The sequence below is a fragment of the Hyalella azteca genome, unplaced genomic scaffold, assembly GCF_000764305.2.
Source record: "Hyalella azteca isolate HAZT.00-mixed unplaced genomic scaffold, Hazt_2.0.2 contig10761, whole genome shotgun sequence".
Taxonomy (NCBI): Eukaryota; Metazoa; Arthropoda; class Malacostraca; order Amphipoda; family Hyalellidae; genus Hyalella; species Hyalella azteca.
The window spans coordinates 48,807-120,895 of NW_025940784.1; the positions used below are offsets into that span (position 1 = coordinate 48,807).

Genomic DNA, 72,089 nt, shown 5'->3' on the forward strand with positions numbered 1-72,089 from the left:
CCCTGCCTCACACGCCTCACCCTGCCTCACACGCCTCACCCTGCCTCACACGCCTCACCCTGCCTCACACGCCTCACCCTGCCTCACACGCCTCATCTGACGAGCAGGATAGAGAGCGACGCAGTGCGTCTGCCGGAGACGCGTGACGTCGCCGCGTTCTTGTGGCTGAGCGCCACGGCAGTCTTCAGAGAGGTGGTCGAGCCTCCGCCATATGAACGGTAGGATGGTGGAGCTGAGCTACTTTATGCATGGTTGAATTATTATTAATTCAACCATGACTTTATGGATGTATAGGAATTATTTCCACCTACCTAGAAATTATACGGATTGAAATATGCCTCGTAAGTATAATTGATGATCTATTAATACTGTTGCCTCAGTTTTCATTTATTCTTGGTCCGCCTCAGCTGTGTACGTTAAATTGGAGCCATCAGTCACAGCAATGTTCGAAAATTATTCAAAGCTCACTTGAATATCCTTCTGAAGTGTCCTATGATTACTATCTGTTTGGTTGTGTATATGTGTAAATATATGGCTAAAAGATATGTCAGTGTTGATTTCATAATTTAATTTAAAATCATAAATACCTTTACGTAAATTGATAAATTTATTTTATACCATTGCTTCCTCAAGTACGGTTAGTTGATAAAAGTTTTCAATAGCTTCCATAGTGGATAAACATAAATATTTTGAATATCATCGAAACGCATGATATTCATGATATTATAAACGCATAATATCATGCAGATTCTGGTTGACGCACGGCGACCCTGAGTGTCGGGGAGACGTGTGCTGGCGACGTGTTCTGCGGCCGTGGGTGTTGGGCGGAGGTGATGACGCCGACTACCTCTTCGCCTACACAACCATACTCCTGGCTGGCGTAGGGGCGGTGCTCTGTACTATTACTGTGCAGAAACTACTAATTGGCTAGCCGAAGAAAGACCAACTCAAATAAACTCTTTTATAGGGTGCCCACCAAATAAAAATTGGTATTTTTTTCAATAAAATAAACTCGTTTATAGTGTGCCTATCAAATAAAAATTTGTATTTATTTGGTCTCATGGTGCAGAATTATTATCCTACATAGGCCCGGTGCTTATTTACTTTATTAATTATAGGAAAAGTTTTTACAATAGAACATTATTTACTGGTTGCTTAAAAATGTTTCAAAGCCGTCACTTAAACATGTTTTAAAGATGTCACCTAAACGTGTTTTAAAGCCATCACTAAAACATGTTCTAAAGCTGCCACTTAGAAATGGTATATAGCTGTCACTTAAACGTGTTTTAAAGCTGTCGCTTGAACATGTTTTAAATCCGTCACTAAAACATGTTTTAAAGCCGTCACTAAAACATGTTTTAAAGCTGTCACTTAGAAATGTTATAAAGCTTTCACTTTATCATGTTTTATAAACGTCACTTAGATATGTTTTAGAAGCTCTTTTGACTGGGTATTCCAAAGATTCAGTGCCTCCCGCTATACTAATATGAAACTTTTTCTTTAAGGAATAGACATCTCTGAACCAAACTACGGAAACTTCACAATGATATCGTAGTCATGATAAAGTGAATTACACGCATATTGAGTTACAAAATAGCCAGATATTGATTCTGTTCGAAGATGGCAATAACTTTTTTCACTAATTATAAGGCGATGAATGATTTCTGCTCTGCTGTGAACATGTTCAAAGCCCTATATTTCTAAAATCAAAAGATGTCAAAAAGCACCAGATTTCATCGTCTGAATTTAGTCTCGCACATTCTCTTTATGGTTAAGTCATCGTCAGAGGAGCTTCAGGAGTTGTGTGTGGGAGCTACTGTTGTCTGGTGAGAATAATTGCATAACTTTCTTAGTACGTTAAAAACATACTAAATCTGTAATATGTCCCGCTTGGCTTTGTAAAGAAAAAACTTTTAGCGTGACGAGCTAATCCAATTAATGCTAATAAAACAGTAGTTAAAGTAAATAAAGTATTCAAATTAGGATTAAAACTCGCGGTCACCGCTTGATATCGGAGAAGCGTTTATTCTAAAGTATTCTATACAGCGAGCGATACAGTGAGTTATATGGACCACGTAGAGTGACATGCCACGGTCCCGTTTGCTTCGGTGATCCTTCTAATAATTTGCCATGACAAACTTCAGAGAATCTACAAACAAGTTGGGTTAAATGCCACATGCAATTTACTGCTAAAAGTTTTTTAAATTCTTGACAATAGAATTTTAAACCGTACAGTCAGTTCCTTTTAGGATAATCGATGCTCATAGTTATGGGTGAGCTACCTACGTATATGACGCGTGCGTGCCTTAAAGACTTACATTGCTCCATGAAATATCACGCTAGGTAAAGTATCATGATGAACACCCTTTTTTCGTTGGAAACTGGACACAATACGAGAAATTATAACGACCACTCCAAATTACCAGTTTCATCAGTTTCTGAAAATCATATAAAAAATCTATTCTTAAAATGATTAACTCCCGCTATCGCTGTTTTTACATGCACAGTTTTGGCAACCATTTATCAAAATGGGTAGAAGCAGACTATCAAATGAAGCAAAATCAGAATTGTGCTCCTAGTGCTGAATAATTTCGACTTGGTCCGTAATATAATACGTATGTGGATAATTTACGAGGTTTGAGTGCAGTTCTTATGACTAGTGAAGTTTAAGATTCCAATAAAACAAAAGGTCTATATTAACTTACTCTTACATACTCGTAAGCTGTCGGTTTGAATGTTTAGGCTTTTTAATATTCAATTTATCCAAATGCCCACAGTATTTCAACTAAAAAGCATTAAAATATGTTTTCAGTTTATCCTATTAATGCAACAAACGATCTAAATTGCTTGCTGTTGAAGGTATTCAATTCAGGTTTGAAATTAAACCTAAAATTTACAGTGAATAATATAAAAGTCAACGAGCACAGCCTCAAACTTAGCACAAGCATAAGAAACAATATCAAATATATGATGTATTTTGTTAAAGCATATGAAGTTATAATGAAGTCGTGGATATGTCATGGATGCAATTTACGACCGATTTTTCGAAAGAGCGAATATTTTTCTAAAAACGGAGTTATTAGTTTTTCAAATCTTTAGTAACTCGATGCACGTCGATGGAATGTATCACGGAAATATCAGACACTTTAAGTGTAACTGAAAATTTGGAGAAAAATTTGAGTCAGGGACGAAAAAACTTAGAAATATTCACTAGCAGTCATTAGATTGAGTGAAATCATTGCTCGCTTGCATTGTTATTTGTGAGAAAAAAGTTAATTATAACCTGTTGTCGAAGAAAATAAAATAATAAGAAATTCTTTTATTATTTTTGATATTTTTTTAATAATTAAAATTTTTAGTTAATTATAGCTTGTCGTTGACAAATTTTTCTCGTCATTCCGAAATTTAAAGTCGCCGAGCGGAAAAATATCTGACTCCAGTGACAAGACTTGAAGATGTGCAGAGACTTTACTATTGTCCTACAAAGCCGGAAAAAAAACAATCGACAAAAAATTGTTTAAGAAAATTTGTCTTCAAGTAATCTGACTACTGATAGGGAAAAAATGCTTGATAATGGAGAAAACAAATTAAATAAGGAAGTTTTGCCGGGTGTTGATATATTTTATATCAACACGGTTTGATGTTTATTTATTTTCTTTTTGCATTTGAACGTAGACTTCAAACTAATTCTGTCAGTGAAGTAACTAAATGTCCTGAATATTCATCTAAGTAGACATAGCAACGCACGTGTCTTAGACACGTGTCAACGCACGTGAAAGTAGACTTCAAACTTCTGTCTTAGAAGTAACTAAATGTCCTGAATATTCATCTAAGTAGACACAGCAACGCACGGTAAAGCTTTGTACCACAAATCAATGATTCAAACTAGCATGACATCATACAACGCGTATATATATTTATTATTAACGACAAACGTCACCGCGACACTCAATGTCTTAGCATATTAGAGAACATCTTTGCCATATCTACGTTATTTACAGACTAGTTACGGTCTAGTATATGCACCTGAGAGGTAGCTGACATGCACTGTACAGTAACATAGGAAGTAGTTCCACGCGATTGCATTGCAATAAAGGATTTGAACTAAAGATTTTTTTATGCACCAATTATGTAGGATTCAGCAAGCCAGCCATGCATCCGCTAGAGATTCGCAAGGCAGCCTTTTTCAAAGACACCTTCACGGGCTATCTTTATCTATTTATTTTGTCCGCCCCAATTTGAACAAAAAAGTGACTTTTATACCAAATGTCTCAAGCACTTGAAATTATGGATCCACCGACTTGCAATCAAAAATCTCGCTAACACTCATGTTGCGCATGTATGAGCCAAGTCAAAATTTTCATTTACAATGTGCTTTTCAATGTCAAACCGGACGAAACTCGGGGCTAAGCTTGAGCAAAATCAAGCACCCAAGCTCCTGGGGCAGCTGGTCAAAAAGTTCTGGCATGGCTCACAAGTGGACAAAATGAGTAAAAACATATGATTTTATTTTATGCGAGTGGACTCATAATTGATGAGTTATTACGAGTCAGTTAAATGTTTGGTTAAATTATTTCAGACTGTGTGCATGCGAAAGTTGAACTTAAAAGCGATATCTTTGAGCGGTGGTTATTCAACCCTCTCTGGATGAACGTACTAAGTAAAAATGTATACGAGAGTTTAAAAGTTTTTTTTTTTTCGAAACGGAAACGGGAATTTAAAGGTAAAAGTCGAACGGGAATTTAAAATTCTTTTACCGAATCGGCGTCAGACATCCGCGTTCCTAGGGACTACTTCTCCAGTTATTGTTCAGTAGATAAAATACACGTCTAAGGAGGGTGCACGGGAAATACGAGAATTGAAACTACTGTACGAAAACCGCTAATCAAAGAAGCGAAGAGATCGAAAAGGAAGCGGCGTGCAAAAAAATTAGATGCACTGCTACATAACAAGCCTGGATCTAAAAGCTACCGATAGCGCGGCCATTCTTACCGTTTCATAACAATGACAAAGCATTAATGTTGGGTAATCAATGACCAAATGTTAGGTCATTGATGTACATTTACAATCATATCCCGTCAAAACATCCATGTTCCCAACATTCCTGCCGTTGTTGTCAGCACAGAGATACATAATGTGAATTGTTGTGAACACTTTCAATGCACGAAGTCCAAGCCCTATAAAACATTGTTATATGTTTAAGATCGGCGTCCGTACTATCAGAATCAGAACTCGCTTAAGCCCATTTTTATTCTGTGATTGGTGGGTTTAGCTTGAAACGCTGTTAATGATTGGCTGATGGAGTCACGAACTATTTTTGATAGTACGGCCTCTGATATGTAATCCAAGTTCCGATTAATAAATTTAATGGCATTGGATCAATGACAAACTGAGCTCTATTAAGAGATAATGAATAAATTCTCAAGCAAATTTCCTAAATAAAACTATTGTATTATCGGGAAATAGGATAATTCCTAATTTGTTCACCTGAGTGTTTTGCCCATGTGAAGAATGGGTAAATTTAAAAAAATTTACTCATATTTTAACGTCACAAATAAATTATATATTGCAATAATTTTTCAGCCATAATAATTTTTCAGCCATATACGAGAAGTCATTATTTATCATACATCAAAAGTGTTTAAACGGAAGCTCGACAGCAAAAGCTTGTTTCATTTTCACACACGGCGGGAACAAATTTTCATGTTCGGAAGAGGCCAAGCAATTCCATCACTGGGTCATTTTCAAACATCTACATTGTCAGCAAATAAATTCAAAATCTCAATGATAGAAGTCAACTAGAGTGGCACTGCGGAAACAACAGTTCTACCAAATAGCAACACTATAGTGGAATGTAACGAAGTTCATAAAAAAATATGATTTTTTAAATACAAAATCATTTAAGAAGCTAATGGTAGCCAGCGTATTATTTTCAGATACTACAGCGGCAAACCAGCCAACTTTTATACAATATAGCGACAGCACCTTATCATAATTAAACTGGAGACATTCTCTAAAGCTACAAAAGATAACGTATTAGGATTCCCTCTCCCGACCGACAAAATTGCTCGCCTTCATTCCCTAAACAATTGTGCATCTTGTTCAACTACAACGAAATAACTTAAAATTAGTCTTGTTATACAGTAATGGACACTTCGGGATAATTTCTATGGCTTTTTGACATCTAGGTCGTCATCAGTACTGTGAGAGGGTTTTCTTCAGGCATTAGATTCTTTTAGTGCAGAGAAATATGAAAGCAGCTGTTCGTAATCCATCATTTGTGAGGGCAACGGTTCGTTCTCTTGATCTGGAGCAACAGCGCCTGCAGAGAGAAGAGGATTTTCGAGAATGGTAGCGCGTCGAATCTGTCCAGCTCGACCACGAGTCACGCCTCGAAGTCGAACGAAGTCGTCAGCATTCACTTCCACAAATTTTGGCTGATCAAAGAATGCATTTTGCTTGTTCTTCTTACTCGTTGGCTTGTGGTTCGAGATTGGATTAGCAATTATATTGACTCCATGTGGAGGAACCGGAGGAGGCATTTCAGCTGGCAAATTGGCATTGGTGGCAGCGTTGACACCAATGTTTCGATGTGGAGGAATGGGAGGCCTGTTCAAAACCGAGTTTCTGCTACTGGCACTCAGATTATTGAAAGTTACTCGCCGTCGGCCTTTACTGTCTCGGGTGAATGTCGCGCCTATGGGAGGACATTCAGATATTAGAGGATCAGTCTCAGTGGAAAGAGAGCATGAACCACTAGAGTTCAAATCGTCATTCATGCCGAGGGGGTTGGTGGTAAATCTTGCATTTTGCCATGCCGAATCACTTGCTGGTTGCTGCTGGTTTTGCTGGTTGTTGCCATTCAGGTCACTAAGATTCACAAATTCAGGTCCACCTCGTGTCGGATGACCCATGCCAGATGCTCGTTCCAGTGTTGCACGTCCCAACCACACCCAATCATGAGCATTGGTGATGGAGTCAGTGAGTTCTTCTTCGTCGGTGGTGCTCATGGGGCTCGGAGGAGGAGGTCGTCGGGTAACGTTACCCCTCCAGCTGTACACTATGCACGAGGCTGCGAACACCACGACGGCGATGCCGAAGAAGGACAACAGAACGTACATGCCCACTTCCAGCGGCGCTGGATGACCTTTGCTATAGCGATGGTGAGCTGCCTCCCTCGCCGTGTTGTGGGTGCCGCCTGCCATGTAGTGGTCGTACGACGAAGCTGCTGCATCAGCATGAGGCAGCTCCTCCGATAAGGGTTTCTGGATTTGAGCGTGGTGAATTAAAATGAAATTAAGATAGTTAAATGCGTTCCAGTAAGCTAAGGAGAAAGTATAAATCTTCTGTAATAATGAAATATTAAAACAAAATATTCACGGAAATATTCATAGGTGTCTTCTAAATTTAAATCATTATGCCAGAATATCGTCCTCATTATTATTAGCCTTACCTTCTCGGCTGGTTCAGTATTAGTCGCAATAGGATAATGAATGTTCTTGCTAGGCTTCGATAAAGCGGGTTTGTGGTAGACTTTTCCGCCCGGCTCCTTGGAAGGCGCAATATCTTCTGTATTGTTTGACGGATCCGGAGATGCGGACGGACTGAGCTCAACGCTGACGTACACCATGGTGGATGCCAACACAGTTCGCCTTTTTTCACATTCCTCGGCAACTTCTAAGTTGACCTGCGTATTAAAAAGTAAATAACATAAATTTGTTATGCTACTCCAATACAGTACTCTTCGAATTCTCTGATAAAACATAAATATAGGTTTCTTTTATTTGCCACAAGTCCCTTTCTCCATATAAGATAACGTATTATAGTCATAATGAGTTATAACAATACCACTGTATTTGCGCTATGTTGAAGGATCTGTATAACGAAGAAACGATCGTACGTGCCTGTATGAGATCGCCGTGTCCCGCGCCGATGGCGATCACTCGTGGCTGCGAAGTGCGGGGCGAGGGCGCCACTTCGACCACCTCAAGGAAGTGGTGCAAACAAATTTTAGTCAATATTTTCTCGGTATTGTATAAAAAATGTATGAGTTCTCCTAGATCAGGTTTTGGAAGAGCTGATACCGGAGCTGAAAACTTAATACATTCAATGACGCGAGGAAAGAAACTCAATTAGTCTTACGATAACCAAAAAATGATCCATGTTTGCTCCACTATGAAATGAGAAAAGTTACCTCATGAACATTTTCTTTTGGGGATGTGTTTTATTCGTTCCACTAAGTCAAGTGTTGATTAGTTGCGATCCTCACTTAAAGGTCCAAGGACTGCGCCTGTACATACGTATATGTTTTCACGTATGAGGCTTAGCTCTGCGTTCTACTCTCTCTTGGGTACTATCAGTACTAATGAACTCTGTAAATACTGTACATATTTATTTGAATGAGGCTTAAATCTATGTTTTACTCACTTTAGGGTCCAAGGAGCGCACTCTGAGGCCGTAGTGTTCGGGGGGCAGCTCCCTGAGCGGCAGGAGGGATCCTTCGCTCAACTCCACCCACACGTCCACCAGCCCCTCCTGCCACATACAAGTTCCCACTTTACGTCGCATTTATGACGGCGCTTTTCTGTATTTCAAGCCGTACACGAGTCCTATAATATGAAAGTTTAAGTACCACGTCGTGAGTAGCTGCAGATGTACCTGGTACTTGGCGGTGAGTACGGGCGTGACGGCTGTTATGGCCGTAAAGCCGTCCTGGAGGTGGGCATCAGGCTGCAGGGCCAGAGTGAGGCCGGAGATCACGGCTGCGTGTAGGCGAGTAACCCACACCTTGTCAGAGCCAACCCTGATCTCGCGGCTACCGATTACGCGCCCCGTGATAGGCGAGAGAACCTAACAAGCGAGGAAACTCTTTTAATTATTTGAACTTAACTCGAGAGTCAATGGACAAGATGAAATTAAAAAAATGCTGCATTATATATCTAGATTTATAATACACATATCAATAAGATTCTGAATAAGGGAACAAATTATATCTCTGAGAGCGCTCGAACCTCATGAATGAATTTGAGAAGGGTATCCAAATACCTTTTTTCGTGCAAATAAAATCCTTTGCTAACTGATTTCCAGCATAAGCATCACCTGGACTTCAGTTCTGCCGGGGGCGATGCCGGTGAGTGCCGTGTCGGTGAGCTGCACGACGCCCGTGTCCGCCACGCGCAGGGAGTGGCTCACCAGCTCCGTGACGCGTACCTGCGCCTGCCGGGACAGCAGGTAAGACTCCCGCCCGCTGTTGTTGTCCACTGCGATGAACCGGCCGTACACCTGAACACATCAACCTTTAATGAACGCATCAACTTGGAAGGGATATTTCATTTAATTTAGTAGATACGCCGCTTATTAACATAAACTGTAAATTGTGTCCGAAGGGAAATTTTGAGAGTAACATTTAGACGATTTTAGAGATACGAAACCAAATTTTCACTCAAGAAACAACAGTTTACGATGGGAAATTCGAAGAAATGTTTCCTTCCAAAACGGATTTTTACTCAAATGAACTGAAGCACGGATTGTGAAAAATCAGTTGAAAACTGAAAGCAATGGACGATGAAAACTATTACTAATATTACGCCTCGACATTAACTGTAAACACGAGGAACGTGCCTGTATTTGCGTCTGCTGGTACCGTATACGACAATTAACGTCTTCAGGCATGGTCACTTCGTTGCCTTCAATGGGCTTCGTGACAAAAGGATGCCCAGGAGGATACGTGAGCGGGGCTTTCCAGCCCCGGATCTGGGAGAGCTTGGCGTTGTCGACGTGCAGGAGGAGGGGCAGCTCGGGCATCCAGACGGTGAAGGCAGCCGAGCCCGTGCGCTGACCGTACCGGGCCACGACGGTCGCGTTGTGGGACCCCAGCACCTCCGACCCGTCGAGGTACACGGACGTGCACGACGCCGACACCTGCAGGAGAAAGAAGTGGAAACTCTAAGACAGTGACTGCAGTATAGAAATAAGTAGATATTAGTGAACTCTGACAGGAATTCATGAGATTTCAATTCAATATCACTGATGCAAATAATTCGCAAGTCTACAGTCGGCCTCCTAAACTACTGCTAGTGATCCAACACCAAAATTTTTCAGTAATTTAAGATCAAAGAATAGCATAAGAGCAAAGAAGCAAGAGGGAATATAAAATATCGAAGAAACTATATTCAATAGCTACCTTGAGAGCGGCCTCATCAGTGCAGCTGCAGGAGCTCTGCAGCGTCACGTCCGCGACCTTGCCCGCCTGCGACACGACCAGCACCTTCATCGCCCGCGACACCTGACGTCCCGTCAGCACCGCCGTGTTCACGATCGACCAGCTCTGCGATCGCCAGGTTAATTAGTTTACCGAGGAATTAAATGTCATGTACTACGACTAACGATGTAATTTTAAGGACAGAACATACTCGTCTAATTTTGGAGGTCTTGACAAATGTCCTCTACATTCATTATACCGCTAAAACTCAGGAACTTTTACACTCTTTAACCAAGTGCTCCTTGTGAAATTTCTTCTATTATTTAGTGACATAATGAAATAACTAACTGCTAGCAAATACAATAGGATTTGATACCAACTTTTGCGATGGGCAGGACAGCCTGGATATCGTCCTTGAGGATAACCAGCTTGGCGGCGACGCGCCGCGTGTTGCCCTCAGGGAAGGTCTCCTGACCGTGCGCGTCCATGACGTACTTCACCGCCCACGTGATGCGCGCCTCACCCGCCGGCGCGTCCTTCGGCACCTCCATCACCCACGCTGCCACCTCGTGCAGCCTGGGAAAGAAACATTTCATAAAAATCCATTAAACTGTCATCCAACTAGAACCAGCAAGCAAGTTTAAAATTATATTAAATTATAATCTCATCTCACATTCTGCCATTAATCTTCTAAACGAATCTTTTATTACACGTAAATCAAATCAAGGACAAATCGATCTAATGAATAATTTTACCAAAACAAATTCACAAATTACCAATATTCCAGGACTGACCCGAGGGAATGCAACGTCTCATTGTCAGGCAAGGGGTTAGCCAGCATGGCGGTGACGGTGGCCTTGTTCTTCTTGCCGCCCTGCATCTCCACCGTCACGTTCCAGGCGCCGCTGGATGCTTCCACGCCGCCCAGGCGCAGCCCACCTCGCACGCGGCATCTGCAAACACGCATTTAATTTTCGTCAGCGTCGCAAAATGATGGAAGACTTGAAGTTATGCACCAGTATAGGAATGTTTGTAAATCTTTAAGACAAACTAATTGATAAGTTATAGTACCATGACCGTATCTAGCCGAGTGTGATCACACAACTGCGAAATAAACCTAAATATATCCTAGTTCTAGATATATAGATAGCGAATCAACTGAAATTATAGCTGGTGTAGAAACTTACAGATATAATGTGTGACGGATACTGCAAATTTATTTATTTTCATTATGGGTACTCACTTCATGACAAGAGTGAGTGCCGGCAGGTTGCCCGGAGGGTGAAGGTAGACAGGAGCGTAGAACGAGTTACCAGGATGCAAAGGAGCCCGTGGCACGAGAACATGCACGAGTGGATCTTTGGATACTTCTTCGTAACCTGACTCTTCAAGACCGAGTAGCACTTCTCCCACGGGCGTCTCCGGCTGTACAGTCACTCTGGGCCCGATCCCGAGAACTGAAGTTTCGTCGTTGTCGTTGGCAAAAGTAGCGCATTGCTCGGGCCCTTCGGCGGTGCCAACGAGGTAACTCACGTCGACTGTAGTGCGCGGGATTTTAATGGTGGAGCGAGTGTGCGGCGGCCACCACGCCATCGGGACCCTGAGGGTGACGAGACATGTAGCGTCACCGCCAGTTTCTCCTGCACCTACAGGAGTACAAGAAGCGGAGATCCTCTGATCCGATTTCCTTACGACGACCGTCACGCACACGTGCGGCGAATGATGTCCTCGAGCACCAGCGCCGTGAAGCAGCACTCGGACCGACGGCCGTGCTCTCGTAACCTTGCTCACGACAAGATGAGCAGAAATTTCCAATTGCGGGCTTGTGAAAGCGCCAGGAGTTAATGTAATATTCTCCTCGTCTGGAAATTGAGGTAACACGTACCGAGCTGGTACAGTTTGTTTGGTGCTGAAAGGTCCGTATGTGGCTCGGATGAGGGCAGGCCGAGATGCATCAAGAACCGTAAATCTTTCGACGTCTAGAACTCCGCCTGTGCCTGATAGGCCCTCGAGTATCTCACCGTAGCCCGCTCTGTTGCCAGCCCTGTTACTGCTGCTGCTCTCGGGTCGCAAGAAAAACCCGCTGTCTGGGCTCTCGAAATGAAGATCAACTGCCCCTGCACAGACAAACAACGGCTCTGAGGATACAAAATTACTTCAAGAGGGAGCGCAGATACTGCGCAGATCACAGGCAAATACCGCCTCCCCTCCCACAAATTTTGAACGATGCAAGGGCTGATGAGTGTTTTAGGAACGGCATGAATGGATTGATAGTTCAGCAAGTTAAACTGTTTAATTGTATTCTGTTTGATCAATGAAAAAAATATAACTCAGTACTCACTGCAGTGAGTGACAGAGAGCGCATTTTCTCGTCGACGCAAACGTGAAGTCACGGACGGACAGACAGACGGACGGAAATGACGAGCACAATGGCGCCTTTTTTCCATAAATGAGAAAATGCGCTAAAAACAATAATGTCCTTAGCGTGAACACGTTATTATATGAAATCTTGTTCGCCCGAAACGTAGAACGAAATCTAACGAATGCAGAATACGAGACGTTTTAAGTCACTCTCCAATGTTAAATAAAAAGCCTTGTTTAAAGTGAATTCTATAGAAGTGTCTAAACTCCTGCGCGAGGCTGCATGCTCTCTGAAGCCCTCATCGGAATGCGATTGAATCCAATGCTGCGGCTTCGCAGTTTGGCACATTTATAGAGAATCGATGAGATGAATTCGCATGACTTTCAGCGGACTGGAAATTCAAACGAAAAATAGCCTCGAGAATAATGGAATAAATTGAGCTGGGAGTTCAGATTAGCTGAGACTCAGTATCTGCAGCAAAGCAAATCCCAGTTTTTATGCTCCTGAAGGTGAGTATGGAATAGAATGTGAGACTATTTCATTTGGAGCTGTACGTCTTGCTCTATTTATTTAATCTTCAGCCCTTCTACAAATATTATTTCATTTACTGACACTAATCAATGCATGTAACTTACAACTAGTCCATTGCCTGACAAATTAAATCAAGTCTAGAATAAAAATAAATGGCCCTTTCTAGAAGGTTTAGAAAATAAAGGTCTAGAAGAAAATAAGGTCTAGAGACAATATATATTATCGTAAGATTGTACGCCTGTTCTCTGCGCCAACCGTATTTTCCAGTGGTTGTAGGTCTCGAAAACATTTTATTGTGCAATTTGATGATCCGCTAGAAAACTAAATTTTTTTACTGGAGTCATAGTAGTTAAAATATTCGAGGTCCTTCACTATATTGATTTAGTCTGTTAATTATGTTAGAGAGTCACACAAAAGCGTTAAGAAACATAAGCATTAAAATCATTGATCAGAAAAATCAGAACTACGTTATTCGTTTACGTTTCAAATAATTTATTTCTGAATTTTTAACCACTGGCAATATTTTCCATGGTTTGAACAACAGGCATGAAAAGTGACAATTAGCGCCAATGATCAGTATTTTGGCCCGTATACAGTTGTAGGTAGAATCTTTACCACGGAGTAGTGCAACGGCAACCACATAACGGCAACCACAATGAGTAGTTGTGCAAGTGTAGTTTTTCGGTAGTTTGATCCCTGCTTAGATTCAACTGAAACCGTTGGGCTGAAAAGTTTCGCTGAGCCCAAATCCACCTTTAAATTTTGTAGGCAGGCTATCGGCACTGCAGGGTCGCGTGCCAGATTGCAATCAAGGGCTAGAGGCCTGCTGCTAAATACTGAACTGCATCACCAGGTCATGGCAGTCACATGCAGCCATTTTTGCCGCGTCTGATTCTATAACTCAACGGCCTTCTTAGCAGCCCTCTTCATGCGGCAGATGAATAATAAATTGTTTATATAGCATCGATGATCGTCATATGTTGATCAGCAGTTATCCGTGAATTAATGAATGTTTTCGATGAAAGTTTTATAAGGGAAATAAAAATATTAGTACATCAAATCTTCCATTCCCATCATTCATTTATATTACATTCGATTTTCAAGATTTCTACAAGATTTTAGCTAAATTTAAACTTTGATAACACACGGAAATTTAGTAAAATCAAATGATTTTCATTTAAAACAGTTAGATATACATATATGATGTATTATATAACACGCGAATCGAGCTTATAGTTTTCAATTCGAACATAGCCTCAAAGAGCCGTTGTTATTCACTTAGTATATAGAAAATTTCGTGGCAAATTCACATTACACATCTGGTCACAAATATATGCCCATAACACACATATGATCTTGGACAAACCAGATGGCTTAGTATATCCATAATTACGAAAGAATTTGCTACCGAGACGTTGTAGGCAATAGAAAAATGGCGGGAATTCGACTACATTTCTATAACCTATAGGAACGAGCAGAGAGAAAGCGAGCCAGTCTCTGGGCATGTAAGTTTCCGGCCGACGTTGCCTGTAGTGTAGCGGCAAATGAACTTTTCAGAAACACCGAAGAAAACTCGCTATATAGTCTACGTTGAGAAGCATTTTGTTCCAGACACTGCATACAGGAATCGAAAATGAGAGGTATGTCTTTGCGAAAGAGATTTGCCCACAACAGATTCATCCACAAAGTGCATAAGCCCCAATATTTGATTATATAGATATAATTTGGCTAAACTCATGGGAAACTTTCATGCACAAATTGCAAAATATAATACGCTATTGAAAGTCTACTGTAATCTTCTATCAAGCCCTCTGAAGAAATAAATGTAACTTGCCTAATGATTTTCATTATAAAAGAGGATTCACATCTATATAATAATTCCTTTAAAGCATTTCCAAGAACTCAAATGTACACAAGCTACAAAGAAAACAAAGTTGCTCACTGAAAAAAAATCAGACGAAAATCCTTTTCTCTAAATTAAGAGTAAAGGCATACTACTTAAAATTGAAGTATAAAACCGAGATTTTTGACCTAACATTTCAGATTGCAACTCGAGTGCAATTTGATCTCAGCGCCTCGGGCTGTCGACCTCAATACCAAAAGGCTGCGATCTCAAAGAATCGCTTTCTAGCGTCGGCCTTAGGTTTCCCGGAAACCTCATGAAAATCTCAGACTTGCCTGCATAACATTTTAACTCGGATTGTTTTGGCGGGTTTTGGTATAGTTTATTTCACATTTTGTTAAAGTTTTATTTATTAGGAGCCACAAAGTTATTTCTGAATTTGCTTGGTAAGTGTTTTAATTTACGGTACCTGAAACGACCGTGTTTAAACTCATAGTAACTGCATGTAACCGCAATGTCTTAGTTCATGGTACGTGGAACCGCATTGCTAATGTTAACTGCAGCCTTAATCTCGGTAACCTTCGCTAGTGTGTTTTACGATGGAAGTTATGCCCATTTTACAAGTGATCTGAAATTTTTCGTCTATCGCCAGTAAAATCAGAGGAGCGAACGGGGTATTGCATTATTGAATTTTTTTTATTTGCTAGAGCTCAGCATGTTCATTAGGAAAATAATTGTTTGATAATCAGCGGTGCATCATCTTTTATTATATCTGAGGTTGGATCTAGGGGATCACCTTTTGATAACGATTTTGAATCTAAAACAATTTCAAATTTAATTATTAGGCTACTCTGAGAATCTCATTGTAACGAGAACAAAGAGCAACACACAATATGCTAATTTTCGTGAGTAATGTGCAACTTAAGGACAAAATTACACTTCTCCTACACAAAAACATTTTACAGAATAACGCAAGGCTGAATTTTTACTCTGGTTATCATGCTACATTCGGTTAAGTATCTGGTTTAACCTTACTCATGGGTTTAACAGGTAACCTGACGGATAAATCTTTCACATCACACAAACCTCCCAGCAACACCAGATTAACACAAAAAAGCCAACGTCTCTTTGAAATTCAAAGTGAAATATTCAAATCGCTCCCAAATCCTGGAATAAAATCGTGTTTTTTAGGCTCGCTCACTCACGCCGGATGGAGATCGGCCCGATGACGGTTGCGATACGAAGAGAAGCGTTTGTTCTCAGCGGTGCTGGCATTTCCAATACCATTGATGAAATTTAAGGCCTCAGCTGGTCGTTTCTCAGGACGCATGCCTTATCGACAGCACGGCAAGCCCAATCCTACTACGCCGCCCGAGCTTCTCATATATAACCACAACATTGCAACGCGTGTTGTGATGTTGTGGCTGTGATAGCAACGCATTTATTACAACAACATCGTGATGTTAAATAATTGCATGTTTGATGCGCACAAGTGGTGTTCTAGTTTGCTAGACAGTGAGAGATTATATTGATGCCTGCTTTTGATACTTAAAATTATTTTTTTGTGGTAGAAATTTGGAAAATTTTAACCACCAGCACATAAATTTAATCACCTATATTTTGGGTACCATATATTTAAAGGAAATCAATCATAGATATGATATTTCACAGCAGTCAATATGGCTGGAATAAGTTTAAATGCTGCCAATTGTCACATAAAAATGAAAGGAAACTACTGCTATTAAATTTTAGGTCATGCATGCATATATGAGGCTGAAAGGCAGCTAGCTGGTTCCTATTTGAGTAATTTTGATCGATTACCATCATCAGTTATATCACTCGCCGGGTCTGATGTTTGGTCATATTTATAAACTTGCGCGAATACATTTTATGGCTTGGAGTCATTTAAGGTCTGCAATACATCTAGAATGATTAGATGATAATTGGAGAATGTTTTGACCGTCGAGGAATTGAGCCATGTCACATAAAATTTTTTGTGAATTGATTCTACCTGATTGTCTGTGGTAATACTTAGCTTATCTTGCGCATAAAATAAAAGAACTAATCCAGGTGGTTTCTCATGCATTTAATTCAGCAATTTAAAAATGTGAGGGAATTTTAAATGAGCCATTTATCACTTTCACTTCCGCTGAGTATTTCATTCCTCTGAGGACTTAAAAACACGTTAATTTAGATGTGCCATGAGGACCGTTTCAATTTACCAAAGCTACATTTGAGAGCAGCGAGTTCTGTTGCCAAGAACCGACGTGATGAGCCAACCATTGCTTTGATGTTCCGCAGCTCGAGCTCCTTCATTAACTGGAATCTCGACATGATCCTTGATCGCGCTCTTTTCATTACATTTTTGTAATGTTACATCAGACGACTTTAATACGTACGGTACCGAGCATTACATTAAGTCGTTCTAAAATGCTTATGGACTGTCTGCGACTATATATATATATGTCCCAGTGACACTTGCAAATGAAACCAATCCCACATGCTTATCTGTAGCTGCAAATTATTTAAATAATTTTTTAAGTGAAACTACTTTATTTCAAAATGCGTGGAATTCTCGTAATGCGTTCAATATTGTTTAGAAGAAACTCATGTTAATTGTGTTTGTGATGAATTCAAGGTTGACTGCTCCGTCGAGTCGGCATATTGATCCAAGTTGGGCGTTATGTTGATCGGCATCCAAAAGTAAGAGGAGTTTTGTTTATTTTTTATTTCAAATGATAAATTTCTCATGAATCTATGAAACTATTTAATTTTTTGCTCATAATCATCTGAATTTAATTACAACTCTACCGGCAGTATGAATTTTCTCTATATGTGTCTAATTCCGATGATACACATGAAATTTTAATTTTTGCAGCTGACAGCATATGTCTGCATATTTCGTTGAAAAATTTCAAACTAGACTATGGGATTCGGGTTATTCATCAGCATTTCTAAGGCCTGGAAGCTGTGAAAGAACACTCAATCGAGATGGTGCTCGATATGTGACACCAGTTTTTACTTTTAAGACGGTTATTTATCAGAACAGAGGAGACACGGTCTTGGCTCCTTAATATTCTAAGCTAAATCATTGCCGTATTTTTAAGTGCAGAAGATTTTCAAGTTCAACAAGATTTCCTTTGAACCCAGATAGCCCAACATGTATGAATCGTGTAAGCGACTAATGTAACTCATGAATTAATGTAATTATAAGAAAATATTTGTTGGACTAGGATTTTTTGGAGTGCATATGGGGTTTCAGGTTTATTTTCATACTTTTTCTAATTAAAGCGCTTGCAATTTAACGCCTTAACATATAATTGCAAATTACTGATGCTTGCAAAAGGAGAGAGTCCTAACAATGAAAATCAGCCCTTAAATATTAATAGACCCAATTATATTTTTGCATACGATGGGAACCTTCATCATGTCATTTATATCTCGGTTGGATAATGATAATCTGGGATGGATTTAGGATGCCATTAAATGCGGTAAATTTAATTTTTCGGTCGAGTATCCAATTACAATTATTTTTGCCCCAGGTAGAAATTTCCTCTAATGAGAAGTATTGCAAATGAGCTGCGACACGGAGATGTTCGGAGCAGGAAATTGGCTGCAGTAGCCTGACAAATTCAACGGCTGGTTTAGGCCCCTACCATGGGTTCCTCTCATTACCATACGCAGCGAAACTTGCGAGCTAATTAGCATAAAGCATTGAGCTAATGAGCTCAAGGCTGTTCAAACCCCCCGCCACCGCTAAAATGAGCATATTACAGGTTCCTTTTCATCAGTAAGTGATGATTTCAGTGTGTTACAGGTTCTCTTCGGCACGTTGCACGTTTCGTTCAGTATATTAAACGTTCTCTTCAGCTAGTGTGTTACACGTTATCTTCGGCGTGTTGCACGATCTGTTGTCCACATTGCCATCTTCTACCGGACGACGTGCCTCATCTTTTTAACTGCATCAGCAATCCTACGACCCTCAACATCATAGACCTATGGCGAAGGCCCGTTCAAGTAGCTGGTTGGCTCCGGCCCCGTCTGGACCAGCCCGGCTGACGCGCTCGGCTGGGGCAACAACAACAACAACATCTGTTGAGTGTGTCAAATGTCCTCATCAGTGTGTTACACGTTGTCTTCGGCGTTTTGCACGTTCTGTTTAGTGTGTTAAATGTTCTCATCAACTTGTTGCAAGCTTTCTTTAGTGAGTTACTTCTCGCGATTTTAGTTTTGATTGATCTCTTTAAAATGATATTGAAGTATGCGTATGCAACAATAACCTGCAGTATGCGCATGTAACTTTTTTTCTGTATTTTATTGGGTGAAATTTTTATATAAAATGTGATATTAATTCAGTTGATGTCTCATAGCCTTATTTCTGAATCTTTGTCATTTCTAAATGATAATAATCGTCTCCGTAGTCCAATACCCCATTCCAGTAGCATCATGGCACTGGCTGTTGGTATGTACAACAAGTTTCGCCAGAATTTTTTCTTACTTAATAATTTATTTAATTTTCCTTTACATCGCTTTTCATGTTTCAGGAAAGTTGAAGACTATTTTTTACATTGTTTTTCAACAAGTTAATTAAATCTTCTGTGTAAAATCCGTAGATATTTCTTAGGCTCCATATAATTACTTATTTTCAAAATACTCTGGTATATGAAGCAGCAAATTATTCCGGAATCTACAATCAGTTTTACAGCGTGCAGATATATTGCAGTTAAATCTGCAGAATAAATGACTCAAGCCGTGCTGGTGCTGTCGTCATGTTTAACGTGCGATATAAGCATTTCTATTTGGCTTACTTACAAAAATAAAAAAATCACGTTTCACCTTATTTGCTTACAAGCAATAGAATTATTTCAAATGAAACAATTTTATTTCGAAACGTCCATTATTGAAGCAACTCAAATGGTACAACAAGCACTTGGAAAAACTCTAGATCAACATTCAAAACAGAGTCGATGACTTCAAAGTTAAATCATTGACCACAGCTTGGTTTCTTGATAATTGATGTGGTTTTTTGATTGACAATAATTTTGATTTATTCGGTCATCTGCGACCCTTCTGTTAGTGCTGAATGTGTCCGGGCGCCCGCGCAGTACAAGAAAATTGCATTTATGTGCGTCTGTGGAGCACAGGACATCAGCCTTGGGCCATACTTTCAAAACTCGCCAAGTGAACGTAAGTACTTACGCTCTATTTTCTTATCTATGATTGGTGGATTTTGTTTGAAAGGCCGTCAATTATTGGCGGATGAACTTACGATCTCTTAACTTTTTTTGAAAGTATAGGCCCTTGACACGACATGACCGTCATGTTTCTGCCGGCTTGGCAGCTCTTTTCAAATATTCAGAACGAATCATTCCATCGACTCACTCTGACGTGTAGGGAACATTTTCTTACTTTATTTACATACTGGGTTTTACGAGGTTAAACTATTTATCGCATTGTATTTGTATTACATTTAATTTTTTTCAACGGGTAAGTCGGCCATAACATCTCTTGGAATAATTTCTGAGATTAGACAATCATCAATCATCGCCATTGATCATCAATTCTCGCCATTTATCGTTAATCCAAACCATTGTTTATCAACACTTCAATTTTTAAATCGAGTTAATTTCGAGTGAATGTTAATTATGTACTTCTATTTGGAACCAACTTTCACATTAATTAAAATGTTAATTGGTCCATAAATTCCAGTCTTTGCTCACAGTAACTATTGATTCTCTAACTAATAATAAAATTTTATGTGAATTATTAATTAGACCGACAAGTATTGTGGATACGAGCTCGAACAGCCTCTATAAATTTCAGATCCTCGCTTCAAAGAAACAAACACATTAAGATCATGAATTGTATAAAAAAAACAGTTTACGCAGCGTTACTCTGAAGCAGAGCAACGCTATTTAATGATTACAAAACTTACAGATAAGATCCACAACTAATTCGTCAATTAGCAGAATCTATTGAATTTAATTCCATGGCATTCATGACACTCATCCCGCCAGTTACCCCCCAAAAAAGCTTAAAACACAGAAACTTCTCATAATTTAAAATTCGATTTCAGAGAAGCGAATGGACGGAAGGATGCATTACCCTGAATTTATTGAAGACTTCGCATGATTTTTTGAAACTGACAGGAAGTTCTGAAAATCAAACGTGTTTCCGTTTGCTTTGATGCTTTTGTTTAGAACGTAGAAGCTTAGAAAGAAAGCTATAAAATTATAACAGAGACTCATTTTCTAGGTTTCTGGCATGAAACATCTGTATCACGGTTTCTAATCTTTTCCATTGCCACTTCTTTCTTAACGATAATTTTATGATAAAGGAATTTTCGTTCGAAAAAATACTTTTTCGAACAGTATAAAAATCGTTTGCTTGAATATATCGTCTCTAACGAACTCGCCTGCGTGATCCTTCCGTTACATGGTATAACAGAAAAATTATTGTTATATAATAACTTTATTAAGTTATTATTTACTAACTACTATGTACTAACTAACTACTTGCTAATAACTTTAATAACTAAGTTTAAATAACAACTTTCCAAAAATTAATTCAATAATCAAATGCAACGAACATCTTAAAAGCTACTGCAGACCAGATAGTAAAATTATTAGGTTTAATGGTTGTTCTGGCGATAATAAGCATATAACACATAATAAAAAATAACATCGGGTTCATTGCTTATTGCTTCTCATATAACTCTTGTTCTGACTTGCCGAACACCCGAGTACGAAACAGAGTTTTGGATGATTAACTCTCTTCTATCTCTCATTTACCATAAAATTGTATAAGCATTACAATAATCTTACAATGCCGATGATTTTTTTTGATGATTTCAAATTCTGTTTTTAAGTGATAATTCTCCCATTTTAGGAGCGAGGAACTTAGCGAAAAATTTACTCGTGTTGCATGGACGGCTTTTCCTTTTTGCTTAATTTCTTAATTAAAAGGACATCAATATTTCGATTAAACAAACTTGCCAATTAATGACGGCGATGGTATGGGAAAAAATTAAAAACACACAAACCATGTTTTTTCTCACTGTTGAAAGAAACAGACAAGGTTAGCTTACCCATTTTAGATGCATGGAAACAATCGAAACCAGCTCGACCCTTGCCAGATCATTTGAACAAGCCGCAAAAAAATCCCCTCAAAGCATGCGATTCGAATTGATAGCTAGAGTGGTTTTCGCAGAACTCTTTTTGCAATAGGTCTCTGGGCCACAAAGGTTCGCAGATTCATTCCGGAATTATGCTCGAAAGAGACGTGGAAAAAATAACCAGGTGTAAAAATCATATTTTAAACTGATGCAAGTCATTAACCTCAAAGTTTTTGATAGATGTGAACGCGAGTTTGCTCGGCGGCCGCACTGATGAAAAAACGGCACACAATAACTCAAGTGGGAAGACGGAGTGGCCTCAGAGAGAGTTGCATCAAGTGCAATAATAAAAATATTCATGATACATAAAGTGGCTCACAAGTTAGGATCCCCAATGCAAATAATTTAGTTGTGAGTAATCAAGAGGTGTTATGTTCCGTACCGGCATCATGTAAGACTGTTCTTCAGAGGCCGTCTTGAGCCTCGGCTATAATGCGTTTCGAGGCCACAAGCCTTCTGAAAAAACAAGCAAGATGGCACCTTGTCCTGAGCTCTAAAGCTCGGCACGCGCCTCCTATTTATTTAGGAATCCTTGTCTAGGAAGGTGCGCTAGATTCCTGCAAAGTCTTTGTTATTTTTTTTTGTTGTTCTGCGAAGGTACGTGCAATGGCGTAAGGAATTGCGATGATGAGGTCCTAGGCAGGCTCTCGAGATCTCTTTGTCTTCCGTTTATTTTCGCTTTTTATTTAAAAATGCGACGATATTCGAAGAGGCAAAACTAAATGGCTAAAGTAACTCATCGTTCATGCAATAGTTTCATGCTAATCAATATTTAGACTATTTTCAAATCTTGTATAAATTCAATGAAATATTGTCATAAGTTGGTTTTTCAAATTTCAGATTCCTGGGCATTTTATTTTGTTTCTACAGACACATGATAGTCATCTTTTACACACTCGATTTTCAACTCGATAGCCTCCAACTTAACATATTATGGAAGTGTTTATGCATTACAAAGTAACTCTAAGTGAGTGAAAACGCATCTCAGTTAAATAACTCAGAGTTTCAGGGAGGTAGCGCGCAGTTACCAATTTGTAAATTGGTTTCTAATGCATGGTGTTTTAACACCATTTTTTAAAGAGAAAAATGTCCAATACTTTAAAATCGCCCAATTTTGCATAATTATTAAAATTATTGAAAAAGATTCAACTGTTATACGACACCTGATTTCCTAACAGGTTTTATTAGAGTTTGCACATATAATGTAAGCCCACCAAGAAATAGACGTACCAATATACCCAAACACGTACTTTCGTCGGCTTAGAGCTTCGTTCACAGCAATGATCATCAAGGTGTGTGGGCATGAGAGTAGAACACGAGGATTTAACACGAGGGTATAACACGAGGGAATAACACGAGGGTATAACACGAGGGCATTAAACGAAGGCTTTAAATGAAGGCATTAAACGAAGGTATTATTAACACTACATGGGCTCTCAGAACAGGAGCAGTAATGCAGCGTCGCGTAAAGCTCTTAGAGGCATAAAGTGCCTCTATTGGACCGCACAGGCTCTAGAAGTAGCGATAATTTACCCAACCAGCCTCTTAAACAGGTTTCAATATCTTGACGTTAAAATAACATCAATGCAAAGACCTGCTCATCAATTGAGAATTGAGGTAACCGTAGACAAGAACTTCGTAGATAAATTCATTATTAGAGAAATAGTATCAGACGGATATTTGAATACAATAATTTCCTGACAGTTTTAATATATAAATACGTATTTTTTTACCGAGAGCCAGACATTCCCTACCATTCAGCCTCAACAATGAGCAACTTTTATCAATATACATTGTTTTTAGAATGTGAAGCAGATACTGAGTTTTATCAATCAAGTGTCTGTGTGATAACCGTGCATGGCATTGAAAGCTTTAATAAAGGCTTGTGGAAAATTTGGAACAAAGATTAACTCCTGAAGCGTTCATAACAAAATTCGGTCCTGCTACGCATATTACTCCTAATTTTTTATGGTAATATGATTCAATATTCCTTTTCTGCTGGCATAAATAAATAAAATTCCAGAGCATTTTCATTGATTTCCATGCACAAGGACAGCTCTTGTCATTGCCGCACAAAGTAAGTGAGCATTGGTTGATTAGTATTACATGTAGTTACACAGAATTATTTGTTTAAATTTACATGCTTTTGACCATTTTCGCTGATTACAAATAAAAAATTCCTTGCATGAAGAAAAGGGACAAACAACAATGCGTCTGAAGAATTGATAACTTTATTAGTATAATTGAACGTTATTATATAATAGACTGGAATGCAAAGTTATTGTTCGCGTTCGGTCCGTGCCGCTCTTTATTTACAGCCGTGAATTATAATTAATTATTTTGAGTTAGCTCGGAGAGAATCCGTGGACATCAATTCATCATTACCTTGCTAAGAATTTATTTCCAATTCATGTTCATTTGAATGACTGATCGTGAAATAAATACATTTTCACTCCATGGGTCTGAAGCTGAACGAAAAGAGCCGATATAAAATAGAAAGAATCTCGCTGCTGCTCTCAAGCGACCGCCGCGGCCTTACAAGGGAATACCCGTGACACCCGTACAACTGGTGGCTTGGGGAGGAGGTGGGGCAAATGGCAGCGCTGTCTTGGTGGGGAGGAGGTGGGGCAACTGGCAGCGCTGTCTTGGTGGGGAGGAGGTGGGGCAACTGGCAGCGTGGGGAGGAGGCCAGGTGCCTCCCACCAATCGATGATACCAGAGGAGGGGGAAGTGAGAGAGGCGGGGGGCGGGAGGGGGGCGGCGCCCCCGGCCTGTCAAAAGGCTCAGAAGAGCAGAGCCTAAATGGCTCAAAGCCTCTTGTTTAGTGCAGCTCCTGCGTCTGAGTTGGAGAAAACACGCTGCAATATTCGCCGCTGAAGAAAAAACACGTCATTTAAATGGAGCCTCACGCAGACGCAAGGAAGTGTTTCATTTGCAGCAAATCTGTACGACGGCCATAGCGTCTAGTGCAAAATAGCTCCCTCTGTAGAAATTATAATAAAATCGTAGAAAAGAAAACCCAAGACTTTTAAGCAATATAAGCTACAAAAGAACTTACAGTTTGTCATCACAGAGAGGAAGGAGAAGAAAAAATTTTGCCGTCTATAATATTTCCAAGTTGTCCACTCTCCAGCAACTATTTAATGCCTTTTTCACTTGCTGAAACTGTCGAGCTCGTCATAATTGTGCATCAAATTAATAGGTCAGCAGAATAAATATCTGTAAGAATATTGCTAGCTGAGGGAAAATTTTTCAACGTATTTGATGATGAATCCTTTATGTTCGGACAAGCCTTAACTAAGCTGACGATAAGGTCAATATTATCAAAGTTTAATCAAGCAGCGGTTTTTAAATTTCTAGCGCATTTACAAAAAATTTAAATATGTTTGGTTATCAATCGGCTTCTCGCTAGTTGTCCTCAAAAATTTAGACGCTGCACCGGCAGTGCGGATAATGCGGGGTAACTGCAAAAAAGCGGTGAAAAAGTCAGCCATGTTGCCACACGAGCTTAATATTCGATATATAATATAATATGTGCATATATAATATAATATATGCATATATAATAAATATATGCGAGTTGCGTTCGACGTGATGATTGGCACACATTAGTGAAGTCAACATGTAACATCAGAGCTGTCATTGTGAAAAAATTTGAGGATAATGTTCTGGGTGAAGGAGGCCACAGAAAAACAATAATGTATAAATAATTTTTGAATGATATCAAGCAAAAAAATATTTACGTATTAAGTCATTCTTTTTGATGGCTTTGCGTCATTAAATGTCAATAAATTAATTTGTAATAATTCATTGATTTTCTGAGCAGGCGAAATAGAGGGAACATGAAATTTGAGTTATAATCATTTCCATTATGCAGCCGACCCGACTTTGCTTCCACCCATCGTATTGTCACGCATTAGCTCCCTGCAGTTATGGACTAAAGTAGGAAAAATTTTTAATGCATGTAGTTTACTAAGAATATCTGCGTTCATGTTTTTATTGAGTCTGAATAGCCATTCTACCGTAAATATTGCAAGGAGGGAGGAATGTCTATTAGCTGTCGTCAGTACATTGTCCATGGAGCGCCTACAGGCCATCGAGACCGAGGGCGCGGTGCGCATTAGGCGGCGTGCTTGCGACGGGCGGCGCCAGGGTCATGGCACTGCGCCAACACTGCTTTTGGCTGCCAACATTTCCTTGCCTCAGACTCAAAATCCAAAAGTTTACGATAAATGACATAGGATAATATATGCGATGACGTGTTTAGTGGATCCAAGATATCTATGGCGTCTCAGTTGAAATGTGGCATTGCACAAGTTGGACTGAAATTGCTTTAATTCGTAAAGTGAGAATAAGTCTAAATCTTCCAGTGGATGCATTTGATCCAACACAAAAAGACACGAGACTAATTGTTTAATATAGTCTTTTTTTATTACTAAATGATCAGTTTCGAATAATTTAATTTCGTTGTTTGTTGCCAGATGATACATCTATAACAATATAAAAATGTATGAAGATAAACTTGCACTAAAGTAATATTCATATCTAAAGATTGAAATACTGAAGTCGTTTGCCCCAAGGCTTCCCTATTTAATGGCTACGTTAAGTAAGAAACAGAAGAACAGAATGAATAATCAAATCCAGTGACAATGACTTTCATTTTATCCGAACAAATTCCAATCAACGTGAAATTGATACGTAACAACATGATTACAATTTTGACTCGCGAATAAGGCTTTATAAATCAAGCTGAACAACGTATATATCATACTGAACTTGAACAACGTGACGCAGCAACTAGCATATAAAAGTTCCCGCTTCATATTTTCATCCCTCTTCACATGCTGGCTACACGCATAGCAATCGGATAATTCAGGCACTTGCTGTTATAGCTGACATGGGCTTGGTGACAAAACGCCTGGCATGATCACCGTGTTATTGACGCCTTTTATTTGATCAGCGAGCTCATTCTCTCACCTCCTATATGCGGAGCACTGCAATAGTGTCAATAGAGCGCCTGCTAGAACAGCGCCATTATCATTTGAGCGCGGGACAAGTTTTTCGAGTCAAGCCTTCGGTGGAAAAAATTCTAAAAAATATTGCTCAGTACTCACTGCAGTGAGTGACAGAGAGGGCATTTTCTCGTCGACAAAAACGTGAAGTCACGGACGGACAGACAGACGGACGGACATGGCGAGCACAATAGCGCCTTTTCCCAAAAATGAGAAAATGCGCTAAAAATCGGTCGGGAATAACATTCATACTGGTGAAGTTCATTGGGCAAATAATAAACAAAATTTACTGCCACCCCCATCTTTTGAAACGTAAAATCAAAAGCTAAGACGGTAATTTTTTTTATGAATTTGTCCTAGAGATTAAACTTGTGTGGAATGGAACTCTAAATCTCAAGCTGCTCTCAATTTCAAAAGTATTTGAAGTTTTATAAAAGGTATTATATAATTATACCTTCACAGAGATACACAATTTAATTCTCATGTCCTGAAAGCCTTATATCTGCTGTTCTTGTGATTTACTTTAATTTTCCTGCTTACATGTGCTTCCATTTCTTCGCCAAGTGTGTGTGGCCCATCTAGGAAAAGGATAAACGTAAGCAAAGCGAGCCGCATTGCAGAATAGCCTCTTACTAGCCTCACATTATCAATTATACGGTCAGTGCTCCGTGTTTAGATTCGACCATAATCTACAGAGCTGGGTTAATACCTCTGTTAGTTGTAGGCATGGCAAGAGAATTAGATTCCATGTTCGTGTAACTCTAATTGCCGGCAGTGCATGCAGAGGAGTCTCCTTGGCTTGATTGCATGCGCCAATTTGAAGCAGATTAACGAACGTAATTACTGAACAAGAAGCCAGCAGTGATCAAAATCGTGTGAAAGCGTTCAATATTGATAGAATGAATCGAAGTTTGAATTTCAAGCGCGCGCAAACCAATCATGATATACGAATAATTCAATCCATTATGAATTTATTAATGCAAATCGGGTATTATACGAATTAATTGAAATATTGTGCTTATCAAATTTTAAATCGCACATATTCAATAAGCTCGTCTAAGGTGCACCAAACTTAATTAACTATTAGCAATAAATGCACCGGCTAGAAAGTTTCGACACTTCATGATAACATGTAAAGTCACCTCCAATGTCTCTGGAGGTGTAAAAATATCGCCACGTCCACACGAAGATGCTAGGTTACAAAACGACCTTACGAAAGGCCGTCGCTTAAAGCAACTCATGAATGTTCCGACCATTAATCTTGCAATTCACCTTCCTTGTGATTATTTGCCATAAAAAGTAAGTTTAAACCATCAATTATGTATACAACTACTATGCAGCAGGATCAGAGTGCATTTACTGCTCTCATCTCTTCCGGTATCTTGGTGCATAGCTTATATGTATTTAATTTTTGTAGTATTCAAATAATTTTTCAAGATCGGCGTAGCCGACGCTTATTAATTAAAAATTTTTCAAAGACATATTTGAAATGGGCAGCCAAGCTTGTTTGTTCAGAAGAAGCTCGTCAATGACGGGTTTCTTAAGGGCGGCGACAGCAAAGCTACGACCAAAGAGGATTATTGGGACTTACTGAGGCGACCGTGCGTGGCATGGCAGCGCGTCTCAGCTCGTGCATGTTCAACCATGAAGTTCCATTTGAAGTACTGAAGCTTCTCCACGTATGAAGAATAAGAAACCTAACAGATTTTACCATACCATCAAAATTTAATGCTCGTTGCGTCAAGCTAGCACAATAAATTATTTTTTGCTTCGTCCCCCCTAGAGACAGCACCAGCGCATTCGGTAAACTGGAAAGTTCAATTCACAAATTCACAAAACGTATTTGATTTCGTATATAGGTAATTGCATACATAGTTATTAACATTGCAAAAGATTTAAAGATGTCAACTCTACGCAGAAAGTCCAATTACCATGCAAGATGGTTCAGGAAATAGTCTCCCTGACGAGTCGACCGCAGATCAAAAGCGTTTGTTTAGCTGGCCACCTTGAAAATGTTACGCGGTGGTCGAGTCATCAAGTTTGCCAACAGGGTTTCCATAACTGCATTACACGAGACATCCTCAAAGGAAATTCTTTTCTTCCGCCACGTCGCCACGCGGCTTCCTAAACTACGAGGAAGATTTCTCTGCCTTCCATTTCGTGCTCTTACGTCAAAAGATGAGGGGTGACGCGGGTCTGAATTTTATACTAGTTTGACATTTTTTCGCATAAATGCAGGCAATTGTTTAGCATGAATGCATAAATATTTTTGAGGAGTCAATGAACCAAGACAAGCAGTGAATCAGAATCAGTAGGAGCACATTTATCTAGGGAAATTTCCCTAACGCTCGCCTGAATCGTAATATTACTTAACAACCGATTGATTTTTAGAGCTATAACTTGATTATTATTCTATATTTAGAAGCACGTAAACCAACTTTATAGATGTAATTTTACGATAATTACGACGGGAAACCAATCGCCCTGATTGAATCCGGCTTGAGATGTCTGCAATTAATGCATCACACCTTGTAGACGAACTGTTTCTCACACTCTCTAGGAATTTGTAGCCAAAGGTTTAAGCGTGCTATAAATTGATTTTTCCCGTATGTTGTTTTGCACGAGTTGCCTGTCAATGATTTCAGAGTTAGTTCCTTCTTCAGGTAAAGGATGCGGTCATCTCTTAGCCGCATCCTGGAGACCATGGCCTTCAGGATACGAGGCGACCGCGGCCTTCTTCAGGATACGGTCTTTTCTTGTTTACGAGTACAATTGTGCGCAGGGCGAATCAGCGTACATCGGAATGTCTTCAAATAGTTTCCACCTGAGATTTCACGAATACCGTGCTCAAGAGTTATCGTACTGAAGTTCTGCTAGCACACCCGCCACATTCTGTAGTGCGCCACATTCAAGCTGAACAGTGAGTCTTAACTCTTGAACAGCGAGTTCATGGATCTGAGAGCGATTTTAAGATCTTGAGTCCCACTACGGCTAATTACTAGACATCTTTAAGGGAGCTAATAATATAAAGTCGGATAATCGAATGAAAATGTAAACTTTATCTACAAACTCATTTCTGACGCTCACATCTCATGGAATAATTTTCACTTGGTAGACCCGATGTCGAATCCCAAGTCCTTCAAACAACGCTTCTGAGTAATATCCTGTTACATCCAAAATTTAATTTATTTTCAATGTTCCAAAGATAATTAACATCGAGGCAACCTCCGATATCCTTCACGAAGGCAGTCGCAAAAGTCAGTCTCGTAGCAGATATCGACATGGCGAGTCGTCATTTGGATATTGCCTGCAACGCATTATTCCGTCCCCCTCGTATGGATATACTGTCATGCCACGCCGTAGTAAAGATAAAACGTCCCGGCAAGAGATACATGACTGGATATATGGCATTGTTTCAACATAGGGCGTCTGCAGCTGGCTGTAGCGCCAAGAAATGGTCACATATTCAATATTACAGCAATACATTTAAAAGCTTTAAAAACAATGAATGATGAAGAAGGGCTTTATTTTCTAAAATTCTTCCCCGAACCTCCTGTAGGTCTTTCCATGATATTATCAAGTAATTTTGCCCAGATATAGGTGAAATCTAGGCTATATTTCAAAAAGGGTTAATAATTAAAAAGTTAGTCATATATGCTGACACTGTACATGTTAATAAATCACTTCAATAAATCTTTCCCTGCAGTACCTGCTTTATTGCTGAACTGGGAATTTTAGACACTCAATTTCTCTCAATCAGTCGAACAATTTCCTTTTTGCACAGCACCTGCCTTCGTGACTGTAGTGCGTTGCATACGGTAGGGTAACTTAATGAAAACTTCACCTTGAATTATTAGACCGTACTCCAAAAAGACGCTGAGAAATTCACTAGTTACAATTTTCGATAAATTTTACATATAAAAACTTAATTGCAACAACTTTTCATTATATGGCGTTATTCTTATGTTATGCATGAAAATAACTACGATCCGCTAATTCAAGCTCATCAACGAAAAATAATAGTCGAGTCAAAATTTATGGAGCCTACCATTTCTCATTGAATCAATGAAATGTGTTTTCTTTTCAATAATGTTGGAAGTACCCGCATATTATAGATAATAATAGTCGGATTTGACAGACAAAGCAGCATCCATGAATGCGGAGAGTACTGTAATTTTTTAGTATTGTGCCAGAGCCAATGTTTTGAGCTTGAGCAATCATGTACTGGACATGGTTAGCATCTTGCAATATAATTTGTAGAAGAAGTTGAACCAATGAAAGTACTTGCTATTTGCGCTGGAAGACATAAAGAAAGATTGGATCTAATGAAGTTTTTATTTCCTACCATTAAACTATCATTGTTGGTATTGGAATTTGAAGAGCAAACTTCTGCATCGGTTGGCCCCGCACCTATAAGTCATTTATTCATAGAGTACAGTCATCACACCTCGCAGAACTCAGGTAACATGAATATTGTAAATAAACTTTTTCTGAGACAGCCTTAATGGCCCGAAAATATTGTTCATAGCATCCTAAGTGGGTCACATATGTAAACAAAAAATTAATTGGCAACACTAATAAAAGTTTATTTATTTCTACTCGAATTGTTTTTTCAAGACTCAATTCCAACTACCACTCCAATTCTTACTTCTCTCAGCCTCCGCACCCTTTCCAAATGCAGTGAAAAGACACAGGTAAACCTACAATAACTTCAATTCCGTCCTCACCTGTTCTCTCATTTGCCCCGCACCTGATTTCTCATATCCCGGTCTGTTCTCTCAAACTGTGCGCCTGTTTCCTCATATCCCGCTCATGTTTTACCATTCCCTGCATCTTTTCTCTCATACCCCGCACCTGTTCCTTCATAACCCGCACATGTTTTTTTTTTAAATTCCGCGTCTCTTCTTTCGTACTCTCACCTGTTCTTCCATACCTCACACCAATTCTCTCATACCCCGCACATGCTTTCTCACACCCCTCACCTGTTCTCTTATACCCCCGCACCTGATCTCACATGCCCCCGCGTCTATTCTCTCACCTGTTCTAGCATAATATTCACATTGCACATGACCTCACGCTCCTTCTGATGCTCCACTCGTAAGCGGATACAGAAACTGGTACATGAACGTCGCACAAGATGGCATGACATCTCTGGTAGCTGTCATGAGATTAGTTTATTTTTTATTGTCACTGCGGGCCGGAAGTGGCTAGCAATTCATTTTGCATCTGTATACAACTTGTGAACCGAAATGAATAATAGTATCGATTATTGATAGTTGTATCGCACAAATTCACAAATATGATTGCAGTAAACGTGAAATCAGAAAAAATTGGTATGTTTTATGTATAGTTTATGGGCTCATATTTTATTGCATTTTAGGCCAAAATCAAAAGCAGGAACCAGATATAAGGCTTTTCTCTAGTGACAGTAACTTTATTTACCCACAGTGCTATTCAAACTTTGATATGAATAGAACTGTCAGTCGTTAAAGTATACACCTCAGGTCAGAGCTCATATTCAAATAATGACCAAACTACTGAAAAAGTTTTTAAAAACATTTTTCAGCATGAGGAAAAAAAGCATCAAAAGCTGTGAAGCTCCTTGACCGCTCGGTCCCATCCGCAGCAGAGCGATGAAGCTATTGTTGACGAAGCCTCTTACAACGTTGGGTGGTTGCAGAACATAGAACATGATTGTTGCAAGCTATAGAGGTTGGGCGAATTGCCAGACATCTCTGCCACTTTAGCCATTATGACCTCATACAATCCGTGGCCACTTCTTCTGGTGCCCCTTGGCCCAAGTGGTCTTCCAATAACATCTCATCTTCGCGAGCCGAATAGTCCCAGAGAGCCGATGAGCAAAGAAATGGCAGGGAACGACCTCTGCTGATGATGGTGGGAGGTTTCTGAGATAAGGCATGAGTCATGAACGAAATGGCCATACAGCGACAGTTAGGAGCTGTTTCAGCCGATACGTTTCTAATAAGGCAATATTAGCGCAAATTAAAAGCGTGAATCCAATAGATGAAAATTTTAACTAACTGTGAAATCAGTGTTGAGAAGAAGCCAATTTCAGTTTCAAAATTTGGGAGTTACCGGTCCATTGAAACACATTTCTTATGAGACGAGATAAGATTGAACTGAAAAAACTTATTTATCCTTTATTCACTGTCACTGAAAACATTGAAAATAGCAGAATTTGTTAGCAATAGCGAGATCAGTTAGCCCGCTGTTGTTGGGCAGCTCATGGCAGCGGTCGCTTTAGTTCGGCGCCTACCGACCTCGTATTGATCCGAGAAAGCGAAGTAGCACTTGCTTCGCTCCTGTCAAGCTCGAGCGGAGCAGCCGAAGCAGCCACGACGCTCTAACTGTAATGTAATCTGACGCGAGCCACATGCTTATCCAGGTACGGTCATTGTTCTTCATGATTCGCTTACCATGATGGAGCGCTTCCTTACTACGCCGCTCCGCGGTTCTGGCTTGTTGCATAATGCGCTCAGGCTCATGGTTCAGTGAATAAACGAGAACTTATATAGCACCCGACGTTGGAAAACAAGCTATGAACATTGTAAACGAGTCTTAAGAGTCATGTTCGCTGTTGCAGCGATCACCAGGCACAAAATGCACCAAATTCAAGCAAGTTCAGTACTGATAATAATGTAGGTAATCAGTGGCACTGAGTTCTTCATGCAAAGAGCTCATATATTGGCTTTAGTAACTTGAACTAATCGTTTGAGATAAACTATAGGCCAAATGATAAATGAATCTATGTCAGGCAAAATGGAAGATTGAATGATATAACTCCGATGATACATGCATAAAGCAAAAATGTGGTCGTACCCTTTAATAGAGTATGAGAAGCTTCGCTACACTAAATACCCTGACGGCTCTGACTGATTGATGATGTGCATTGATTATAAGAAAATACTCAAATTCCGTTGTATAATTTTTTAATGTAGAATTTATTGCTGAATGTCATCGATTCAAATTACAGTTAAATTAATTTTTAAGCACTTTTTGGAGTTATATAATAATCATTTGCATTTTACTTCTAAAATACTCACTCCAACAAAGTCAGCTGATAAAACCTTGGGTATAGCTGCTATTGCTTGCAAGTTTTCACCGTATATACTTTTGCCAAATTCACATTATATCGCACAAAAATGTTGCCTCAATGTCGTGTTAGCTCACAAATATTCAGGAATGTTATCATATCCTGCGCTGTGCGGAAGCTGCCGCAATAACCACTGCGGGAATTTACTCACCAAAAACTGATCTCGCAGCGACATCAATATTCATTGAACTCACAGAAGTCATGGCTACGTAATTGCAAGACCAGCTCAAGTTTTGCGTAATTTATGCGTGTCTCGTTATACTGGATGCTGCTAGCTGCTCATTTTGAAAAGAGAAGTCATCGAAGCGGAGAAGTTTTTGCTGCTGCGACGAGTGCTCGTATGGAGACATCATCTCATTAGGATGCCTAGCCTCGTCATAAAGAAGAGTGCACAGCACCACACTACTTGTACATGTGCGAAATTATGTCGTTCTTTTATACGCTTATGCAAGGGTTTACTCATAAAATAACATGACGTTTACTTGGAGTAAAGTATGGCTTCAACTTCAGTTGATCCGCCTGAAAATATTTTCAACTGATCACTTGGTGGAATTGTATGACTTATTTTTGATTTTCGCATATCATAATTAATGATTGCGTTTATAATGCAAATTGGCTTTACAAAAAAATGCAGCGCTACAAACTAAGGGTTTAGCAGAACATCGCCGAATTCATTCGAAATATAACGCGTCCATCAGCCATGGTGTTGACTTTTCAATCTTTCAAAATAGTTTACCTTACGTAGATAATATCATAATTGCATGTCATATGCACTACATTCTTGGAACAATATTTATTTTTTTTTTCAAGTATCAAAATTACGGCTAGAAACTCCCCCGGTAAAGCGGCGAATATTGTTCGTCGTGACACTGTATATTGACACAGACAATTTTCGTCGTATTGTTGCCCAACTTCCCTCCGTCGCTAAAACTTTGTCAACGAATGCTCATGACACGAAGGGTACACATTTTATTTCACCCAAGATTGTGTCACTGGATTGTTTTTGACCAGTCTTAGCACTGCTCATGTGTAATTTCATGGCATTCAGCATTCGTGAATATTAATCGGCATAATTCGCTAAACATGTCTTACGTAAATTGATTGACAAGCTTTCTAAAAGTCTGAGTTTTTCTTAGCATGATTCAATTAAATAGACTTGCAGGTGTTCTCTCACTTGACTAAATCGATATGTCTTGCTATGGCACAAACATTCCTTCTGAAAAGAGAGGTTGATTATGATTATTCATAAAGGCCTAATATTTTAATATTGGGAGCACTTCCAATAGCAGAAGATTTTCCAACCCTCATCTTGAGCAAACAGCAACTCATGCGCGCAGTTTCAAGTTCTTCATAATGTACGAGAGCGTTATTTCATCAGAGCTTCTGTGCAGACTGCTCTTCTTGAGCTAACTTTTGGCACTTGAGAGCAGCGAGCAGGTCCAAAACTTTGCTAAGATCTGTTGGCAAAGTTGTCCTGTAAGTTATAAACTCGTGAACGCTGATCCTGCATATCCAGCCACATGTTTCGCTTTGTTCCTTAAGACGCTCTGAATCTCCGAATGTGCGAAACTTTGGAACAATAGAGAACGATAAATGGTCAGTAATCTATGGGATGTAAGTTTCAAAAACGAAGAGCCTCCAGAGGGAATCGTACCGCTCAGGAAATTTCGGGGGCAGCAAGACGTAATGTGTACTGATATATTTTTGGTATTAAGGCTAGTAAATTATATCTCCAATCAGAACTAAGTTGACTATTAATTTTTTGTTTCTACTACATCGCTTGCCTCAAAAATCAATATTTGGATTTGTTGGGAGTTGTTAAGCATAATATTATCGTTAAATAACATATTTCGGCAATAACAAAGAAAACAGTAACATCAATTCGACCACAGCCGCTGCAACCAGCTTGTAATTTGTCAACTTTCCTAAGAGCTTAACTAATAATATTTTCCTTCTCAAACTTTTCTTAAAGAACTATAGCTGATGAACCTAGGCCGGCCTGCCCAGCTTTTATTCGCGCGGGAACTGCTTCTTCACGGCAGCTTATATCGCGTGTGTTGGCCTGTTTAAAATTCTGCCCAGGATGGCTGGTCAAATCATGGCTCGCTGTCGGGCTCGCCCAAATGTTGCGAGGAAGCTGCCGCCAAAATAACACAGTAACTCACGGCAATGCAGCGTGCGTTCTTGTATTGAGGGATGCATTAACAATGGTTTACTTGTGACGGTGATGTGATGTGATGTGACTGATGTGATATGATGTGACTGATGTGATATGATGTGACGGTGATGTGATATGATGTGACTGTGATGGATATGATGTGACGGTGATGTGACTGTGATGTGATATGATGTGACGGTGATGTGACTGTGATGTGATATGATGTGACGGTGATATGACTGTGATGTGATATGATGTGACGGATGTGACTGATGTGATATGATGTGACTGATGTGATCTTTGAGAAAGTTACAGATGTTTTCTGGAATTAATTTATTGTGAAATAAGCAAGTGCAAATATCCGTTAGGAATCATTTTTACTCTCGGTCTCCCAAAAGAAATTATGTATTCACAGTCCAATCAATAATGTACCTAGATTTAAATTGGACTGCATTAGTGAAAAAAATGAAAATTGCATCGGGATGAACAGGAATTTTGATAAAATTTAGCAGGACTCGAAATTATTTTTGCATTCACGGATATTCTAATAGGCAAAAAAGTTCCGAAAAATTTTACGTGAATGAAGTTGCCTTATAAATGAATGTATCGTTAAAAACCTTCGCTTAGAATCGTTTTGAGTAATATTAGAGAATTTCAATATATAGATTAAACCTGGAAGCTATCAGTCTCTCAATGCCAGCTTGAAGACTCAGTACGGATATTAGGAAAAAAAAAACTTTCCTGACTGGGCTTCATATTTTTCTCAATAATTCAGAATTGCAATGGCGCCAATTCCTGCTAGAACTAATTTTCTGCTTTACATCTTTATTTGAAGTCGATGTCTGGAGCTGGGGTGAATCGATAGATCTAAACTCCGTTAATATTGCTGAAGTTATATCCTTCGCCTGCACGCGTAATAATTTGGTCATCAGAAGCCTCCAATAGTCATCATTTATAATCTGCCGGGTCGAAACCTTGTCTGGTCTCTGAACAACCGATTGTTCTCAGTAAAAATCTGCCGGGTCGAAACCTTGTCTGGTCTCTGAACAACCGATTGTTCTTAGTAAAAATCTGCAGTGTCGAAACCTTGCCTGGTCTCTGAACAACCGAATGTTCTCAGTAAAAATCTGCAGTGTCGAAACCTTGCCTGGTCTCTGAACAACCGATAGTTCTCAGTAAAAATCTGCAGGGTCGAAACCTTGCCTGGTCTCTGAACAACCGATTGTTCTCAGTAAAAATCTGCAGGGTCGAAACCTTGCCTGGTCTCTGAACAACCGATTGTTCTCAGTAAAAATCTGCAAGGTCGAAACCTTGTCTAGTCTCTGAATGTCGAAAATAGTATCGTTTTCAGATAATCTTTACAATTTAAATTTAGGTAATCCTAAACTATTACTATAATTAACCTTAGAACTATTTTTGTTTATTCATTCATACATTGTGTATTTGAACTTGAAATTCATTAAATAGCCTTACCCCATCTTAGCGACTTTATGTTATTGCGCGCTTACGCTCTCGGGATTTTCTCTGGAGATAAGAGAACTGCAAGTACCGTAGCTATGACTGGACATTCGTCGCTGATTCTTCTCCGTCTGTGGACTTGGTATGAGGGGACTAGCTTGTGAACATGAATGGACTAGGCTGTCTTCTCCGTATGAGAGGCAAGTCCATTCACGTCCTGGCATGATCTCCAAGCCTCTGTTGGAGCACTCGCCATCTTCAGCTATACGCACCTGCAGCTTCAGCTTCATACGGGAGATAAGTACTCGGTAACACGGGGTCGTAGGAGTGTGTGCCAGACTGTTTCAGAAGCTGACCTATAGCTTTACTCTAAGACTAGCTGACCTAACTAAAATGAAGGTGCTCTTCATGTTATATATTTGTTCAGATATATGAAATTGATATATTTTGAATATAATTTAGCTATAATTGCATGCTGGCATACAGTGTACTTCAAGAGATAGATGAGCTCTGCCCAAAGCTTAAATTTGAATTGATAATTGATAAATATGTATATTTATCTTTGGGGGATTTATCAAGTTGATACATCTAAATATAATTTAGTAATAGATAAATGATATCTTATATATATATATATTCGTATATACGAATAAATTCTATCTTATTGATTTGATATATATTTTATTGGTTTAAAAATATTTCGTAAAATTATTTGCAGCACTGAACGGAACGACATATGGTTCATTGGCCGCGGGTCTGTCACGTCATGATGTGGTTTGATCATTATCCGACCATACGCATTATACTGGCCTACTTTCTGATTTAATTTAGGGATAAACGAAATAAAATTAGCCACAATCAACCGCATTTCAATGACCTCTTTGACCCATGCTCATAGTTTTCGTTACTGAGCTTATAATTGTCCTCAGGAGTAATCTGCAGTGCATATACCATTACTGGTCTCTGAGCTTATGATTGTCTTCAGAAATAATCTGCAGTGCACATACCTTTCCTGGTCTCTGAGCTTATAATTGTCTTCAGAAATAATCTGCAGTGCATATACCATTACTGGTCTCTGAGCTTATGATTGTCTTCAGAAATAATCTGCAGTGCATATACCTTTACTGGTATCTGATCTTACATTGTCTTCAGAAATAATCTTTCAGTGCATACACCTTGACTGGGCTCTGAGCTTATGATTGTCTTCAGAAATAATCTTTCAGTGCACATACCTTTCCTGGTCTCTGAGCTTATAATTGTCTTCAGAAATAATCTGCAGTGCACACACCTTGTCTGGACTTAGAGCTTATGACTTTTTCTAGTAATAATCTGCTGTGTCAATCCCTCGACTTGTCTCAGAGGTAAAATAAGGCATAGCCTTGTAAAGAAAAACTCGTTACAAAGTCTCTTGACCAAGCGAGATCAATTCATTGTTTCCTTATGGGAATCAATTAATTTCTTCAAGTTTATAATTGCATGCTTTATAATTCTTTATAAGTCTGTTTTGCTATATGATTGTAATGTTTACATCATAAATATCTTAGAACGCATTCGAATAGAATGTAACCGGTGATTTAATCTATAAGAGATGTTGTAGGAATTTCGGAATTTAAAAAGAGTTCGAGATCTCTGGCGTGACTTCAATTTTCTGTTTGTTCTGGGAAATAAATACTAATTTTACTGCACATTATTTCTTGAATTCGTTGCTGTCGCTAATGTCTTTAATTTTGAAGCTATATATAGTTGCTAAACCCTATCTGATTACTACATACAATTTGCCACATTAATTTTACAAATGGAATAATTTTTTATAAAATTTATTTAGTGATTCAAATTATTAATTTTCGAATGCGAATTCATACAAATCTTTACAGTTGTAAATAATTTTTTCATGGTCCGTATACGCCAGTTAGTCTTCATAAAATACAAGCTCTGTCGTATTGAAATGCTAATTCTAGTATTCTAACGCAGCTTATTTCAATGTTTAAACTTACGCTCTGAAACTCATGTCTATTTGTTAGATGCACAACATTTATATAAAACACACTGTATTTTTTGTACTGCAAAAACAAAGTTGAGGTTTTATATTTGCTCAGTTGCGTAATATGTGCGACAATAGCAAGACCCGCTGACGTCAGACTTGATCATGAATTGTTGTTGATAAACTGCATCGGGGGATAAAATTCCAAATTTTTCAAGTTCATATCGCAGCGACACGAGTTAATTTAAAAACTAGTATCTATGAGTAGCACATTAGTTCTGAACCGGCGATAAATGCGGCATGATCGCCCACGCAGATCTCTAAAGCATTGCTTAATGGAAAAAAGTGTTTGGCCGTAAGAAAGTATTTATAGTATAAATTTCAAATATATATAGAACCTATATGGAACCTATAAACCCAAATAGAAAGTATAACTCCTAGTGAAGATTTTTCTGATATCATTTTCAATTTTATTCAAAAATAAGTGCTCCCCACTAAACTTACTATTTCGAACAAAGATTCCTGCATTAGAGCATTATATAATTTTGAATGAAGCACGTATGTTCAAAGGAATGTAATTATTTATTTTTAATATGGAGCATAATGCAAGTGAGCCACGCCATGTATACCTGCAAATGTCAGAAGTCCGAGATAGTTTTAGAAAAATCGCTTCAACTCCAGACCAAGTTTGTCAATCAAATCCTCGAGGTGGGCTCGTTTCAGGCCGCGATAACTTTTGATTGCGAATTAGAAGCGAGAAAAGAGAAGGCAATTTCCATACTATTTGACGCAAACTTTGTAGTGCCGAGGCCACTGAAATGCTTCTTTAGTCAAAAGTGCGACACGCAGATGCTTATTTTTTTGGCCCACAGCCAACCGTGGTTTAGGTTGAGGTCAAGCCTCAACCTAAACTTGAAGCAAGGGAAATGTTTAGATGAATTGAGAGGTGAAATATTCGAATATTCGCAGATGAACACAAAGTTTTAAGAGTCACATGTTTATAAAAGATTATAAAATACATTTCGCCCTCATGAAATGCCCATAACATATCGACTCCACTAAGAACACTGCATAAATTTCACGAAAATGGATAAAAAAGAAATTAATAACTAACTACAAAAAATAATACCCAACATCATCCTCAGTCAATGGCCCAACAACCACACACATGTCCATTCAGATGCACACAGGTTCCGCACACACAAGTCCCACACACACAGGTCCCGCATAAACCGGTCCCGCACACACAAGTCCCTTACACAGACAGGTCCCACGCACACAGGTCCCGCACACACAGGTCCCACACACACAGGTCCCGCATAAACCGGTCCCGCACACACAAGTCCCTTACACAGACAGGTCCCACACACACAGGTCCCGCACAAACAGGTTCCGCACACACAGGTCCCACACACACAGATCCCACACACACAGGTCCCGCACACACAAGTTCCTCACACACACAGGTCCCACACAAACAGGTCCCGCACACACAGGTCCCACACACACACAGGTCCCGCACAAACAGGTCCCGCACACAGGTCCCACACACACAGGTCCCGCACAAACAGGTCCCGCACACACAAGTTCCTCACACACACAGGTCCCACACAAACAGGTCCCGCACACACAGGTCCCACACACACACAGGTCCCGCACAAACAGGTCCCGCACACAGGTCCCACACACACAGGTCCCGCACAAACAGGTCCCGCACACACAGGTCCCACACACACAAGTCCCACACACAGCTCCCGTCAGGTGTCTGTAAGTAATTTCATCTAGACTCTCCCTTCATTTGATGAACATTTATCGTTGTACAATCGCAGCCCAGACCTGCTCGAGAGTTCATTTTGCGGTCCCTAGGTCTCCCCTCACCAATTACGCGCCTATTTCTCCCTTTATTCTCCGTAGGCCTAAGGAGGGCGGCAAAAATACAATACACATCCACTACATTTCGGAGACACGCGGCCGGCGCCGTTGTTACTTCCGTTATTGCTAACTATATAGAGTTGGTACACCGAGCTCAGGATGAGCATGGGTGGGAAAATCTGTAAATAATACTGCAGATTTGATAATTTTAATTATTATTAAATGTTATTATTATTAATATTATTAAAATATATATATAATATTATTATTCAAATTATCTATATTAATAATAATAATATTATTATTATTAATCATGCGTAAATAATTAGCATAAAAGTTTGTACGTGGAATATCTGTGCATGGGTAAACTAGTTCGCGGAACAATTGTCTAAATCACGATATGCGCAATGCTGACCGTAAATTTAAAGTACCTGTGTTAGATAGGCGGAATTTTTCTTTCAATTCAATTCAAATGAAACAATTCTTTGTAATTGTTATAATTGTACTCTAACCTTGAAGCCTCTCTTGAATTTGATTTAATGTTGCTTGATTGCAACATGCAGAGTGAGAAGTCTTACGAACTAACGATTTTCGTCTTTTGTTTGTTGAAACCCAGGATATTTTGGCGAATAAAGTTTTCAAGTTTTCCAAAATTAGTTCATCGCACAATCGTCGTTCAAAACATATTTCTTTTCGTGCTTTTGGAAGATTGCTATCAATTTTAATCTTATTCCATTCCTGCAATGAAGATCCTTCTGCTTGTCACCCTCTACGTTCTGCATCAGGCATGATAAGTATAGATATTGCAATGATGTGAGACTGTTAATTAATGTAATCATAAAGTCTACCTTCCGCTCGCCATTTATCTTTGGCATATAAACTTTTTATCAAGAAGCAATTACAACCCATTTTCAGGAGCTTGAGATGAACTTATCTTTCATCTTTTAGGTTAAATTCATGAAAATATCTCAAATTACATTGTTAGACAGATTCAATTTTTTTCATGTTGAACTTACATAAACTAACACTTTGAACGTCATTTTACGCTGGTGTTAACTCAACCTCGTATTACACCAGTTAACACTCATAACACCTCAACCTCGTTTTTTTCTCAATGAGCTTATTAAATTACGGAGAACAAAATCAAGTTTTCTCTGCTGGTGGCTAATGAGTTGTTAAAGCGTAAATTTTACCTGAAATCGCTGCGACGACCAGCAGTCCGGCAGCTGATAGCGCTGCGGCCCGTCGGCCTCCAGCATGCGTGCCTGACATGCTCGTAAAATCTCCTCCCTCAAAGTCCAGTCACAAATAGCGCACGCAAATCACATGTTTTCGTCTATAACCAAATCAAAACATGAGTAACAAAGGAAATCTGAACAGCCAGGCAATTTATGACGCAACAGCTTGAGTGTTTAGGGACTCAAGGCTGATTGATCGTCAAGAGTTTCGCACGACGCATCCACCAGTAAGCCAGGACACGACTGAGGGCAGCGCGCTGGTCTAGCCTGCCCTCCACTCCCTTACCTCCCCCCCCCCCTCATCGGCCTTATAGGCCGTCGTGTATATAGGCTCCTCCTTTTCCCTCGCCACCTCTTAGCTCTTGTTTCTCTCACTGCTCTTTATTCTCTGCGGCTTGAGCATGAAACAATTGCTAAAATAAAGGCATGTTAATCAATATCAAATACCTAGCATATTCATACAAATTTGTTCCTACTTTAAACCTACAACCAATCAAATTCTGTTTTCGCTTCGTACTATTTTCCGCTATCATTTCCAGACGGGTGATGAAAAAATACGAGGTCGCCGCCCCTGTCTCCCTCTCCCCCGCGGTTCTGGGAACAATATGCCAGCACTGCGTTTAAGACTCTTTGAACGATTCCTCAGCCGCCTCCAAAAGATTCTTCTCGAGAGGCTCGAAGAACTTTGCAATTTTCATTGTGTTTCCCTTGCCTTGAGTCACAGTTAATGTCAAGTTCAAGCAACCACTTAGGGTTGAAGCGCCTTCTTGCATCATACATAATAGTAACTATAGGTTTTAAATTGCCCATTGTGAATATAAAATAAAAGATAATCTCGTTAAGCAATGGAAAAATGGCTAAGTAATTTTAAAAGTTGTCCTTTTTAGATTAAAACAAAAGTCTACATTCGCCATCGACTGTCGACAGTCTGAGAACGAGCACGAGCATGCGACACTAATTATCATACAGGCTGTGAACATTACCTTGGACGCCCCATATCAATTGCATAACGATCTCTTACTGTAGCATTGATGTGATTTACTATTGAAATTGTTAATAAATTTTCTTTCTCGCATATGAATAAAACAACAACAATAATGGCAAAAAAAATAATAATAACAATACCAACACTAACGATTACACTAACACTAATAATAATAATAAACAAAACTGCAACTAATGCTGGTAATAATACATATACTAATAAAAATAGTACTAATAATAAAAAAATATTAATAATGAAAATAAAACAATTTGGAATTTAGAACTAAGAACTTAACTATAACTCCTAGCACAATATCGGACCATAATTAGTTATGATCAGCACTCTTCCAATATTATAGTTCAAGGACGAGGAATATTACAATTAACAAGCCGGTGAGCTTTGACATTACCTTCAGCTTTATGGCATTTCATACGTGATAAGATTTAGTTGTACTCGAGAATGATATGAGATATGATTACACGCTGCATCCTCTATACGAGTCTGCGCGGTGCATGGGGTGCAAGTCTTCCTGGATGTCTGTTAGAAAATCTTCGGATAATGGACCTAATATTCAAGTATCTCTTCTTCATATATATAAGTTTCACATGCAATAATATTTTGCCTTTCTTTAGAAATTTTGATTATCTCATCGTACTGACTATATTTCACCGTGATTGTGTTCAATAAGGACTGACTTCACTCTTCTTCTTAACGACTTCATTTTTAGTCCAAGCTTCGGTGGACACCAATCCGGACTAGAGGTAAACTACCATATAATATATAGAAAAATTTATTGTAAATTATTTATGAAATAAAGTTAGTACAATAGGGTTAAACGGCTGGTATCTCATTAAGTTGCCGTAAACTTCACATTATGTTTCAGATTAACTTCGCTTCCGATTGCATTACTTATTTTTTTTAATGGAAAGATGCATCTGAGATCTGAAAAAGCAAATTTTCTAATTTTAAAAAGATAGATTACATTTTATTAACATATGAAATAAATACAAAAACTAATATCAAAGCAAAGAACAAGGAAAAAAGTACTAATAAAAATCCCGAAAATATTATGAGCTGTTTGACGCGGAATAGGAACTGAATTGGTGAATATGCATGCAAACCTTGGGACATTAAATCAATTATTTTGCTACACTACAAGTCGTATAAGCTATTTATTTACAGAAACAAGTAAGAAATAAACTGTTCAGAAGGAAATAACCATTGAAATTGTTTTAAAATCTCTACAATTCGTGGTCAGCGGTAGAACGTAGAAATAGAACTTATGGTTAGAATCTTATTTGTGAAAGTATACCCTCAATTCATAGAAAATTCTGATCAAAGAAAATATTCACTGGACAAACTTATACAATATTTCTGGCAATGAATTTACTGCGCATTGTGTTGATATATGATATGCATATGATGCCCCAATATTTGCAATGATTGTTCATAAACTGGGGCTCATATATGACATAAATTTCCATTTAACGATTACATTATTGCCTTGAATTGAATCTACTAAAATTAAAAAAAAAATAAAAGGACAAAGTAGTTCATCATATATGAATGAATTCGAAGGGAAATTACAGAAATTTATTTTCATTCAAGGCAACAAACAAAACATTAGAAAACCAAGAATTCTTCACGTAAATTTGTATTTAAATTTAAAGTTATCGCACACCGTCTATACATCGACGCACTACACACCGGTCCGACACTTCAGCGAACTCGCGACCGATTCGACACTTCAGCGAACTCGCGTGCGAACTGGCCTGCGAACTCGAATGCAAAACCTAACTTCATTTCAACTGTGGCACTCATAAATCCTTCAATTATGAACGGATTTTATTCAAATTTGAAATATAAGTAGATAATATCAGTATTATTAACAAAAAGTAATTGATGTAAAAATCTGAAAAAATTCCCCCCCGCAAAATACTGATATTATCTACTTATCTTTCCAATTTGAATAAAATCCGTTCATAATTGAAGGAGTTATGAGTGCCACAGTTGAAAATGAAGTTAGGTTTTGCATTCGAGTTCGCAGGCCAGTTCGCACGCGAGTTCGCTGAAGTGTCGAATCGGTCGCGAGTTCGCTGAAGTGTCGAATCGGTCGCGAGTTCGCTGAAGTGTCGAATCGGTGCACTACACAGAGTCAGTGCTGTGTATAGCGCCGTAGCCAAGCTGTGTGGTTGTTGGCAGAAGCAGTTCACTGGAGTCACTGGAGCTCAAGGGGCTGTGGCTGCTGTTGGTCAGCCCGCGCTCTGCTGCTGCTGCAATAATAATTATATAGAAGTGAATAACTGAGCCGCATTATGCAAGTGTTGACTGATAACTAGATTTAATGCCATTTTATTACAAAACGTTTCAATTTTATGAAGAAAAATGCGACCTTCTATAATATTTTACAAAATTTGATTACCGAATTCATTAATAGCGTGCGCCGATATGTTCCTAATCTACAATTTTGCATTTAAGTCATTGGGGCAAGGACTGTGTGCGGGAAGTTTAGGCAACCAATTTGGAATAAGGTTAATGCTAAACCTTGCCAATATTTATCAAGTTTCGCTTTAATCGCTGTCAGAAAATTTGAATTATTTGGAAATATTTTCTAGCCCGTGAGAAGTTGTGGGTTTGTTTACAAATTTTCATTCAAACCAAACAACCGGAGACCAATGAGGTAGAAGACATACGGGATCTTCATCCAGTTTTCCTCACCACTGACCTTGTCTCATCTTACGCGTGTACCCGAGGGTACCAACCGCCAGGGAAGCTCCGCCCACGCCGCACACCAGCAACGCAGCGCCGAGACCTGCACCGAGTAGCTGCTCGAAGAACCAACCACAAGGCTGGCCGGGTACGCAGGAATTGCTGCAACGCAGATACTCATATTAAATATTGCCCTTACCAATCGCTGGAGCGTAGACGCTTCGACTGGGCGCAACAGCGCAACTCACACCAGTTCATCTCGATAAGGCATAACTCATACCAATCACAGCAACGTACACATCCCGATATGGCAACGCATAAATCTCGCAGCAACGCATAAATTTCGATGTGGTACAACTCACGTCAATGTTTGTATGCAAACTCTAATATAAAGTGATTCTAACACCAATTGCTTCAACGTAGGCACTTGGGGAAGTGTATTTAAAATAGTTTCTATATTTTTGGGATGCGGCCATTTCGATTAGAACTCGAACCAATCACAACAATTTTAACTCTTTCTTGTGGGAATTTAAATTTTGTATAGCACTGAAATTAAAGTCTGAAAAAAATCAAATCCCATTTGAATCTCCTTGCGTGTTGATATGTGTGATCACTCGAGCTCGAACAGAACAATTTCATCAATAACATTACACTCAGTAATTTATTGATGACACCAAAAGCATAAAAAAACTATCTACTTGGTAGGCTGAACCCTCCAGAAGGCCAAAGGTATTGCACATATCGACTACTTGGTGGACTGAACCCTCCAGTTCACAAGTCACTGAAGTATTGCACATATCGACACGCATATTGCAGGTCGTCCCATGCACGTACGTGGCGACCTCCTGTACGAGGACCACGACGAGGCCGTTGGCGAGCTTATCGCCGAAGCTCATGCAGCCGTAGACGAAGGCAGAGCTCTCCTGCACGTGCAAATTACGTTTTAAGACGGTGCATGAAATATTAAAAGGTGAAAAATTAGGTAGTTTTGCTCCGTAACTATGCGATCCCTTATTCCACCAATCGAGCTGTAAATAATGAATCAAATCTGACAGCTATTAGTGTAGTTAAAAACAATTTTACATTCCCCTCAACGGATTAAGTATTTTGCGATGTTTAAAAAATCGTGCGATTGCTGCGAGGTGCCGCCTCTACAAATAACTAACAACTTTTTCTGAACCAATTATAATATCCATATTAATTGAGATTCAGTGCAACCCTGAATATTTTATGAATTTGCAATTGAAATATGATAAATTACGATAGAGCATAGGTTTCGCTATTTGACTATCACAGAAAAAAAATACTTATATACGAACAGAAATAGTTGATGTGGTCAGCGAAACGATTTGTTCAGGTTTCAAATGAAGTTTTTCTAATGAATAGTTATGTGGCCAGCGAAATGATTTGTTCAAGTTTCAAATGAATTTTTTCTGTATTCATTTTTCCTGCATACAATTTGTTTGATGTTATTCAGATCACCTGAACGTCAGCCTAAAGGTAGAGTTTCCTCCTCAGTCTTGCTTAAATTCAATAAACTCTGTAGCTTAACTCTCAGTCTCTCAATAAACCATGAGCACCTCAATTACTACCTCATGTAAGAGGTTCGCGCTTACTGTGCAATGACAAAAGCTCAAAATTCTTCAATCAAAAGGCCATCGATAGAAAAATCTCTAAAAAGATTAACTACGTTCCATTTAACCACCATTTATTTTGCACACACAATACTAGAGCCATTTATTTCGGCTGTGGGGGCCAGAAAGAGATTCATCTCTAAGATATGAACCAATGTCTTCTTTTAGCATCATATATTTCATCACTCACAGAATATCAGCCATGTATTTCAGCTGTCGGGGCCAGGAGAATCATCTCTAAGAGTTTAAACTAAGCCTCGTTTAAACATCATGTATTTCAGCACTCACAGTACAGCGGCCGATCATGTCGGCTGTGAGGGCCAGCGAGAGGATCATGAGCATGGACGCTGAAAGTCCCAACAAGGCTGCCACGACGTACACGACGCCCTGAGAAAGCTGCGTCACCAGGGGCGCTGCGGTACCCGGCGCAACCGGCACGGGGAGCGTCCTGCCCCCGAAGAGCACCAGCAGACAGGCGACCAGACCTACCATCACGGCAGTCAACACGCTGCCCTGAACACGTTCATCGGGTTACACAACAAACAAATTTTCAAAAGTGTTTGAGTAAATTAAAATTGAGTTGAATGTATTGTAAGCTTTTTGGTCTTTAATAAAAGTCAAAATGTTAGATAAGCTAACTAATTTCTTCTATAAAAATTGAAAAAAATTATTTTTTTCCGAAGTGTTTTTCATGGGCATCGGTTAATGTTTTGTGTACACTAAGAAGATCACATTTATCTAATTAGTGTTGGCTATCACTTATTTCATGATGATATCACAAGATTACAATAATTATTGTCTACTGACAATAGTGCAGACCCCTGCCCATTTTACCTACCTTCTTGCCTGAACATTTCCTGAAGGTGCGTAGAAGGACGGTAGCCACGACGCCAGAGAGACTCATCACCAGCGGCACTAAGGCGATCAACTAAACGCGCAAAGTTACAAAAGGAATTTCTCGTAACATAAAGTTACTAATGCTACTTATTGGAAAATAATGCCAAGCATTTACTTGGCTATACACAGAACAGTGCAGCGCTGCATTGCAAAAACTCGTACTACAAATTCATGGTCCTCTTAACCTAATCTGTATATAGTTGAGCTGCTTTTTTAAAAAAAATAGGTTTAAACTTAACTTTCTAAATTCAATTTACGTATATCGCACTCTTGCATGTTCTAATTGACGTTCGGAAAGTTTAATCTACAGATAATTCGTATCTTCATTATTTCCAAATACTTTAGGAACTCTCCAATTTAGTAAGGATATGTCACTAAAAATATAAGGAAATTTTATCCTCTGTTTCGCGCCTACAGACGCCTGCATGGTGGAGGTACATGAACTTACCTCCGTGGAGTGCTGCGTTTCCTGGAGATAAACTGGCACGTACATGCTGCTTACGTTACAGACGAGGCGTGAACACGTGTATAGCAGCGAGATCTGTAGACCCGGAAAACCAAGAACACTCATTAAGTTATACAATATATGCAAAAATGAAAAGATATTTGAGGTATTCTAAAGGAAATATGGAATTCAACCATTATAGAGGAAGAACTTTTAAAAATCGGATAGCTTACAACCGGTATGTCATCTGATGAGAAACAATAGGGTTATTTGCAAAACCTAACCTGATAGAATTGAGGTTCTTTAAGCCAGTCTTTCCAGGACATCTGGACTCTTGTGTCGAGAAGAAGCTCTGCCTCGCTGGAGGCTTGAGACTCGCGGCGCTGATCGTTCATTTGGTCCGTCCAGCGCGGGTCGAATTCATCGAGGCTGCTGCTACTGCCGCTGCCGCGCCGCTCTCGAACTCCAGTCGCGGAGGGCCCAGCTGCCTCTTTTTGGGGGCTCGTTTTTAGAGATTGTTCTTCGGGTACATCTTTATCAGCTTCAATGGACGTTACTGCGGGATCCCTGGTGGCAGTTGTTTCTGGTGCATCACCGTCATGTTGTTTCTCATTTTTTTCTCCTATAGAAAATTCTTCATTCTCGTGGGTTTTGATTGGTTTTCTTGCCTTGACCTGAGTTGATGGCTGCTGCGTTGAGGTAGGAGAGGTCTGAACAGTTCGCGAAGGCCTGAGCACAGGATCTGGAGTGAACGCATGGAAGACCAGCGTGAAAACCACGCCCACCGACATCACCGTCGCCGTGACAATCTTCGTGAGATAAGCGTAAAATATACTCACAGTGGTGAAAAATTGAATAAATTGATGAATAAATAAGGTAGTAGTAATGAATTGGTTACAGCATAAATAGAAAGAACATACAATCTATTCGTTTAAAGCTTCAGTTTCGATAATTATGCTATGCCCTTTCCAAAAGAAATATAATTCCATCGAATGAAAATTTATTAATTCCAAGCACCTCAATATTTACACAAGTAAACAAGGAAGGTCTTTCGTAAATTGGAGCTCCTATTTGCGAATGTTCCAGTGTCTATTAGTGCATTAGTGGAAAACAGTTCGCGTTTAACGAGAATATTTATCGGTCAAAAATTACTGACCAAGTTGATAATTTATCTTCTGAAACAGAGAGAAACAATTCGCAAAGGTCGACTCAACAATGCAGCAAAATGACTGGCTCAGCACGACTTATAAATCTAAAACTCGATGATATAAAAGGTTTTTTTTCTAGAATACAGAATGGGTTGGAATAGCGTACCATGAAGTTATAGTCGTCGCTGGGGTCAAGAGTGTCACTGAGCGGCGTCATGTCCTCGCTGAACACCGCCCACACCACCAGGTACACCAACACGTCGCTGGTCACGTCGAAGAAATACCTGCAGTCAGCGCACAAACTTTATTTCTAGAATAAAAGTAGAGAATATATATTAAATTAACATATTTATTGCAATGTATGCATACTTCTACGCAAAGTTATTTTCAGAGGAGAGTTATCGGCACTGCGGGGATTGGATTGACATGAAGAGTACGAAAGTTCATCAAAAATATCAGTCTGTTAGTAAGAAATATTACTCAGAAATCTACTTATTAACAGTAAACTTTCCTTACTTCAGAAAGTTAGCTATGAATTTATATTATGTACTGTAGATTTCTCCACACCTGATAATATTGAGCTCATCTCTGTCTGCTTCACAGCTCGCGAGGTCCGGGATGAGGGCCAAGTGTGAGACTTGCACCGATGCCCATCCGAACTGCATGGATAACTCCATTATTTTGCAGTAATAACGAGCCGACAGTGTAACATTGTAGGAGAGAACACTTGTGTATTTGTTAATATTAGCATGCGCATGATGAGTAATTTTACTTAAGATTTATTTCTCATTGTGAATTTGTTTATTGCCATTATAGTTTAGAATTTGTGGATTAGGAATTTGCAAGGTGTGCTCTGAATCATTATTGTGCACTGCCAAGCCCGAGCGTAGATATGTATAACTTTAGGTCCATATGACGTGTATTATCAAAGTGAAATATGTGAATTGGTACGAATCAATGTAAGTGGTTTACTTGTATACATTATTTGATAGATAAATATATTACTTAAGTTTACGAGGCGCAAGTTTAATTATTTTTTACAGTGTTCCAAGTTCTATTGTTTATAGTTTCTTAAAAAAATTTCTAAGAAAAAATATCATAAGTATTCGTTACATTCAATCGCTGAGGCACCTGGAAGACACAGATAAAGATGGCCAGCGAGGCGCTGTACACAGCGGGGTAGAGCAAGCAGCCTGAGCAGCGGATGAAGATGAAGGGGAACGACAACAGCACGCACACGCTTCCTGCCACGGAGACACGTGCCATGTGTAACAAGTAGAACTACGACTTCTTTTTCATTGTAAGAAGAAGGATCGTCCGCTTTTTATCTAGTGATGAAAACTTTACTGCAATTTTAATGACGATGCTAAGTTTCACAAATAAGCCAATTTATTAATTGCAATGTATTGTAATGTAATTTGTAATTTTAAACTGTTAAAAATACCTGCTATCTACGTTAATAAACTATCAGTACTCGAGAAGATATGTTCCCTGTTGTATAAGGTCAAACACTTTGATTATCTGACACGTGTACTGCGGCGTTCACTTTTCTTCCAATATGGATATCACAAAAATTTTTGTTTCACTCTTCAAATTTCTCCAAATTTGGCAGTCCATTAAAGTAAACTAATGGTGAGAAATATTGAACGGGAATGGAATGGTGCATAATCCAAGAAATGGGTTAAGGGACATTAAAGCTCTACGATGCAATACTTCATACGCGGTTAAATCAATTAATTAGTGTTCAATAAATCTTGTGAAGCTACTTTTTTTGAGTGTTGATGCTCATTGCACCCTAAGTAATCAAACAGATCGTAAAACAATTCTTCATCATGACACAAATAAATAAATATGCTAAAGTTACTTATCGTACCAAAGGCATGCCAGGTCTTCCTCCTGCCGTATGGGGCGCAGCAGGTCGCCCGGCAGCCGCTGTCGCTGTACAGGCCCACGAGCGGCGTTGACACCGCGTCCGCTACCTGCCCCAGCAGTAGCAGCAGTCCCGCCGTGCGTCGCTCAAGCTGTGCAAATATTCATTTTACTTGCATTTGCAATGTTTTTATCTTTACCATATACAATTTTATAGTGCTCATGCATGATAGAATATCGGGATATATTCAATTTAATCCACCGTAATCCGGAGAGTTGTGTAATGAGTTGGCCACCGTGCAAGTGCACCTAAAGTTGTGCAGCAGAACAGGTCCGTTTGCAAGTATCGGTCACAAGGGATCTGAGTCTCAATGTCTCGATAAATGTCTAGAGTTCATGCTGTGGGTAAATAGGCATTCAATGATGGTAATTTTAGCATGCACTTGCGTTCAGAAAATGGCATTCATGGCTGCATTCACCGAGAAGACGTCTTGCATGTAGGTGGGTGTTTGGGTATTGAGGCACTCATCTACAGCACGTATTGCATTGAGGTTGGTGAGTCGGTAATATAAAGAGAACTCACCTACAACACGTATGGCATGCAGGTTGGTGAGTCGGTAATATAAAGAGCACACACCTGAAGCACGTATTGCAGGTAGATAAGAAGGTAAGTGAACCACATCGAGGCACAAAGGTCGTTCATGACGTGACCGACGCCATACGAGAGTTTTGTGCTGAGCTTAAGAGTCTTTTGATTATCCATTTTTTCGACTCGTTCGTTAGCTGGAACATGGAAACGCGAAGGATGAAAAAAAAAATTAAAATAAACAAATAGAATATGTAAACAAAAACCTAATCTTACCCACGTTAGTTTTTATAACCCGCATTTCGGAAAGAGCAATTTCAGCCAAATAAATCGAATGGATTAAATATAGATAAATCCTTTCTAACATGAGAGGCGACTGAGACCAAATTCTTCTATTTCCAGCGCATCAACAAACCATTCAGTTATGATTAAAAATAAGTATACTATTCACGTCGCATCGTGGTCATTCACTAAAAAGTTAACGACATGAAACTGCACATAATTTTTTCCTGTTAACGAAGCCAGTGTAATTTCCGCAAAGATCTGATGAGTCGTTTAGCGCATTGTATTGATTGCAATGATATCAGATACTAGAGAGCAAATATAATGTGATTACAATGCCGCTGATATATGCTCTCTAGTCTCGTTGCTCTCTAGTCTTCCAAATGCGCTTTATTATTCTCGAAAAGAGGCGAAAACATGTATTGTGAGGGCAACACAATTTTATGCATGACTTTTGTAACTATTTTTTCCTTCTCTGTTATCGAGTTGGAAAAACCTACAACAATCTGTATGTTAAACGTCAAAATGGTTTGTACGAAAATAGTTTATGTAGCAATTAAAGATTGATGAGCTCACGTTTCAACCATTATAACGCTATTAGTCTGGTCGACTGATTATGAGTTAGAAATCTAATTTTCAGGATCAAATTAAGAGGAACTCGTGCTCAATTCCGGCTAGAACATCAAACAGGCAAATTTTCTTCACTACGTTACCTAAATATTCTTATTGATGTTAGTGTGAATCAACACACATCAGTCACTCCCTCTTATCATTTGATCTAGCAAATTCTCTTGGTCATCGCATCTTACCAACAGATGAACAAAATAAACTTCGTTCTAAAATGTTCAGGAAGAGAACACGTACTCAGTTCGCAAGACAATGTCGCTACCAACACTGCTCGACGCTCGGGCTACTCAGCGCTGACTCAAGGAAGCCACTCAAAGGACGGCACGAACTGCACCAATTCACGATCAGTGTTCAAGTAATAACCATTCCAGGCAAATAGATTCTATTCGATAATTTTTGAACATGAATCCTGTATTTATAGAATTAATTAATAGGAGTCCATACTGGAGTTGCTGCATTTACAATGGTTCTTGCCTGATGACAGAGAAACGTTCGGTTTTACCTTCCAACAATTATTGCAAATCAATATCGTCGACTACGTAATTTTATTACTAATAATGAAGATTTCACGTTTTAGTAAACCTTTGAAAATGAGTTGAGTCTAGTCGAGTTCACTGGAGGTAAGGAGTAAACTCAGGTCACGAGACGCTACCGTCCAACTCTTCCGGACTGAAGAATTAGTAAGACCAGTTCCCGGCTTGCGCCTGACGCGCTAATTATTGACCATAACATTTACAGGGCTTCTACGAGGCTCCTGATCGCCTGCTGCTGCTCCAGCACTCGATGTTGTGCTGCTACGCAAGCCAGTCATGGACCAATCATTGCAGCACCAGAATTCGATCTCATACCGCTATTCCAGCACTAGGTCTATCTATTACCGCTATTCCAGCGCTAGATTACCCATTTTCGTGCCCATCTCCCTCTGCTATCCAGAAACAGGATCACGCACTAATAGTGTGTGATCCTTTACGCTGGCATTAAACACTGCAAATCCAGTGCACAATCGCAGAATCGCTCAATGATTAATTTCTGCCGTACAATAAATAGTTATTAGAAACATAACAGCACAAAATAATGATTAAATCGCGTTCACCTTGAAGTTAATAACTGATTTTCCTATTCTGTCTTCCTATTCTGGATTAATTTCTAGTTTTATAACTAAATTTTTGGGAAAAAGTGCTTGCATTCGATGCTTATCAAGTTATTTCTGTGGTTTGATTGAAAGTGATTGAGCATATTTTACGACCGTCCATCTCAGTAATCGTTTTCTTCGGTATAATATGCAGAAAGTCTTTTTTTTTGAGGGCGGACTAAAATGATTTCAGTTCTAGCAGTTCAAACCGTGAAAAAGTCACGTGAAAACTCAATGATAGCATTCAAATATTTATGTGGCCTCTGAAAAAAATACAACAAATTTGCATTTAGATTATCGTATTAGCTAGAGTAAAATCATATTCGTAGTCAATGATTAAATCATTGACCATGCCTTTTGCGACAACAATCTGGACTATCTGGTAAGACTTTCATCTGCATGCTCAGATGATGCTCTGCTCCGGCTGCATTTAAAATTTGTGTACATCTGCTAGGCAGCGCCGCCAAGTGATTGAGATCGCAATGATTGAAGCGAGTTGTGAGTCTATGTGATGTGAATATTCTAATTAACCACAGGAAGATGGTTGGGTGGTTAAGAACAACATGGTTTAGGCGGGGAGTTGCAAGCACGCGCGAAACTTGTAGCCAGCAGTGAAATTTAGAATCGACGAAAGGCCTAACCCTCAACTCTGATGCCACTATGTTATTAGTATATCATTTTATTCATTATTAATTTCTCTGAGATTTTCAAGTGGTGAAACGTTGTCTTTACAAATTATTTGAGATTTTGTGAAATCAGCACTGAATTGCAGCACTTAAATGTTTTACTCAATTATCAAATGCCTTGATTTTGTAGGAGTTTTAACACTTATCATTGAGAATAAATAGCTAATAATTGATGGCAATAATTTTGGGTGCGATATGGGTCATTCTTATTCCAGGCACTGAATAGTAAATTTGTAGAATTCATATAAGATAACTTAGATAAGCAAAAGGATCTACAGAGAACTGGATACTTTGAGCGCATACTATATACTCAGCTTATTTGAGCTGATGTTTAAATATCAGATCAAAGGTCGGCAAAGAGGAGAAGAGGAAAAGAAGGGAGATGTACATGCGTATAGTGAATATGACGGTCCATTTCAAACCCATATTTATTAACAACACTATAATTAGACTGAAATTATTATGTCTGATCTTCCCTAAATATCAAAATTTGTGAAATACTTGCATACTATTTAAATTTGAAGTCATTTCATTTGGATAAGCCGTATTCATGCTATTACAACGTGGTGCATTGCAAGCGAGCTTAATTGAATTATCATAATATTATTCAGGAATTGTTTATTATCTAACATATTTTTCGTCCAGCAAAGTTTTCTCCAGTTTCCCTTATAGTGCGAAAAATGCGACGCCTTCCTGCCGCGGTGTCCCGTAGTAATGCTCTATAAAAGTAAGTCAGGCCGGCGGGATAGCAGGATAAAGGCAGTCGATAAGATGACGCGATATACGGAGGCACATCTTCGCGGGAACCGCCCCAGTCGAAACGATGTCGCAAAGACCATCGATATTTTTAGTTTATTCGAAGCGTTTTCACGGTCCTGAGATGAAGAGCGGCCTCTTCGAGCCTCAAAAGACTTTTGGCTCATAAATGGCCTTGCAGGGAGGGTGGCAATATTTTGAATCCCCACAAAAAGTCCGCATTCTGACATTTATTTGAGATGGCTGTTGACTTGAAGGAGTAATAGTTCTTTGCAGAATTATGAAATTTTTGTTTGTTATATATTTGGCGACATAATGTCTTTGATGTTCTTTGATGTTCTTTGATGTTCTGACATAATCAAATCTTCTAATGTTCTATTTAGACGTTATTTAGATATGAACAACAATTACTTTTAAAATAGTTTTAGAACTTTCTGCAGCATTATTATTCAATGTTTTGCAAAGTGGTATCAGGAATGTTCGATGATGTTGCTTAATGTTAATGGTCTTGATGTCAAAATTCTTTAGGATTTACGGTGTTTTCCATGAAATGAGTTTTTCACATGAATACACACCCCGATAACACGAATAGTCATAAATATTCGCATGAACACTCACCTCCCCTTTGTCCTACAATATATAAGAATACATTTGTTGCAAGGCCTGAAACAGATAATGTATTTAAGCTATTTTACCCCGAATAAGTCATTGCATTACCCCGAATAAGTCAATACTTCCTCATCATACTCAATAAAACTAATAGACAGAGTGACAATCCTCCTAGATGTCTCTCGGTAGCTGCATGATAAAATCAACGTTCACTCGTAAAAAGGTTTCTTCGGCTCTCGCACCAACGTTGGAGGCACTTATCTTACAATATTGGGTATTTAGTATAAGGTTGCTTTCAGTAAACTCGCGGGACTATTACAACTGGCCAATCATTGGCCGATTGTTATCCTTCTGCACACGCCAACAATTCTAACGTGTGAAAGGGAAACTCGAGAAATTCCCAGCTTCTGCCATGCAGCTGAATGCCGAAGAAGCTCTAGGAACGAGATTACACGTCTGCGATAGCCGGTCATGACGGCGACGACGTGCTGTGGGAAGCTGGCGAGACGACGCTTGCCATATACGCCCGGATATTGTCACTGTACTTTAATCTTCGGCCGACACTGAAGCCATGATCTTGAATCATAATTTTGAGAAATAAGTCACACTAAAAATACATGAAATGTTCCTGCTGGAATATTATGAGCTTATTGAGTGAGAATCGTGAAATAGTAAGGGTACGCTGAAGTAAGGGGGCATGATAATAGCTGGAAGTTCTTGGATGCAATTACATTGCACAATATGCGGGACGCATTCATAATACTTTTGGTACACATTGGGCATCTTAAAAGACTCATTGTGCAACCAATGTTCAGGAGAATGTTTCCAGATATGTACATATCATGTTTCCTGAGATTTATTTCTAATTTATAATTAATGGCGAAAAATTTGCCCCAGTTAAATTTTTTGCAATTGAACTGGAGGTTGCAATGCATAAATGACTTTTGAAAAATGACACATTTTATGGTCTTATTACAAAATTGTAATCTTTCCAATGACTTGAAACATTGCATGAGCCAAATCTCCTACAAGTTAGTGGATGAATCATATGATGCTTAAAAATGAGCATACATATATAGGTTGTAGCATTATTTCTTCTCGTTTACTAAACGGTTGCAAATTTTTATCTCTATCTGACACGAATAATGAAATAACTTCAACGAAATTTCACATAAATAATTCTAAATAGTTGTAGCGTAATATGAAATTCTGTTAAATCTCTTAATATTATCAAAGATTTTTTGTGAATTATATATGCACAAAACCATGCAGAAGAGAATAATATTCAAAAAACGGCCTAATTTCGAAAATACAGTCCGCGGAGCGTGCAATTCAGTCCCTCATTCATCTCCTTGCACAAGTGCGCTGACAACACTTGAATGAAAAATGAATGTATAATTATCAAAACAATAATAAATAAATTCTAGTTGCTCTATTATAAGTTACAGGTGCATCTCGTAGATATAAATGCTAAAAATTAGATTCGATTCGTGGCCAATAATGTAGCACGCAAATCCTATTGACTGGACTTGGCTCAGTTTGAATTGGAATCACATGCATTGGAATAGCAAAATTTGCAAACGTAAAGGATTTATTGGCCAGGTACGGCCGAGTCAGTTATAATAATTCTAGATTTTAGGACTATAAAATAGCCCGTTAATTCCGTAAACTGAACTTGTCCCAGTTTAAATCGAAATCTCAGTTTTTTGGCGAATAGACTAATACGGAAGTCCTATATAGAAAATACTCGTCTCATGATAAATTAAAACCATAGTTCTTTGGTGCGGATAAACTTACTTTGAAGTCCCATAGGCGGGGCTTGACTCAGTCTGAATTAAAATCATAGTCGTTTCATGGCGAATTGATTTACACGGAACGTCTTATGAGCTAGCTTGGCTGGGTATAGATAAAAATCAGAATTTTTTGTGGTGAATAGATTTAGACGAGTACGTCCCATAGACTATAACTTTCCAAGCCAAAATTAAAATCATGAAATTTTGTAGTGATTTTACTTGCGCGGTCGTCACATAGGCCGCACTTGACCCAGTCTGGATTTGACGTGACTCACAATTTGACTAGTTCGGTGGGCCTGAGCAGCTTTCGTAGAGCGCAGGGGAAATCTCGCTGGGTCTCTTGAGAGGGACTCAATTAAACCTCATAACCCGGGGATGCCAATCTCCCCAACCCCAGGGAGCGACATCGCTCAGAAATTGAGTGCCCGACTTAATTAGCTAGAGTAGGTATTTCTCCAGACAGATTGACCTTTTAAAAAGTACAGCTAAGTCCAGAACATCGAACAGTTTCCAGTACTGGCATGTTTGTGGCTTTTGTTTGTTCAATGCGATAATCAATGCAGAAATATTAATAAAACGAGGAAAAAGTTCAATAATTATTCCGATTACAATAGATAGTTCAGCATATTAAGCAGAGAAATTATTTTTATTTGCACTAAAGAAATAAAGTTTCTGTAAATATCTTCTATTCTTTAATGTAATATTATAATGCTAAATTTAAAGTTTAGGCATGAAGTAAACTTTAGTGTATTATTGAAGTCACTGTTATGTAATTTCATTTTGAAGTATCTCTTTTCAACAGAAATTTCAATTAAATCTCAATAAATAACAAACTAGAATGAATTGACATTTACGACAATGAATCAAGGCCCACAGCTAAACATCGATCCTCGTAAATTTTCATTTGTATTGAAGCTTTTTTGTGACCGATAGAGGCGTCTTCTGAACGCAGCCATCACATCAGTTTGGCGGCTTACAAATGACTTTCATTAGTGAATCGAAACGAGAGAAATAAGTCAGATCAGAGCTCAAGTTTTAGGCCCAATGTGGGATTTATTTGCAAAAATTGGTATGGTTCTTGGATGAAAGCCAGAATCTTCGCAGCACAATCGAGTGGGTACTTGTATTTAGTGTTCTACTCATGTAGAAGATGAGCGGATGAGACCAATTAACAAGATTAGCTTCCCCTGAAGAAGCTTGTCATTTCTAATCCTATTCACGGTTTCTATTCAATTTAGTTTCAATTTAACCATAGCTCTGTGGGTGAACAACCCACTTCAATAAACCTTAGAGCTAACCAAAAATAACCATCCGTAGTGTTGCGGCATCCAGAAGTACTCTCAAATGGGTTAGAAAAATATTCTGATCAACAATTACAAAGCTCAAACCCGTGGTGATTTTTGGACTCAACGAAAACCCTCGGATATCCTTAAGTTGAAGCAACAGTGAAAAATAATCGCCATACTACAATTAGATGAAAAAAATTAGGATCGCTGAATGACTGCCTTGTAATCATATGTATAATACCATAATCTCTAAAGCTTCATGCTTGAGTCATGAAGAGAATTTTATTTCACATGACGGCTGGTGCTTTAAAAGTTTGAGTCTTTAAACCTCACAATTGTTTTAAAGCCCTGTTATCAAGCCGTTACAACATACAACGTAACGCAACTCCGGAAACAAATTTGAAACTAACTGGTTTTATAGGCAAATACAATTTTCTCGAATTAACCTATCACATGAAGGTATTTGTTCTGCTTCATCTGGAGGTGAGGGAAGCCATCGCACAACCGCAGCCGTTATGCCAATTACTTCACTGGAAATCCGTAGCAATTTAAAAGCTTCAAAAGTTGTCGAAGAAATGAAAGTAGTGTTGATAAAAATTTTATTTTAGGCGGTACTGAAGCCTTTGAAAACATATAGGAATATAAATGAGAGGCAAAAGTCGACTGGCTGGCGAGCGAGCACGTCGTGTTTGTTTCTTTGCAATTATAATAATTGAAGTAGTAAATTATTGTATGTAGTCATACTTCATGTGAACCGAGCGAATGGTTCTTGCTAAGATACTTATCGTTAGGTACAATTTCTGATAAATCAGTTAGTCCAATGCACGCTGCCACGTGTGCAGGTTCTCTCAGCTTATGGTCGTCAAGTAATTTTTATCCTTCACTTTCTACCATAAACTAGTCCATCACGTGAGCTTCCGCATAGTAGAGGCAGCGCATGCACCCCGACAATTGCATGATGGACATGGCCTTGAATGTTAGTGGTAATTCTTTTGTCAATTTCACACTGCATAAAAAAATTCATACGTCATACTCGATCAGTCTATCATATAGTACCGCAAATATCGATGAGTAGAGAACGTAACTCTGTAAGTCCAGACCTATAAATCAGACTAGAATTTCCTCGTGTCAATACTGAGCCAAATTTCGGTGTTTTTAGCCTCCAATATTATTCAGGTTGTGATAAAAATATTGTCGACCAACTCAGTCGTCCAAAAATTTGAGTGCAAATATAATTATTTCAAACAAACTCTTCGAAATGAGCTTCGTTTGGAATAAAAATTCCTGGAACCAACCGCTTCGCTTCTGTGATCGTCGTTGAGCAAATTCATCCTGGAAATTGGACGTTCGTGCAAATCTTGGCACTCAATTTCAAGAATTTTATTTATTCGACTGTAAACGGGAAGTCCCGCTATGTCGTTGGTGGCCATGTTTCTTGTTCGATATAAATGTTAAAATTTTGCTACATGGATCGAGGCTTCCAAGCCTTTAAATGCTTGAAATCACGTTCACGTTAGAACTGTAGTCGCATAAGACTGAATCTGCACATGGTTCAGTGACCACATCGAGCGAGTTACGACAGCTGCGCAGCTTTGAATTGGACAGACCTAGCAATGGATGGACAAGTTGACATCAGAATGTCTCAGTTTCTATTTGGATAATTATTACGTAGATACAATGCTGGAAAGGAGAAAAATAAATAATATGCACGTGATATAAACACAAGTCGTTTTTACTCGTCATTTTCAAGTCGTGAGCTCGTCAGGCACATTAATTCCATGCACTGATTTTTTCTGAAAAAAGTTGGTATGACGAGAAAATATTTCGCAATTCGCGTAAAATCACAATAAGGTATGCTTAAATGAAAATATGTGCACATAAATTTAGATTTTTTCAATAATTGATTTAAAATCTTGCGAAAAATAGTTACATGCGAAGATCTACCGTCAATCATGAAAACAAAAAAGAAAACAGCTCGGTAATAAGTGCAATAGTTACAAATAGTGTAGGTAAAAGATTTTTTTGTGTAGTCAGTAGGGTAGCGTGACATCAGCAGCGAACGCTGTACACAGGAATGGCAGGGCGGCTGCAGCAGGGGACGCTGTACACAGGAATGGCAGGGCGGCTGCAGCAGGGGACGCTGTACACAGGAATGGCAGGGCGGCTGCAGCAGGGGACGCTGTCGTTTTGCTGACAAAAAACAGGAGCGGTCGAGCGGCGGCGGTCGCACGAGTGGCGCTTCACGGCGGCAGAAAATTGCTTCCAAAACTGGAGACCAAAATGAAGGTAGGAATCGATAGAAGGACAAGCCCGACACTCGCGTGGGTTCAAAGCAAATATTTGAATAGTTTTCATGTCTTAATTGTAAAAATTCTCATAATGTCTTCAATACAGCAAAGTGAAATAATTATTCGTATTGGCTATTTTATTATTTTTCATCAAATTTTACGACGAACTGTTTGAGGACGTTTGAGTCGTAATTTTGTTTGAGGACAAATTTTTAGGACGGTTAATTTTACATGCCAAATAACCACATACTTCAGCCGTTCCCTAAACGTGTTTTCTGCTTAAAACTTAAAACATTCCACTCCAAATATCACATAATTACTCGAGAATTTCATTCGTTTTTGAACTGTGCAGTGGCTCGACAAATTTAAAAGATGTTAGTTCAATCGTTTCAGAATTTGAGTTTCCCGGTGATACTCCATTGATTGAACTCCATTGATTCAACACCGGATACCACCTAACTCAAGGAAATTCAACACCTGTTACCACCTACCTCAAGGAAATTCAACGCCGGATACCACCTAACTCAAGGAAATTCAACACCGGATACCTCCTAACTCATGGAAATCATTTAATTTCTAACTGCGCAGTGGCTACATCAATGGCGACAGATGTCAGCTTGGCCGTTAAAAAATAGGTTCTCCACTTTTAATAGGAGCAAGTTCAACCGTTTCAAAGTTGCCTTCACTGTAATAACTTTCATGATTTAACAACAGTTGTGGGTGCAAATGTAGTTAAAAAAATAATTTTTAGTTTCTACTTGGAATTTCCTCTAAACCCAGATATTTATTACATTTCAAACGGAATAAATCTGTTCAAATTCAATTAGTGCTAGGTCAGCCGTTTTTCAAAATTGAATTTGAATAAATAAATTTTTTTACCAATAAGTGGTATAAATAACACCTTTTCTCTTTTCGTGTATATCATTTATATTGTGAAATAAATCAGCCTTGTGTGAGCAATCAACAATAACATTTTTCTCAATTTGAAATAATATAAGAAACATTTTAAAATGCTAGAAAACAACATTGTTAATTCTTACAATTATTTTCACGCGGTAGCGAAATGATGGAATAATTTCAGAAAGTTTCGCCCCATTAGAAAGGAATACAGTGGCAACGCCATTCCAAGATGGAGGGCGCTGATCTAATAGCTCTTGCAAGCAATCGACCAACGAGACACAACCTAAGCGAAGGATTCAATTATTTGCTAACGAAAACTTAAGCACAGCAGCAATTTTAGATGGGGGTGAGAAGAGAATGAAATGAGAAGTTCTTCAAAATGAATGCCAACGCTGAATTAAATTGGCCTGGTTGAGTGCTATGGTAAAACAATATAAATGATTTTTGTACGGCTATGATATTGTTTAGATATGAGGAATGAAATAAGTACATGAACAAGAAAGCCCGTTTTAACTTTTTCAAATGGTGAAACAATGACGCAGATTTTCGAGTAGCTGCCACATATGAGTTTTACGAAACAATATATGTGATGAAATGTGAGGGTAAGGTGGCAAGCGGTCTAATAATAAGAATGATTCTGGTAAGGTGACAAACGGTCCAACAGTTAGACGAACTGTTTTTACAAGTTGTTGCTTTATATACAGACGAATATAGCTCCATTGTCATAAGTTAAAGTATCAATGGAATTTGTTCAGAAAGCATTATACAGTTGAGCCTATATATTTTGAATTTGAGTTTAGCTTGAGAACTAAATTCACAATAAACAAAACTTCTTCCAGTTTAAATGTCGGTTTCTAGGCTTCACTTAATAAAATTTGCTGTCAGTGAACCTTTGTTTAGCCTTTATTGACTTGGTAGTTCTGGTGCTTCAACAAGTTAAGTCACTTAGCTGACGAGATGGCCGCACATCCAGTTCAACCAACAGAACTTTTTCTAACCCGTTTCCCGTTGTTTCGAAAATTTTATGAACCTAATCCCCTACTTTAAAGTTACTTCTGTGTAGAAAGCAAAACCACGTTGAGTAAGCAACAGCTATTAAGAATGTTTTTGATGTAATTTTTCATAATTTTAAGCTAAGCCACCATCTTCAAGGATAGGGGAATAGGCGATTGCTGCTTAAACGGCATCTATCAGACGCCTAACAAAGGCTGTTGACCAACGCTTTAGGGCAGAACAAAGCCCGAATTATCGCCGAAACAATGAAGTTGGCATCCAGAGCAGAGATGTAACAGCAGAGCAACGGCCGAGCCAGACGCCTGATAAACTCTTGCTTATGTAAAGCTGCGATCCTTCTTCTCGCGCTCGTCAGGCCGAAGACTTCCATCAAGAAGGCTAGAAGAAGAAGAAGGCAAGAACAAATATATGTGCTAAATGTTACTGAAAATTCTTTGTATTTGTTCTGATATATTTGGATAAAAATTGTTCAAGTAAATAATAACAGACATACATTATTTTGGATATCTTATTTCATAATAATCATTTTCATCGTTATTATGATTATAAGTAATTTATTTTCAAACAAAATTATTTTTAGATGATTCAGAAGCTCCAAAAATAAGTTTGACTTCGGGTAACTGCAAATTTTTAGCAAATATTAATAAATAATTGATGAAAAATTTCCCTGCTTGTTAAAGACGATGCCTTTTAATTTAGTTGACCAAACACTGATCCTAAAAATAGATCCCCTGAACTGGGATGGTGTCTTTTTGTCTCAAATGGGAAATATTCGTCAACGGTTGGCACGTGTTAGTAGCTGCAGGACGCGTGTGATCTGAGGTGGCACCCGCAGGTCATCCTTCATTGAACGCTATTGTCTCGATGATGCGATGCCGTCCTAAATTATCTCAGACGCCATTGATGTCCTCACCAAAACAGTGTCTACTCAGCGACACTCACGTGATTTATTCCCTCACTACAGAGACACGTTTGAAAGTTCTGCAATACACAGTTTAATGGATGCTGAATATATAGTCAATTTCCGTAGGCACTATGTAGATGAAAAAATATAGAGAGTTCCCTCGCGCTATAATATTTTTCAAATCTCAAATTTCTCCCAAGTTGCATATTTACTATGATCATGCTGTTCATGCTGCAAGAAGGCATAATCTTTCATTGATACGTTGAAAAATTATTGAATATATTTTTTTATGAATGAGGTCTCACACTCCGAACTATTTATAAAATAAATTTAACAAATTTTGTACTTCCACCAAAATTAATAATTAATTTATTCTCCTTTATGATTACAATTTTTATGGTTTCATAAGATCCATCTAGTCACTAAGAAGACTTAATAAATAGTATGCTTCTTTAAGTTCTACGTTGAAGAGTTCAGGATTTCAAGGAACATTGAATAAGTGCGGCTTCGTTGCCCTAGCAACTTTCAAGTACCCAGCGTTGACGTCGAGAATTTGAAAAAATGTATATACTGATGATAAACCGTAAAAAATTGGAACTGTACTGAAGGGGATTTTTCTACACAACAAGGATTAAAATGCCTGCTAATGATGAGGGTTATTTATCGATCCGATAACTAGAATTGACGGTCTAACCATAATTAATGACATAATTTATCGATCCCATAATTAGAGTTGAAGGTCTATCCTTAATTAATGACATAATTTATCGATCCCATAATTAGAGTTGATGGTCTAACCTTAATTAATGACAAATTCATCGATCCCATAACTAGAGTTGACGGTCTAACCTTAATGACATAAGAGACGTTTGGAATTAGGCCGTTGATGTAGGGAAGGAGTGTGTGCATCGGAGAGGAGGAAACTCCTGATAATCGTTACTGAGCAATGAAATGAGGGAAGTTAACCCACGAAAGAGGTGAAGGTATTCGCCAATAGTGAGGGAGGTCGAAGGAGATGTCGACACTTGCTGTTTTTTCCCCCACAGGCGCTCTGAGCTAAACGATGGAAAAGCGACTTGCGTAGCATACAAAGTGACGCTATCAGCAGTCAAGTTAAAGCAGGCGCAATCTGCAGGCCGAGAGCGATAGGGTCAAATCTTCAGAACGTAGTGCATTAGAGAAAACTAAGGCACTGAGTAGATTCTTTATAATTTCATTTAGAAAACATTGAAACTATTTTTTATAACCAACATACAGGGTGTTTCAGAATTAAGTAACCCTTTGAATTTGTTAATAAATAAAAAACTAAGAACGTTATGAAGTTGAAACTTGTTTTATTTAAGAGAAGAACATTTTCACGGTAATATTGTATCATAGTTACGTCATTATCCTGTATAGCTTGCTAAATTTGTGTTTAATTATCAAGCCTTAAATTTTCATCATGATTCGCAACAGCAAAGAAGAAAGAACAAAAATTATCGCTACAGTCAATAACGATGTCAATAACAGAAGTTCAACGTGATTACAGGATCCATTTCAAAACAAGGATCCTTCAAAAAACACATTTAAATATCTTTATCGAAAATTTGCGGATATAAAAAATTTGCACTCTCGTCAGAAACACTAATGAAGGTTATGAAAGCAACGAAGAGAAGAGCCCTATTTTGTCAAAACAATTGTGGTGGGCATTTAAAAGATATTATATTTAAAAACTAGGATACAATATTACCATAAAAATGTTCTTCTTTTAAATAAAACAAGTTTCAACTTCATAACGTTCTTAGTTTTTTATTTATTAACAAATTAAAAGGGTTACTTAATTCTGAAACACCCTGTACTTCTCAAAAAGCAAAACCGGAACATTAGGATTGCCGGTTTTTCTTTTTAATGAAAATAAAATCCTTTGTTTTATATGTTATTTCCCATTACAATCATTAATTTAACATTAATTTCTTACTCGGAACTCTTCTATGCAATTGATTTTCAAACTAATTAGAGCAGCGTAAACATATTCCAGTCCATCATAGTTCATTGTGATTTGAATGAATATTGAATGAATTCTCGTCAGGATGAATACAATTCTCCATTAGTAATGCAATATCATGACTACGTGACATTGTGAACTTGTTGTGGTGTAAAGCTATTTATCTTTCTTGTGTGATCTTTAAGCTATACCTTAATTAAGATCCTATCTTAATCTTATTAAATTACAAAGCTATATGTATTAGGTTGAAACGATTATAAAACATCAATTGTTCAGTAACCTTAATCCTCTACGACAGCTTATCACTGAACAGCGTATCCGGCGTAATCCCGAAACCTGGAAACAAATGAACGCTACTTTATTGGGTCGTTTCAAAATAATTTCGTGCGATTTCCGTTACCTTGTGACGCTATTCGCCCTTAAATTGCGCTCTTGATTACGTGTATTCGTCGTTACCTCCAACTTGCCGACGTGGATGCGTCACCGATCAACTGCAAAACTTCCGAAATTCTACAATTACCGCTATATTTCAGGTAATTACTTGCTGATTGGTCGTACCTCGAGCTCATAATGAATTCGACTGAATTAGGATTAGAAAACTTTTCTAATAATAAGAGCGTACATGAGCGCATTGGAAGATGTTCAATAATACTTTATAAGATAGTTGGAGAGAATTTCTGAATGGCTAATGAGATCTTTAACAACTCGAATTTTCAACGATGTATAATTTTAGTAGAATTGTTGATTTATTTGAACATCTTCTGAGCCTTTAGGAAGAAAAACTGGAATATTACTTATAATAACATTACAAGCCAAATATGTAAATCATTGAGAATGAATGCCCATTGCACTAAAACGCTCGAAAGTAGGTTCCTAAGGCTTAGAAATTTGCTGCACGGAATGAATTGCGAGAATAAGTGACAGTCATTTAATTGTCGTCAATGATGTTAAGAATTAAATGTATTCTAAATTTTGCCTTGAGGTTAGAACCAAACACTACCTTGGGTCCAACAAGCACAAGCGCTTCATTGACGCTCTCCAGTACCGTAATTATGACATCAATCAAGTTTTAACGACACTGATATTAAACTATAAAAAAAGCAAGCGTATTTTCATCAAAGCAACTGGTAGAAAATTAAAAAAGATGTAATTTAGCCATTAAATTATTCTTAGAAAGGAATCAAGACCTGGAACAACCTATTAAATTCAAGCAAAATTCAAGCAAAAAAATTCATTGGTTAAATTCAAGCAAAATCATGATGGTATTTATATTTTTAGTTACTTCTGTGCAGATCCTCTCTAAGATTTTGTAGGGAGACTTCTTGCCAGCAGTCTCATTATAATTTATTTTGATGTAAAATTAATTCTCAAAAGACATGCACTGTGAGACCTGACTCACTTGAAGCTCATGGTGCTTGGAGACTCTCTTTAATGCAGCTCATGGTGCTTCTTTAAGCGAACAAAACCAATTTTCCAATGCAAAAGTAGCGAATGCCCAGCATGGAGCATTACAACAGGATGGCAAAAGTCAAATAACTTGAGTATTACATAGGAATTTGTTTGAGAAATTAAGTAAATTGAGAATCTACTCGTTAAAATGAATCTGCTTGAGAGGTGGGTCGGTTTAAGTAGCTAAATTTCTAAACCTGATGTCAGAACGATTGAGCATCAAGATGCGTGTTAGCGTATGTAGGTCTACCAGTGGTTTGATTTAATCAGAGCCTTTGTATATTGAATTCACTTTTGAAAAAATATTACAGAAGGAAAAAAGTTGCAATTTAAAAACATCGACAAATAAATTACTGTGCTAAATCAATTTCAATGCATGTGATGCATGGTCGATGTTTCTTTAATTGGCGTTTTCCCCATCGTCAATCGGAATCCCAGGAGGTTAAACAACCTCGGCGCTCTTCATGTGTTGTAGCTTCACGCTGACGACGTACGCAAACTTTTCTGCCAATGCCAACCTTCATCCGTAATTCCCAAGCGGCGGCAAGGAGCGAGTAAGCTTGTCAATATTTAATAGAGTGAAGCCGCTTGACGCAGCATTTCTCTGCGCAGATTGCTGCATTCGCGCTGCGTGTGCTGCGAAACAAGCATCCCGCGTTCCCTCGACGTGCTGCAGGTATGATGTCTTCCGTGTAATATAATTGGATGTATGACTTCTGCTGCTAGGGGATCAAAATAACAACATAACCCTCGAATGAAAAAAAAAACATGTTTCAGGCAAATTTTCACTTTAAAAGATATTCATCTAGAGAGAGTTCCACTATTCCAATTATTTTATAAAACTTTAACAGACCATGATGCCCGAGACGTCCTAACACAGAACCTTCAATAATTCGTTTCCAGATATCTTCTTCTGAATTTTCAATCTTATTTTGATTTCTATTTCCTTGTTTATCACGAAGCCCAACAAAGCTCACAAGCGACGTCTTCTAGTAAAAGTTTATAGGAAATAGCGAGTTAGTTGAGAATGAGAATGACAGTCTCAGTTAAGATTTAAAGTGGCCCTACGCACTAAAGTAAGACGATTAAAGTGCCTGTGAGAAGTTGCTGTGGACGTCCTATGGGCGTGCTACTGCTGCCAAACTCTGCTCACATCTGAAGCGCTTTCTTTTAAAGATCTTAATGCCATTGGGACCCAAACATGTACACGAACATGTGGTCGAAAGCTATAAAGCTTTGGGATATATCACCGCAAACTGATCCTAGGAATTATCCGACGGCGTGGCAAGAATTAAAATCAATGCCTCCTGACTACCAGAAGTCGTCGTTGATTTTCAATTCTTAACAATCAAATTAAACGTTTTCATCAGCAATTCGGTGTGACTATTCGAGTGTTTTACCAGAGGACTTATGAGGATTTTCAAGATTTATTGGATGATTTTCCACAGAGATGATGCTTCCATGTTGTCAACTTCACCATCACTTCAAATTGCAGTGGCAAGGCTTTCCATTGTGGTTCAAAATAGACCAGAATTCTTTTTACCTGTAATCAAATACATTGCTATTGCTGGGCTGACTTGTGTGGATGTTTCAAGATTACACTTAAGGCTCAGTGCGCGTAAGTAAGCGCAGCGCACAGACAATAGTTCCTGATGTTCGTGCTTACGGTACATCTTCTCTATTGTTGTGTCTAACTCATTGTACAGGATATTAATTATTATTGTTGTTGAGACGGCCTCCAAATGAGATGCTCTGTGCGAACATGTATTGAACCAATAACTCTTCAAAATATCTGACTAAATATTCAATATATCATATTGGTGGGCAATAACTCTCCAGAACGGCTTTGTCGTCAATTTAAAACTGACCTTCATACACTAGTGTTCGTAATTAATAATGAGGGCGCCGAACAATGGCGAAAAATATATGTATATCTATCAATGCCTGTGCGTACTGGTGAGCTGAAAATACTCGCCGCAATGGTAATTGTGTCGTTTGCATCGAATAGTTACGCTACCGTTCGATTTTAACAACAATCGAATTGAATAGTTGAGCTGATAACTCAGTCCAGCATCGTCGATTATAACGAAAAACTTCGTCGCTAGTTGATAATTTTAAGTATAAAATCTCCATAAAATTGTATATTAGTAGTGAAAAAGTTAATCAACCGCCTTAAAAATGTCCCATGATAATTTAATCAAGCGAATAGCAAGCTTTAGCCAGACTTTCAGCAAATGAACGTATAAGTGAACAAACTTTTTTACAGTCACATCGCAATTTAGTTTAGCAATTCACTCCAAAAATCATTCTTTAATTAATTAATGCCCAAACAATACGCATTTTTTCTGATCAATTCACACACACAACTTCGTTTCGTAACAGCCTTCCACTAAACATAGACTTTGTACAATTCAAATCTCTCAACATATCTAAAATCTATGCCTCAACATCAATGCACTTTGAATACAAATTTGCAAAATGTATCAGTAGGCACAATGTAAGATGAATACCGAATGAACAAATTGGCATAATTTATAATGAACGTACAGTTGCCAGTTGTAACTGGGACAAAGAGTGAGTTACATCATCGGTATGAGTGTGGAGTGCTTCAGTGGCAGCGGCGATGGCTAATCGGGAAGGACGTGACAATAATATCCCGCTGGTGCGGCTCTCCTCATCAACGAGTGCTGCAAAAAAACAGGCGCCGTCGGGAGCCTCGCGGGTGCAAGTGTGTACCAAGTCAATATGTGCGCCAGATGAGACTCTCTCAGCTTCTGAAGATCAACAGATGAGTGAGGCTAGCGGTTACTGTCGATTTTGACTGCTGAATGAAGATGGCCTGAAGACATTCGGGTCCTTTGTAGGCCAATGCGTCTTGTTAGAGGAAAACCAAAGTTTATGTAGAAATTAATAGTGCAAATAGCAATTTTCTTTACAAAACTCGATGCATTTGTTACATTCTTATGTGGGTATCTCATCTAAGATAGCTATTTACCTCTAGGTAAATTTTTACAAATGCAGTAGATATACCAAAATAATAATAATGTTTGAATTACTCTTTGATAATTTCCTCAATTTGATAGAAGAAAAAAGTAATCATTGCTATCTACACCTCCCGCCTGAAAATTAAGTCCTGATTTGTCCACAATCTGATATATGCTT

General features: G+C 38.6%; 2 protein-coding genes across 2 annotated transcripts; both read right to left on the reverse strand.

Annotated features, from left to right (window-relative positions):
* Positions 1–5,550: 5,550 nt before the first annotated feature.
* Positions 5,551–43,172, reverse strand: LOC108680825 (transmembrane protein 132E). The gene is made up of 12 exons (XM_018169739.2): positions 42,900–43,172; positions 11,445–12,318; positions 10,996–11,154; positions 10,582–10,777; positions 10,184–10,327; positions 9,622–9,921; positions 9,100–9,282; positions 8,659–8,850; positions 8,428–8,535; positions 7,905–7,985; positions 7,454–7,687; positions 5,551–7,265 (listed from the first exon to the last, which is right to left on the reverse strand). The coding sequence occupies exons 1-12, from the start codon at positions 42,976–42,978 to the stop codon at positions 6,219–6,221; spliced, it is 3,597 nt and encodes a 1,198-aa protein (XP_018025228.1). The 5' UTR covers positions 42,979–43,172; the 3' UTR covers positions 5,551–6,218.
* A 2,882-nt stretch (positions 43,173–46,054) lies between these two features.
* LOC108680826 (major facilitator superfamily domain-containing protein 12) lies at positions 46,055–53,407 on the reverse strand. Its single transcript, XM_018169740.2, has 12 exons — positions 53,269–53,407; positions 52,636–52,783; positions 51,894–52,006; positions 51,330–51,421; positions 50,929–51,046; positions 49,899–50,423; positions 49,618–49,710; positions 49,111–49,200; positions 48,561–48,785; positions 47,473–47,561; positions 46,655–46,800; positions 46,055–46,202 (listed from the first exon to the last, which is right to left on the reverse strand). Exons 1-12 carry the CDS (start codon positions 53,392–53,394, stop codon positions 46,075–46,077), a joined length of 1,893 nt encoding a protein of 630 aa, XP_018025229.1. The 5' UTR covers positions 53,395–53,407; the 3' UTR covers positions 46,055–46,074.
* Positions 53,408–72,089: the final 18,682 nt, after the last annotated feature.

Bases quoted from the DNA above. Each gene is read 5' to 3' on its own strand.
- LOC108680825 (XM_018169739.2), bottom strand. From the start codon at position 42,978: ATGTCAGGCACGCATGCTGGAGGCCGACGGGCCGCAGCGCTATCAGCT. The intron at 10,328-10,581 runs GTTGGTATCAAA...TGGCGATCGCAG, and splicing joins CTGTCCTGCCCATCGCAAAA to AGCTGGTCGATCGTGAACAC. The intron at 7,266-7,453 runs GTAAGGCTAATA...GCTCAAATCCAG, and splicing joins ATACTGAACCAGCCGAGAAG to AAACCCTTATCGGAGGAGCT.
- LOC108680826 (XM_018169740.2), bottom strand. From the start codon at position 53,394: ATGGATAATCAAAAGACTCTTAAGCTCAGCACAAAACTCTCGTATGGC. The intron at 52,007-52,635 runs GTACGATAAGTA...TCTCCGTGGCAG, and splicing joins GAAGACCTGGCATGCCTTTG to GAAGCGTGTGCGTGCTGTTG. The intron at 46,203-46,654 runs GTCAGTGGTGAG...TTATTATTGCAG, and splicing joins CACGCGTAAGATGAGACAAG to CAGCAGCAGAGCGCGGGCTG.